Raw genomic sequence first — 68,100 nt, 5'->3', positions numbered from 1 at the left:
TTCTAACTTGGTGCCAAGACATAAAGATTGCTTGGTTTTCCAACCCTCGAGCAGCCCACGTACAGCTGGCCATGGGAAGTACCCGGCATTGCCGGGGAGGAGGATGGGGAGGGGGAGGGGAACGGGGGAGGAGAGGGTGGGGAGGGGAGAAGAGGGGGGCAGGGGAGAAGAGGGGGGGAGGGGAGAAGAGGGGGGAGAGGGGAGAAGAGGGGGGGAGGGGAGAAGAGGGGGGGGAGGGGAGAAGAGGAGGGAGGGGGAGGAGGAGGGGGGAGGATGGGGAGAGGAAGGGGGAACGGGGGAGGAGGGGAGGGAGAGGGTGGGGAGGGGAGGGGAGGGGGCAGGGGAGAAGAGGGGGGGGAGGGGAGAAGAGGGGGGAGGGGAGAAGAGGAGGGAGGGGGAGGAGGATGGGGGAGGGGGGAGGGGGAGGGGGAGAGGGGAGGGGGTAGGGGGAGGGGGGGATGGGGGTAGGGGGATGGGGGTAGGGGGAGGGGGAGGGGGGAGGGGAGAAGAGGGGGAGAGGGGAGAAGAGGGGGGAGGGGAGAAGAGGAGAGGGGAGAAGAGGAGGGAGGGGGAGGAGGCGAGGGGAGGGGGAGAGGGGAACGGCTAGCTTGGCAAGCGATAGCAGGATTTTTACTTTTATTTTTACCTCAATGAGGGCTATCTATATATATAAAGTAGAGTTGGCCTCTGTGTCTGTATCCTGATCTATCTATGATCTCTAAGATCTCGAGAACCCGTGGACGGATTTGCGAGCGGAAAGTACTGTTCGACTCGGGATGGTCCCAGGAATGTCACGGAGACATAAACATTTAAAAAATTTCGGGTTTTAAAATTAGCGTATTATTAGCACTAGCAGAAGAGAGAGGGATTCGAAGGGAGGGAGCGCAGCGCTTCTAGCGCTTCTGACTACAGCACACCTTAAAATTAAAAAAACTTCGGGTTTTAAAATTAGTGTGTTACGCGTAATTAGCGCTAGCAGAAGAGGGAGGGAATCTAAGGGAGGGAGCGCAGTGCTCCCTCCAGCGCTTCTGTTAGCGTAATTAGCGTATTTCGGAACGTTAATTTTTCAACTTCATTATTCGGAATCAGTACGTCCCAGAGAACCTTCGTAACGTTAATTTTTCAACTTCATCCGATTGACATGGGACCAACGGCATGTGACAAAGAGTGAAACATACAGGCTACATTTATTTGACGACAATGAGTTCCGACTTCCGACCTCGGTGGGATGACAGGCTGAGTCAACCCCCCTGGTGTGAAGGGGGAGGAGGAGGGGAGGGGGAAGAGAAGGGGAGGGGAACGAGGGGGAAGGGGATGGGAGGGGGGGGAGGGGGAGGAGGGGGAAGGGGAGGGGGGAAGGGGGGAGGGGGAGGGGGGGGGAGGGGAAAGGGGGGGGAGGGGGGAGGGGAGGGGCCCTTCTTCCCCTGGGCACCCCCGCACCCTTCCCTCCACCCCCTTCCCCTTCCCCCCCCATTCCCCTCCCCTCCTCTTCCCCCTCCCCTCCTCCTCCCCCGCTTCCCCCTCCCCCCCTCCCCCCCCGTTCCCCTCCCCTCCTCTTCCCCCTCCCCTCCTCCTCCCACTCCCGTGCAAAGCCGGGTACCTCTGCTAGTATAATTATATAGTCCGTGCTTGGAGCCTTCAAGTTCAACATAAAGTTTTTTTATGAAAAATAATGCAGATGTATAACAATCCACCAATGCAAGTTCAGAAATGAATGCAGATCCTTTACTTTGCGATACAAACGCAATTCCCGCCATTTACACTCACGATCAAGGCCTCCAGAGTGATCGCGCCTCTTCTTCCTCCTTCAACGTCGTCTCACTTCTTTCACTCAAAATGCACGAAATTCTGCCGCATGAAATTATGTAGAGGCCTCGTCGGGGGGGATATAAGGTAGATAAGGAAGGCGTTGTAACAGAAGCATCAAAATAAACGTAGAAGAACAAAAGGAAATTGGAGCTATTCTGGACCCACAGCCAAACCCGACAAACCATTGCAATACACCCTGAACGTCTAGCGCCGCCACAAACTACACCATGGAATTGCAGCGGTTTTTTTAAACCATTGATATTAAAATAAAACGTAGCCTAAAACCACCGGGATTTTATGCTGATTCCGAATCTGTGTCTAAAACTTTTCTCCGATGTGTAGTTCTTGAGTTTTAAGCGGACATCCAGACAGACACACATATACACACACACACACACACACACACACACACACACACACAGACACTCCTCCTTTATATATAGAGATGGTCTGGCGGCGGGGATGGAACATCACGTGATCGCTCTGAGCGAATCAGCGCGCTGCTCTGCCACCGGCTCAGATTTCGTGTATAATATTCCTCGCTGAAAAAAAATCTCTGTGAAACATGCTACTATCTATGCTAAATCATGCTAAATGCTAATCATGCTAAAATCTATGCTACTTGCTGTGAGTTTATGGCGGCAAGGAACATCACGTGATCGCTCTGAGGGAATCAGCGCGCTGCTCTGCCACCGCCTCAAATTCCGTGTATAATATTCCTCGCTGAAAAAAAATATGGATCTAAAGATGAAAGAAAAAAAAACCTATGTGGTTGTGAATGGCAATGTTCCTCGCTGAAATGTGAAAAAACGCAATCGCTTTTCGCTCTGAATTACGTGCGAACGCGTAACTGTGAGTTTATGGCAGCAAGGAACCAGTAAATATATGAACCCCTTTCCTCTCCTGCCTCCTCCCCCCTCCCCTTCCACACCCCCTCCTCCCCGGCCCGGCAACGCCGGGGTACTTCTGTATATATATATATATATATATATATATATATATATATATATATATATATATATATATATATATATATATATATGAGGAGAATAGAACCATGTTCCACACCTTGAGTTCAAGAGATAACAAGATTTAATGATGAACCAATATCACAGCGCTGTGGAGGGTGTAAGAGTCATACCATTCACAATTGAACAGCATGGCCACATACACTCCTAGAAAATTGGCAACCCAGTTTCTTTATATACACAAAATTATACAAAAAATCTCCGCTGAAAAATGATGGGTACTTCTACAATATATATAATATATATATATATATATATATATATATATATATATATATATATATATATATATATATATATATATATATATATATATATATATTGTTGCGGATATGGGTTTGGCCTCCATATCCGCTTGTAAATATTCCCCTATTTCCCCAATACTCCCCAACTATCCCCAATCCCCCAGTCCTATTGTCTGTAAACAACACTCTGTAGAACCGACCTTCCCCTTTTTCCCCCATTAAAATGTCGTGCCCAGGTCCACCGCATCTCACGTAGACAACTTTCGGACATCTTGCTAGTTATTCTTAGTCTATGTCAGTTAAGGACTCGTTTCCATTAATTCTGACTCTTCGTTGCACCAGAATGTGATTGTATGGCACCAGTAGTGAGTTTAGGACCTCCCCATACCTCCTCCCATCTTCCCCATGAAACAACAACAACAACAACCACAGCGGGGGGCGGCGTAGGCCGCGGTGCGGGGAAGTGGGCGTCCTCACTCCGGCTCGGTTAGCCGCCATGGGCCATGTGCTCCAGGTTACCTCCAGGTTACGGGGTTACCACGAAGGGGCTGGCTGTCAGCTCCTCGTCAAGGGCGGAGCCCGGTAACCCCCCCGCACCCAATAAGAAGCGGCGGGCCGATTCCATCTGGGGCGGAGCTAACGAGCCGAGGGCGTGTCACTCCCCGCCGGATATACGCAGCGACTGACCGGGACGTGACGTAAGATGCGCCCCGAGCTTGAAGTGAGAAGAACCAGTCGCCACCCTCCGAGCGCTGAGAGACCTCCCTGCATCTTTCGGACCGTGTGGATCCTGTCCCTGAGCCAAGAGTGCACCTTGAGCCATCGACTACCTGCCCTTCCTTGCCATCAATCCCCGGTGTGAGTCAGTCTTGTCCCGTTTATCTGTCGTCTGTCGGGGCTACTATAAGACCGTATTTAAGTGCCTACCTTTCTATGCTGTCTCTCTTGTCCTTGTAATCTAACGTTCCGTAATATTATAACCTCCTCCGGGGGTCTTGAGAACTGTACCCCCTGGTGTCGTGTCATTTAATCCAGCCGTTGTGTCCTTTCCTTAATTGATTTAGCATAGCGCGACTCGGCCAACGTTCGAGTATAATCGGGTAAACTGTGCAGACGCGGTCATACCAAACCGCTCGGTAAACCAAACATCCACAACCGCGTCTGTAACAATATATATATATATATATATGTCCTCTGGGTCTTTTGGGTCCTCTGTTTTGGGGGTTTTTCTTCACAACTGATGATTTTCTGTCAACTGCAGTTGTTTTCCTTGGCCGACCTGGCCATTGTATATTACCATGTACACTCGTGGTTTCTTTATTTTTCAAGATATTCCAAATTGTATTTGCTTTGCCCAGTTGCTGTGTTAAGGTTATAATTGAATTATTCTGTTCTTTCACCTTCCAAATTGCTTGCTTTTATTTCATGGACAGTTCTCTGGTCTTCATGATGGTTTATGCCTACTGACTCCAAAGGCAGACTCCCAATGCAAAAGCAAAGGCTGAAAACAAGACTCGACATTCACAGCTCTTTTATGTAGTGAACAATCAATGCACCAAGAAACACCTGTCAGTTCCAATTCTTATGTGAGTACATAGCAATAACAAATTTGACTTCGCTGTTCCAATACTTATTGAGGGCACTTTATTTCAAGAATCAACCACTGGAAGAGGTTCAGTTACTTGAGCTTCTGGGTCTCACAATCATTCATGACCTCTCCTCGGGTGACCATGTAGCCAAAAGTGGCCTCCAATATGGGCCACCCACTGGGCATCCTGTTGCGCTGTCCCTTCCTTGGTAAATCTGAACTTGCGGTCTACAAGATTCTCAAGTTTGGGCCCAATTTAAAGTCCAAAGCCAGACAGTATTTTCTGTTGGCTCAAATGTTTCCTTGACATTTTTCAGTTGAAGTAGTCCATCGGGTATAGATTTCTCAATAAGTTATGAAAAATAATCAGGGATGTGGACATCTGTCACATTTTCCGTCGTCATACGTGACAATTATTCTGACCCGTAAAATTCAGCTGCTGGCGTTAACCTCACTTTCAGGCCGAAACGTACCAGTCCTGATTTGTATAATCTCTGCCACCGGCTCAGATTTCGTGTATAATATTCCTCGCTGAAAAAAAATCTCTGTGAAACATGCTACTATCTATGCTAAATCATGCTAAATGCTAATCATGCTAAAATCTATGCTACTTGCTGTGAGTTTATGGCGGCAAGGAACATCACGTGATCGCTCTGAGGGAATCAGCGCGCTGCTCTGCCACCGCCTCAAATTCCGTGTATAATATTCCTCGCTGAAAAAAAATATGGATCTAAAGATGAAAGAAAAAAAAACCTATGTGGTGTGAATGGCAATGTTCCTCGCTGAAATGTGAAAAAACGCAATCGCTTTTCGCTCTGAATTACGTGCGAACGCGTAACTGTGAGTTTATGGCGGCAAGGAACATCACGTGATCGCTCTGAGCGAATCAGCGCGCTGCTCTGCCACCGCCTCAGATTCCGTGCATAATATTCCTCGCTGAAATGCGCTGAGGTAAAAATATGGTAAAAAAATATTATGAAATTTTTTTTTTTTAGATCGGCCATGTTCTTCCCAGGCTCAATGGTCATGTCGATGCCAAATATCAAGCACGTGAGCCTCTCCGTTTAGGAGTCTATCGGTAACAGTACACACACACACACACACACAAACTGTGTTTTATATATACTAGGACGTGCCCGTACGTGGGTGCCCGTTCCTTGCCAAAAAAAAAAAAAAAAATGTCTTCGCCCATGAATGCATGGGCGTGCCCATGGGCCCATGGGCGTGCCCGTAAGTGCGTGATGTGACCGTACAATGAATGTATCGTCCCGACGCCGCAGCTCGGATGGCGCTGCAGTTAATCGGGCCTGTATCGGCAGAGTTATTATAAACGTGTACTACAATCGATCGTACCTTACAGCGTCTGCTCGCCACGTTCAGCATCAGTACGTCGTCACTATGACTATCCGTAAGTCCGGAAGTGACGTCCTCATTTGACTGTCCGGAAGGTCGCATATCGCAGTTACGATGAATCGCAAATTAGTTTTAATTAGTTTTAAAACATAGTTTAACGCCAACATAGTTTGCCAACGTGAAATAAATGAATACGCTCTCAAATGTGCCGTCCGAGGCAGAGTCTGTTCGGCACGTTCGGCACACGTGATAGCTCGCTGCTCTCTGATTGGTTGAATCGTTTTTTGGACATAGCTCGGTAACTACTTCGCCGAATAATATGAAACGTTGAAAAGGCACATCCTCAGGTCCCCAGCAATATACCTGGCAAGTTTCAAGTATATCGGACCCGTGGTTGTCGAGAAACAGCGGTCACAGACACACAGACATACAGAGATTACTGGAATTATAGATAGATAATATATATATATATAGAAGAAAGGTGTGTGTGTCGCCATTTTTCTCAGAGATGGCTTAACGGATCTTCGTCAAACTTTCAGAGGTTCATCAGTGAGTGCCTGAGAGTATTTTAGGCAAAAAAAATAAATGAAAGCTTGAAAATAAAAATCGCTCGATAGTGCCGAAGCCTTTTTTAATTAATGACAGTTATATACAAGTACACATTCACATAAATAAATACAAAACAATCACCAGACATTTGAATACAAATAAATCAAACAATTCCGGAAGTGTAAGAATTTGGTAGTACGGCTTCTTCTTCTTCCTGATCGACTTCACGCTGAACTCAGAAACGTGAGCCACATTCACCCACCAGTAAATATATGAACCCCTTTCCTCTCCTGCCTCCTCCCCCCTCCCCTTCCACACCCCCTCCTCCCCGGCCCGGCAACGCCGGGTACTTCTGCATATATATATATATATATGAGGACAATAGAACCATGTTCCACACCTTGAGTTCAAGAGATAACAAGATTTAATGATGAACCAATATCACAGCGCTGTGGAGGGTGTAAGAGTCATACCATTCACAATTGAACAGCATGGCCACATACACTCCTAGAAAATTGGCAACCCAGAGTTTCTTTATATACACAAAATTATACAAAAAATCTCCGCTGAAAAATGAGCACGGACAAAGGAAAACTGGCTCGACATCTCCCACCGAGACCCTATCTTCTTTGGCATGAGCAAAGGGAAAGATGCGGGAGAAAGAGCACAAGAGCACCGTGACATTCTCAAAACTTATCTTCCATGCTGGCTTTTGGTCAAGGACAGACAGACGCGTTTTCACGAGGGGGTCTAACAGAGCAAGCAGTTTCACTATCTTTCTACATTCCTTGGCACAGTTGGAAAATATAGCATAGTTAAAAAGCAAGAGGGAACATAGTAAGCTTAATCCTTTTCACAAAGCAACCATTATTAAATGCAAACCACAATTACATAAGGCACAATAAAAGGCATGATCTCAACATATATATATGTCCTCTGGGTCTTTTGGGTCCTCTGTTTTTGGGGTTTTTCTTCACAACTGATGATTTTCTGTCAACTGCAGTTGTTTTCCTTGGCCGACCTGGCCATTGTATATTACCAAGTACACTCGTGGTTTCTTTATTTTTCAAGATATTCCAAATTGTATTTGCTTTGCCCAGTTGCTGTGTTAAGGTTATAATTGAATTATTCTGTTCTTTCACCTTCCAAATTGCTTGCTTTTATTTCATGGACAGTTCTCTGGTCTTCATGATGGTTTATGCCTACTGACTCCAAAGGCAGACTCCCAATGCAAAAGCAAAGGCTAAAAACAAGACTCGACATTCACAGCTCTTTTATATGTGAACAATCAATGCACCAAGAAACACCTGTCAGTTCCAATTCTTATGTGAGTACATAGCAATAACAAATTTGACTTCGCTATTCCAATACTTATTGAGGGCACTTTATTTCAAGAATCAACCACTGGAAGAGGTTCAGTTACTTGAGCTTCTGGGTCTCACAATCATTCATGACCTCTCCTCGGGTGACCATGTAGCCAAAGTGGCCTCCAATATGGGCCACCCACTGGGCATCCTGTTGCGCTGTCCTTCCTTGGTAAATCTGAACTTGCGGTCTACAAGATTCTCAAGTTTGGGCCCAATTTAAAGTCCAAAGCCAGACAGTATTTTCTGTTGGCTCAAATGTTTCCTTGACATTTTTCAGTTGAAGTAGTCCATCGGGTATAGATTTCTCAATCAGTTATGAAAAATAATCAGGGATGTGGACGTCTGTCACATTTTCCGTCGTCATACGTGACAATTATTCTGACCCATAAAATTCAGCTGCTGGCGTTAACCTCACTTTCAGGCCGAAACGTACCAGTCCTGATTTGTATAATCTCAGCTTTTGTTTTCTTCTTCAAGCTGCAGAGTTTTCCTAGGTTGCTTATGTTTCACACTTCATTTAAATCCTTCATCACAGTGAAGGTAATATACGACCTTCACATCAAAGGTGTTGTCATATATGCGTATGTCTCATAAAAAACGTGTCCTTGAAGACAATTCAATAAAAAGGAGAAAGCTCGAGATTTTCAACAGAAACTTTATTTCAATGGTTTGAAACTATTCAAGAGACAGCTTGTGTCTTTGAGCATTTTCTTAACAAATTGTAATTATGAAATTCATTCATCCTTTGTCTTACAGAAAAGGCTGTTATGAAATCTGTCGGCAAGGATTCTGGAAATAACAGAAATTGTTTGAAATGTTTGAAATTGTGGCATACAACTCCAAACAATTACAACAGGATTGTCTTGGAGTCTCAAAGTGCATGTGGACTTTGACTTTTTGTATTATTAATAAATGTAATTAATGGCATGAACGACTTCAGCCATTTTGTATTGCATTCGATGCCGATTTTACCTGCAGACACAGGTTTTGAAATTGTTTTAAACATGAGTTTTATGTACTGTGCACACACCTGTTTTACTGGAACTAGCTGCACAATGCATTGTATAACTTTTCTTTTCCGCTTGAGCTTCACAATATATATATATATATATATATATATATGTATATATATTAGAAATTCGAACTTTCCTTTTTTAGATTTAAACAGTTTCATGAACAGTTGGATTTTTTTCATCTTCGTCAGACACTTATACCTGTCGATCAAAAGTCTAAATAAAATTAGATAACTCTCGAATATACATGTCAAAACAAAAACATCTGTCTATCTCTTAATCAAATAAGGTGGGGGTAACAAATCGAGAAAGTAATGTTTGTATTCATCCCAGTTCTTCCAATATTTCCGGTGAACTTGATCATTAAGCAGGCAAAATAACGTTCCACCAAGACTTGTTTTGGTCTTGAGTGCATCCACAAGCAGCTTTTGAGAGAGAGCACACATCATTTTCACCATTTTTTGGATGTTAATTCATGCTAATCAGCTGCCACGTTTCATTGTTTTAACATCGATTTAGTGTTTTTTCCAGAATAGAGGCATACACACATGCGTGCCTTATGTAAGACATCATCTGAAACTTGCATTCTCAATGCAGCTCGGTTGTAACAATTCCTGCTGATTACAAATAAATCAATCAATCACTGCAAATTATCAAACAATAGTCAAATCGGTATTCACCTTCCAAGTCACTGAAGTATTTTTTTAAATCATGTCATGATTAACGAGGAGCAATTGGACAGCTCCTGCCAAGCATGTACATTTCATTGGGCCTCGTCATTTCTTCCATTGTTTGCAGACAATAGTTCAGGCTTATCGATAAACTTACTACAGTTGGAGCCCAACTAGTTTTGACTCTCTAAATATGCTTGAACCTGTTTGTTTTTGGTGAGATAAACTATCACTTGCAGTCTGCACCAAAGCGCAAAGCGAGTGCAACGGGTGGACTTCCACAACTGATCGAGTGCCAGATTGAGTGCGCAAACATCTGGGAAAAAAGAAAATCAGTGCCCATGGGGATCAATGAGATATTTGTAGAGGTTAACTTCTGCACATAATTTAACAATGTGGCTGCTGTTGTAAACTCATGATAAATATTCTTTCAGCTGAATTTTGATCAATAGCACAATGAGAATACAGCACAGTACAAATGAATATTAATTTTCAAAAAGAACTAAAAGTAGATTTACATGCAAATACATTGATAGATATGCCTCTGCTCAGATTACATATCAAGCCACTGTTGAGTTTGATCTCGATGAAGGAGCACATGAAAAATTTTAAATCACATGTCAGAGAGAGAAAGATAAACAGTGCATTCAGAAAGTATTCAGACCCCTTCACTTTTTTCACATTTTGTTATGTTGCAGCCTTATGCTGAAATCTTTTTAATTCTTTTTTTCCCTCATCAATCTACACTCAATACCCCATAATGACAAAGAGAAAACAGGATTTTAGAAAGTTTTGGAAATTTATTTTAAAAAAAAAACTGAAATATCACATTGACATAAGTATTCAAACCCTTAACTCAGCACTTAGTTGAAGCACCTTTGGCAGCGATTACAGCCTCGAGTCTTCTTGGGTATGACGCGACGAGCTTTGCACACCTGGATTTGGGGATTTTCTGCCATTCTTCTCTGCAGATCCTCTCAAGTTCTGTCAGGTTGGATGGGGACCGTCGGTGGACAGCCATTTTCAAGTCTCTCCAGAGATGTTCGATTGGGTTCAAGTCAGGGCTCTGGCTAGGCCACTCAAGGACCTTCACAGAGTTGTCTCTAAGCCACTCCTGCGTTGTCTTGGCTGTGTGCGTAGGGTCATTGTCCTGTTGGAAGGTGAACCTTCGGCCCAGTCTGAGGTCCTGAGCGCTCTGTTTCAGGTTTTCATTAAGGATATCTCTGTACTTTTCTCTGTTCATTGCTCCCTCAACCCTGACCAGTCCCCCAGTCCCTGCTGCTGAAAAACACCCCCACAGCATGATGCTGCCACCACCATGCTTCACCGTTGCGATGGTATTGGGCAGGTGATGAGCGGTGCCTGGTTTCCTCCAGACATGATGCTTAGAATTGAGGCCAAACAGTTCAATCTTTGTTTCATCAGACCACAGAATCTTGTTTCTCACAGTCAGAGTCCTTTAGGTGCTTTTTTGCAAACTCCGAGTGGGCTTTCATGTGTCTTTCACTGAGGAGAGGCTGCCGTCTGGCCACTCTGCCATAAAGCCCAGAACGGTGGAGTGTTGCAGTGATGGTTGTCCTTCTGGAAGTTTCTCCCATCTCCACACAGGATCTCTGGAGCTCAGCCAGTGACCATCGGGTTCTTGGACACCTCTCTTACCAAGGCCCTTCTCCCCCGATTGCTGTTTGGCCGGGCGGCCAGCTCTAGGAAGAGTCCCGGTTGTTCCAAACGTCTTCCATTTAAGAATTATGGAGGCCACTGTGCTCTTGGGAACCTTCAATGCTGCAGAGATTTTTTGTAGGCTTCCCCAGATCTGTGCCTCGACACAATCCTGTCTCTGAGCTCTGCAGGCAGTTCCTTCGACCTCATGGCTTGGTTTTTGCTCTGATATGCATTGTCAGCTGTGAGACCTTATATAGACAGGTGTGTGCCTTTCCAAATCATGTCCAATCAATTGAATTTACCACAGGTGGATTCCAATCAAAGTGCAGAAACATCTCAAAGATGATCAAGAGAAATGGGAGGCAACCGAGCGAAATTTCAAGTGTCATAGCAAAGGGTTTGAATACTTTTATGTCAATGTGATATTTCAGTTTTTTCTTTTTAATAAATTTGCAAAACTTTCTAAAATCCTGTTTTCTCTTTGTCATCATGGGGTATTGAGTGTAGATTGATGTGGAAAAAAATGAATTCAAACGATTTCTTCATAAGGCTGCAACATAACAAAATGTGAAAAAAGTGAAGGGGTCTGAATACTTTCTGAATGCACTGTATTCTTCTCATTCTCATTCACTAGGGCATGCCCATACTATATATATATCTAAAATTATATCCCCCCCCTCTATTTACATGAAATGGTTTGGTCCAAAGCGAACGGCTTGCGAGTACGGTGACAATCCCCCCCCTCTATTTACATGAAATGGTTTGGTCCAAAGCGAACGGCTTGTGAGTACGGTAACAATCCCCCCCCTCTATTTACATGCAATGGTTTGGTCCAAAGCGAACGGCTTGCGGAGTTTGGTAAAGAAATCGCCATAGCTCGGTAACTACTTGTCCGATTAATATGAAACCTTGAAAAGGCACATCCTCGGGTCCCCAGCAATATACCTGGCAAGTTTCAAGTATATCGGACCGGTAGTTGCCGAGAAACAGCGGTCGCATACACACACACACACACACACACACACACACACACACACACACACACACACACACACACACACACACACACACACACACACACACACACACACACACACACACACACACACACACACACACACACACACACACACACACACACACACACACACACACACACACACACACACACACACACACACACACACACACACACACACACAGAGATTACTGGAATTATAGATAGATAATGCATAACTCATTCTTCAAGAGAAAACGGCCTGCACCTGCACCAACTTTGAGGAGGGTGACACGGATAGCCAAACCACCCCTCCCTCTCCCGAGCATCTCCTAATGACCTCACAGATGCTACATTGGAGCAAAGATACTCGAGTGGCACCAACACGACCGACATTAGGTTTGAGATAAGACTGGCGAGTGTTAAATTGACTTTGTTTTTGCAAATTTATTTACCACCTGTTTAATTTTTTTTTAAAGATATATATTATTTTAGCATCTACATACTGTATATTAATCCACATCATGCTATCAACGATGCTAATGGAAGTTATAATGACAATAATTCCAGTAATCTCTGTCTGTACGTTTGTACGTTTGTCTGTCTGTGACCGCTGTTTCTCGACAACCACGGGTCCGATATACTTTTAACTTGCCAGGTATATTGCTGGGGACCCGAGGATGTGCCTTTTCAAGGTTTCATATTAATCGGACAATTACTTACCGAGCTATGTCCAAAAAACGATTCAACCAATCAGAGAGCAGCGAACGATCGCGTGTGCCGGCGTTGCGAATGGACCAAACCATTCCATGTAAATAGAGGGGGGGGTTCTGTGGTCGTTGCGAATGGACGAAACCATTTCATGTAAATAGAGGGGGGGGATTGTCACTGTACTCGCAAGCCGTTCGCCGTTCGCTTTGGCGTTGCGAATGGACCAAACCATTTCATGTAAATAGAGGGGGGGGGATATAATTTTAGATAGATATATAGTACGGGCATATATATAGTACGGGCATGCCCTAGTAATGACAATTATAGCGCCATCAGAACACATCCCCCCATTAATACATGCAAGTCTATGGAAAATTAGACCCTGCTTTACATCGTTTTGCTTAACACAGTGTCCTTCTGGAATGCATCTTCAGCACGAAGTGAGATATTACTGTATCCTGATCATCTGTCAGATGGCATGAGTATGGAACAAAGAGTAGTTTGAGGTGGGACTTTCACATTTCAATTTTTTTGGTTTATAAGGTCCATTCGTGGAAGAACTAAGCAACAAAAGGTATAAGCCAACACACAAAGGAGACAGTCGACAGTCTCATAATGAAACATACATTGGATGAATGAACAGGAGAGCCACCTGTAGTCTTCCTGCCATCACCCCTTAACACCCAAAATGGTTGACTGGTTTCTTGTCCATTCTACAGCATATTGGAGTATTCTTATACATGTGGCAAACCTTATCAAATATAAGAGTTTAAGCAGGCGTTGCCTTTCCCCTGTGTGTAATAACATTTATACCATTGGGTTTCAGATGCCGGCTGGCATGGTCAATTTCTTCTTCACGTGATGCTTGCAGCATGTAAATGGCTTTCAAATGTTGCTGTAGCTGAATGGGACATGTGTTTGTGCTGTACAGTTGTTCCATTTTGCCAAAGAGACTTGACACCTGGCGATTTACAATGCCACATGCAGAATAAGTCCATGCAAAACAGTGATACATTGCCCAGTTTCTGCAGCTTTCAATGTTTCTTGTTTATAAATTAATGCTCCAATGAAGAGCATTAATTAAAATCGGTAAAAGGTGATACAAATCAAGAATGCAACATGCTTTTTCAAAAGACAGCCGTTTCTATTTTGTTGCTGAAAATTTTGAAACTGCCAAGAGGTACAAATAGTGGAATGCATCATATGGTGAATTGGTGCCTATTTTTGTGTCACGATTTTTGAATGCCCCTGCCGATGAAATCACTAGAGACAATGTTTTCAGGTTGTCCGTCATCAGTCCACGATAACTTCAGAATGGCTGAAGGGATATTAGTCAAACTTGGTGCAGGTATGTATAATGAGGTAAAGATGAACCGATTCGATTTTGGGGTCATGAGGTCAAAGGCCAAAGGTCATGTTAGGTAAAAATTATGTTACCGTGATAACTTGTGAACCAGTGATGGGATTCTGACCAGATTTGGTACAATTATGTAGAATGATGTAAAGATGAACTGATGAGATTTTTGGGTCAAGAGGTCAAAGGTCAAAGTCTGTAATAAGTCTACAACTTGAGAACGGCTGAAGTGATACAATTCAAACTTGGTACAGGTATGTACAATGATGTAACGATTAACTGGTTAGATTTTGGGGGCAAACGTCAAAGTCTGTAATAAGTCTATAACTTGAGAACGGCTGAAGTGATCCAATTCAAACTTGGTGCAGGTATGTATAATGATGTATAGATTAACTGATTAGATTTTGGGGTCAAGAGGTCAAAGTCTGTAATAGGTCTATAACTTGAGAACAGCTGAAGCGATCCATTTCAAACTTAGTACAGATATGTATAATGATGTAACGATTAACTGGTTAGATTTTGGGGGCAAACGTCAAAGTCCGTAATAGGTCTATAACTTGAGAACGGCTGAAGTGATCTAATTCAAACTTGGTACAGATATGTATAATGATGTAAAGATTAACTGATTAGATTTTGGGGCCCCGGGGTCAAAGGCCAAAGGTCAGGTAAAAATGTGATAACTTGTTAACAGCTGAAGGGATTTAAATTAAAACTTGGTACAGGTATGCATAATGATGTAAACATGAACTGATTCAATTTTGGGGTCAAGAGGTCAAAGGTCATGCTCGGTAAAAGGTGATAATTTGAGAGCAGCTGAATGGATTTAAATCAAACTTGGTACAAGCATTATAATGATGTAATAATGAGGGCGGAGGCATATCGGTCGACATTGTGATGTCGAAGTCTTGTTCTAGTTTACCTTGGCCTGTTCTCTCAATTGGTCAACAATCAATCGATCAATCCTGGTCGGGTTTGGTGGCAACCGGAGTCCTTGACCAACATTGGAGTTACACAAGTTTCTTCCTGGGTAATATTCTGCAAGCTGAACCTCGGCCTACCAGATGAAAGGATGAGTAGCAAGTACAGATGAATGCATAATGGTACAGGTATGCATAATGATGTAAACATGAACTGATTCAATTTTGGGGTCAAATGTGATAACTGATATTGTGATATTGATATTGTGATAACTGATATAACTGATAACAAAAAATGTGATAACCTGTTAACAGCTGAAGGGATTTAAATTAAAACTTGGTACAGGTATGCATAATGATGTAAACATGAGCTGATTCAATTTTGGGGTCAAGAGGTCAAAGGTCATGCGAGGTCAAAGGTGATAATTTGAGAGCAGCTGAATGGATTTAAATCAAACTTGGTACAAGCATTATAATGATGTAATAATGAGGGCGGAGGCGTATCGGTCGACATTGTGATGTCGAAGAGTCTTGTTCTCGTTTACCTTGGCCTGTTCTCTCAATTGGTCAACAATCAATCGATCAATCTTGGTCGGGTTTGGTGGCAACCGGAGTCCTTGACCAACATTGGAGTTAAACAAGTTTCTTCCTGGGTAATATTCTGCAAGCTGAACCTCGGCCTACCAGATGAAAGGATGAGTAGTAAGTACAGACAAAGAATATGCAATAAAATTCGTGTTCAAGAGCATCTTTTGATGTATTATTAAATGGTTCACACTTAGAATAAATGTGTAGGAGTTATTAAAAACAGGTGGTTAGGTCTTCGGGTGTATGAAAGGTTTCCACAAACATTTAAATGTTTGGATTGCTAGAAAAAATTGGCACACAGAATTAACAATTTAGTCATAAAAGCAAAGTGTTTTCCACAAAAGCGGTTCTTCACGAGGCAAAACAGAAGATATCTGAGGGGCTATATATAATCAGTGGTTGACAAAAGTGCATTGAAAATTGGCGACAGCTTGCATAGTTGTGGGCACGTATTATCATGAAGAAGACAAACATATGTGGCTCATAATGCAGGTCTCTTCTTAAGTATTCCTGAGCAATCACAATGTCAGAGTATGAAAGTGTGCATGAGTGCAGTGTTTAATTAAAATGAAAATAAAAGAAGCAATATTCGCTCACTCATGTTGATCATTTTGATTGACTTTAATGAATTCTTAACTGTAACACAATATGTAGTAAGTTATGAATGTTGACACCCACCTGGCTGTTATGTCTGATCTCTAAAGTGTGTGTCTACCCTCAGGAGTACCAGGAAGCACTATCTCTCCACACTCAAGAATGAACTCTCAAACCTGTCTCCTTTCTCCAAATCCTGGTGGCATCTGGTCAAATCCGTTTCTGGTGTTTGTTCCCCCTCCATCCCCTCCCTTACCTCAAATGGCGACACAGTTGACACCGCACGTGACAAAGCCGAATGCCTCAACTCTGTGTTTGCCTCAAAATCTTGTGTCCCAAACCCATCTCTCTCTGTTCCCAGCTTACCCAGTCGAAACCAACTGCTCCTGGACTCTGTGTCCTTCTCTCCTGACAAGGTGGAGAAGTTTTTGTCAAACCTCGACTCTGATTCTGCAACTGGACCAGACGGCATCAGCCCACGGTTCCTAAAATCCTGCTCTGCCGCTCTGTCTCACCCTCTCTCTGTTCTTTTCACCCTCTCTTTTGCTCAAGGTCATCTGCCAGCATCTTGGAAATCAGCAAAGATTACCGCTTTACACAAAAAAGGTGCAAAAATAGATCCTTGCAACTACAGACCAATCAGCCTGCTCCCAATTACCAGCAAAGTCATGGAATTCATCATTGCTTCGGATATCAAATCCTTCCTCTTCTCCAATGGCTTGATCTCCGATCATCAATTTGGATTCAGACCAGGTCATTCTACTCTGGACATGTTGCTTCTGCTGTCTCAACAATGGATGTAGATCCTCAATGCCAAACAGGAAATCAGAGCCGTCTCCCTTGACATATCACGTGCCTTCGACACGGTCTGGCACCCAGCTCTGCTCACCACACTCTCCTCCTATGGTATCCATGGAAATCTCCACGCATGGCTTGCGGACTTCCCCTCTGGTAGTCGTCAACGTGTGGCCCTGAATGGATTTCTCTCATCTCCCCTTCCTGTTCTGGCTGGAGTTCCCCTAGGCAGTGTTCTGGGCCCTGTGCTATTTCTGGTCTTCATCAATGATCTCTCTGACTCTCTGGAAAATCCTCTCTATCTCTTTGCTGATGACTCCACTCTCTGCCGCTCCATTCCTCATCCCTCAGATCAGCAGTCTGCAGCCTCCTCACTCTCTGCAGACTTGGACAAAATCACAGACTGGTCAAACAAGTGGAACATGTCTTTCAATACTGACAAGTCTCACACTCTCACTATGTCTCTCCGAAAAGATCGACTGGAAAACCCTCCCATCTACTCTCTCAACAATCCTCTCCAAGAAGTTCTGTCGCTCAAGCTTTTGGGTCTCACTATCTGCCATGATCTTTCTTGGGAAAACCACATTTCCAAGCTGGCAAGATTAATAGGAAAATTTGAAATTACAACAGCTTTGAAATTACAACAAGATTAATAGTCGCCGACTGGGCATCCAACGTCGTGCGAAGTCCTTCCTTGGCACACCTGAGCTCCTCACCACATACAAGGCTTTCATCCACAGCTCAATGGTATACTGTTCCCCCCTCTGGGCCGGTGCTCCTGCCTCACACCTCGCTCGGCTTCACGCTGTTGAAACCAAAGCTTTTAGAATCATTGGAATCTCCTGCGATGAAGCTAACTCCGAGGGCCTTTCACTCACTCACCGCAGGCAGGTTGGTGGTCTTTCTGTCTTCTACCGACTCCTCTCCCGCCTTGCTCCCCCAGCTCTCTCTCTCTGTGCTCTGTCCCCCAAATATTCCTTCAGATCGCACAAGATCTGCCAGCAACCCTCTTATGGTTAAACTGCCAAAATCAAGACTCTCTGCTCACCTTCACACTTTCATTCCCCTTTTCTCCTGCATCTGGAACAAACTCCCCCACTCCCTTCAATCCCACTCCTCCCTCCAGGTCTTCAAAACAGCTGTTCACCACCATCTCTTATCTTCCCCCATCCAAACCCTTGATCTTTTCTACCCCCGCTAATTCACCCCAGATACACTTTTTTGAAATTCCAACTTCTTTCCTGGAAGTCCTTGCAGTGCCCATATGTTTTATACCTCTCTCCCACCTCCCCCAAGCCCTCTCCCTCCCACAGTTCTCTCGATGTCCCTGCTCTCAAATGTTGTGTTTGTGTCCTTCCCCCTCTCTCCCCATCTTGTCTACCGCTCCCCTTATTTTGTGTTTTATGTGTCGGTTTGACTTATAGTGGGGGGGCCAATGTTTTCCCGTTGAATTCAAATGTTAATTTGTGGACACTGGTTGGGTTGTCTTTAGGGATGATAGAAGTTGTAGAAAAAATGTCTCCATTTTTTTCAAGTTCTTTATAGCGGCCATTTTGGATTATCAAAATGGCGTTTGTTGAAAACCGAAATTGTCATTATCTTGGCTTCTAAATGACCTAGAGTGTTAATTTTGGTGTCCAAATGTACATATTTGCGGATACTTAATCCAATAAACACACATTTATACACCTACATATGATCAAAAGGGTTCTTATGGCAGCCATCTTGGATTTTCACGCACTTATGCCAACACATATATATATTTTTTTCCATCATTTTCACTTCTAAATCACATAAAGGCTGGACTTTAGTGTTCAAATGTACACTTATAATGTCTTTGTGCAATATTTTTAGTTGGCAGTGTTCATTGTTACATTGAAGGATCTCCATCCTCCTCATCATCAGTGTTATCGATTCCCATGGGGCGCTCCTGACCCGTGTTACCACACACCTCTTCATCTGCCCCACACATACACATCTCAGAACAGTTGAGATGCTGAGACCTGCATGAGCAGTGAGACATGCATTGGGTCTTCTTGCAGTTACATTTGATTAGATGTGTGATGGCAGCTGGGGCTGGAGGGTCCTTGGTTGTGATGGGCACCAGCTGATCTCCTTCTGCTCTCCATCCATGTTCTGTTGGTTGTGGAAGCTGGGGGTCCGGTACATCAGCCTGATGCCACACCATGGCCTGGAAATGTGCACGAGCAATGGCTTCATGTAAAGCTCCCCGTGTTGGTGGCAGCTTCTGTGCCTCTAGCTGTTTCTTGGTAAACAGTCTCCACCTCAGCTTGCCCACATCCACAACTGTAGTACGAGGCTCATACAGCTGGCATACAAATGCCTCAATGTCACTTTCTGTGTCAGCTCTCAGCTCCTCAGAGGCCCCAAGGTCATGAAACGCAGATACCACCTCAACAGAGCACCTATTGAGGGCTTGCCAACATGTGAGCTTTCCCTTGCCGGCAAACCGACCAGTCTGGTCTGCTCCCGTGAATGCATGGAATCCTGGTAGGGCTGCAGCCTTCCTGACACCAAGTTCATGTACTATTGGTTCCAGTGAGATTTGCCTCTTCTTGTTCCCCACACCCGTGATGAAGTATGTGTCTTTGCATAGTTCATGGTACCGGTGGAGTGCTAGGATGAATACATCAGTATCAGGTGACTGAATGTACAGCTGTGTTGCACCTCTTCGGACGGCATCTAGACTGTGAAGAAAGATCCTCGTATCAGCCTCCTCCTGGGAGCTACGGAGATGCTGTACATCCATGCAGTTGGAGAAGACATCCTGCCTTGAAGTGACGATGAAGACCTTGGTAGTCCCCTCAAAGTGACACAGAGCTTTCTTTGCCAGATAGACAGTTAGCTCATCTTTGGTGTTGGTGTGCGACAGGAACTGTTTTGCTGTCAGTTTCCCAATCGGGGTGCTGTCTTGAACGTGGTAAGCAGTGGGCGGCTTGCCACCTTGGCGCCTCTCCCGTGTGGCCTCTTTCAGTGAATTTGGCAGATCATATCGGTCAAACACGAGGTGGACTTCATCATACCCGTTGGTCTTGCAGTCCAGTGTTGCATTGAAATGGCCAGCCCACTGGGCACATGTTTTGACCCATTGTAGCTTACCCATTGCTTGCACTAATGCCATGCCGTCTATGACAGTCACCTTCTTGGGAGGGGGTGGAGTATGTTCAGGATTGTCGTCGTCTGGCTGCTGACCAGTGCCAGTTGACTTCTTGGGTAGATCTTCTAGGATGCCCATGAGCTTGCTTTTGTCTGTGCATGGTAGTAGTGTCCCAGCCATTGCAAAGAGGGTTCGTGGAAGCGCGGTGAATTCATATTGACCTATGGCATCCTTCAAGTTGATCTCTGGTCGTGAGCGGGCCACGATCAGCATGCGCGCAAACAGTGACCTGTCGTCTTTCAGCTCTACAACCTTGTCTGCCAGTTTGTGCTTCACAGCTTTCCTGGCACTCTTCCACATCTTCAGTTTGACCTTTCCCATTCTGGCCCAAAGGTTGATTTCATTTGTGTTGATGCGCTCTGCAACAAACGTGTTATACGCTTTCTGACCAATCTCATCTTGGTTGCAGACATCCTTCTGTACTTCAGCTGGCATCACCACCTTGGTGATGATAGTCGTCAGGTCTTCACCCTCATGCGTCATGGGATTCATGGACTCTCTGATCACATTCTTCAGTCGACGAATGCTGTCTTCCTGCCGAGCCCAGACTGTGGTTGATAGGTCGTGGTGCTCCTTGCGTGTAGCCGATTGTGAGCCAGCCATCTGACGGGCTTCTTCAGCAAGCCTACTCAGCTCTGGTGCTGTCAGAAAGAACCTTTCGCGGGCACTGGCATTCTGGGTAATGCCCACAATACCCCCTGTCACCTTCATGATCCTGTTGATGTGCTCCAGTGCATGGTCCACACCTACAGCACAGAAGGGGATTTCATTCTTATGGACACTGAAGTTCCCATCCATGAACTCTTGGTAGATCCCTGGATCTGTCATCTTCAGGGCCTTCATCTCTGCAAGGTACCGGGGAGTCAGCCTGGCATATTTCTGTTTGTCATGTGCAAAGAAGTATATGCACATCTCATCCAGTGAAGACAGGTGAAGCTCAAATTGTCCATCACGGGTGGCACGGATGAATGTGTATATCAGCATTATCATCCGCATGTAGCGTCGCACAAACTTGAACAGTGGACTCTTGGCTTCTTTCCTCTCATCAAACTTTGCCATGGCCTCCAGGACTTCGTTTGACTCGAGGACAGCTAGCATGTTGTTCTGCGCGCTTGTCATCTCCTCTCGGTTGTGTAGATGACAGCTCTGGGCAACCTGTTGTGCTGACTGGGTACATGGGCCCCTCAGATGGGGATGCTCTTGGAAGAATTCGTCCACATAGAGGTCGAAGAGGGCTTGGACAGTGGTGATGTGGGCCTCCAAAGCCCTCTTCATGTGCTTGGCTTCCAGTATTTGTCTGGTCGTTGTTGGGCCATAGATATCAGCCTCAGACCAAGCCTCGTCAAGACCACTGACCACTGTCCTCTATGGCATTCCCAGCAGCCCTCAGTGCAGCCATCACAGTGTGCATCTCCCCTAGTCGCAGTACCCACTTGCCTTTGCAGTCATCTCTGGTCATCTCCAGCTGTTTGGCTCGCTCATACAGGGCCATGTCTAAGGTGATCACTGTCTTCCTATCGGGACCCATGACCATGCAGTTGATTTGCTGTGTCTGTTTCAAGACTGTTATCAGTGTTTGCCATTCATGGGCTGGTGCTGCTACCAATGGCAGGGCGTTGACCTCTGTCAGAGGCTTCGAAGAGGAGAGCAGTGAGTTGTAGGCTGTCCAAGTTGGGATATCGTGATGCTTGATCCTACTGCCAGGTGGTTGTTTTGGATCGTGGACGAGTGACCCAACAGGGTCAGCATGCTGGGGTTCTGCAGCTTGCAGCTGGTCATCTGGTGGGATGATGTCGTCTTGTACGTCCTCAGCTTCAGCTGTTCGCATGATTGTGCGTGAAAGTAGCCACACTGTGTCCGTCGCAGAGTACGGCTTGGTGACATCTGGGTTTGACCGTGTCTTGAAGCTATACGTGGTACCTGTGGCAGATTGTTTGTTTGGTGCTTGGCAAGGAACAAAGTCTGGAGCAGTCAGAACCTTGAGTGAGCGGTGTCTGGCCTTTCGGTCATGTAGTGTCAGTGTTCTATGTTCATCTGTGGAGGGTGCATGTTCCCGTCGTTGGTAGAGTGCCCAGGCTGTAGCATGGAGTGTCCGCTTCCCATCAGGTGTGTCTTCATTGAAGTCACTGTTGTCCACTGCAAAGAAGACAAACGTCCCTATGCGCATGGTTCTTGGAAAGTATACACCCTGTTCTGTCGTAGACTCTATGACTGAGTTGGCCAGCTGTGTCTCCAACCGCAAGATCCGACTATAATCAACAGACAGACCGAACCCATGCAGGAAATCCAGAAGCTTCTTGTTTCTGGTGGACTGATGGACTACAATGGCAACGGCAAGCTGCTGTGGCCATTCTAAGCGATGGCGGAATGGTGCATCTGGCTCTTTGGGCTTGTACGTGACTTGGCGTTTTGACTTGTAGCCGTACATGATGTTCTGACTGATGGTTATAACATCTCGATGAATAGTGGCTGAGCGCATAGTCTCTGGCTCAATGCTCGTGGCTGGTCCTTCCAGTAGCCAGCGGAGGAAAGCATAGAGTACTTTGGGTACATGCTTTTCAGCATCATCAGTGTTCATTTCTCCTTCAAATTGCCATGGGTGCTTGTTCTGACAAGCAATGGCACTGCGGAGAACAGAGGCACTCTCAAACAGTTGTTCGATGTTTTTTTCATTTGTCTTCGTCATTGCATCTTCGACAGCTGCATCACGCACGGCAGTGGAGAATACACAGTCTGACTCGTTTCGACGTTTTGGTTTCATGAAGTGAACGTCATCAATGTGAGAGTTGATTTTCTCCTTCATGCCTTGGGTAGTAGGTGATGGGACATTGTGCACACCATTATTGTCAAGAATCCTGGAGTAAACCGACTTCAGGTCAGACATGTTGAGAATTTCACCAGCTTGGAGTAGAGAGCGAACAAGGCTGACAAACTCAATGTCTGCGGCTATTTTGATAACATTAGTTTCTTGCAGTATGTGTTCTTTGTCATCACTTGATGTCCCACTCTTGGGAGCACGTTGGACATTCTGCACCCAGCATGGGAGATGATACTTGACGTCGATCGCATGAGCATCATGTGCACTGATGGCAGCACTCAGCTGAACTTTCCACTTGTGGTTGCTGCCTTCTTCAACAGCTTTCTTCAGCTGTTTACCTGCGTTGAACGTGCATACAACATGTACACTTTCCTTAGTGACCTCTTGACAGAAGAAACAAAGGTCTCTGTTGAATGGAGTTGATGATGAACGTGTGAAGCGAAGAGTCTCGTCTTGCGTAGAACCTGAGGTACTTGCAGCGGCAGGTGCAGAAGAAGGACGTCCACACCTCTTATGAAGATGCTGGGTGTCGCCATGTTCGCAGGCTTTCTGGTGGCGAACTCGAGCACGCTCCAGGTGAGCAGTGTTGCATGTAGATCCATAACATGCCCGGTGCCACTTTGCTTTATTGTTCCTCAAGTCAGTGGCAGTGAAACAGCTTAATCGTTCGCTGATCTGTTTGAAGTCGGCATCACCATATCGTGCCCTCTCCTGGATGAACTGGAGAAACTTTGCATATGAGCCCAGTGCTGGCTCAGTCACTAGTGCACCTTGGGGATCCTGGCACTGAATGCAAAGTGTGAAATCAGTTTCTTTCTTGGTTTTCTTGCTTTTTGGCTCCATCATAGCTCAGGGTCACGAATCTGGAACATACAAATAACAAATAACAATTAAGATAGATGTGCATTAAGTTAGATTTTGGACACTGGTTCGGCTGTGCCATAAAAACCTATTTTTATCCCTTGTAGGTTATTAAAGAAGGTTTCATTCAATTCTCTATCCCCAAAAATGTACAACTGGACACCAGAATCGAAACTCTAGGTCATTTAGAAGCCAAGATAATGGAATTTTACGTTTTCGACATCCGCCATTTTGAAAATCCAAAATGGCCGCCATAAAGAACTTGAAACAATTGGAGACATATTTTTTCTAGAACTTATATCATCCCTAAAGACAGCCCAACCAGTGTCCAAAAATTAACAAGCAATTTCACCGGGCATTTCAATCTGCTACATTGGCCCCCCCACTATTATTAATGTTCGCTCTTTCACGAGCCTCAATCTTGTATACAAAAAAAAAAAAAAAAAAAAAAAAATCCCTTCGATGTTTCACTGGGGCAGGGTTAGAGAGGTGGAGAGCCAAAGGTGGTTACTCAATGAACCACCAGAAGACAGCAGCAGTGCGGCCAACAGACGTGTTATTATGCTTATATCTAGTCCATTTACGATAGGTTCTGAAGTCAATGCAAAATATTTATTGCAATTATGTGAAAAATTGTTTATTTTCTGTACGGTATATGTTTTACCAAAGCTTTAATGATTTTTAAAAGGATACTCTGGCATAGATATTAAACCGTGGAGACAAATTCCCAATGCATATTAGACTGAACACTCAACAGGGATATTAACAAGATTCCACATTGTTTAACACCCAGAAAACCACTATCAACATATGAGTGCCTCTGCAAGTCTGTGGCCCAACATAAATGCAAAATAAGTGTTGTTCATCATTGGCGAATGCATATTTGAACAAGATTAATTACAAACCCGGCCTGCTGGTTGCAGCATTACTGAGTTGTGACTATGCTTCTGATGCACATGAGTGCCCCTGCACACATAATGGCAGGAAATTTTTAATTTGACCAGACTGCCTGTTATAACTTGTGTGGTGGTGGCTAGTTATGCAGCCTGTGGATGCTTGGCTGCATCATTTTCTGGAAGCACAGCTGTGCCGCTGATGCATTGCCACGTTACCAATAATCTGGTACTCATTTTCCAACCTCGGAAGGATTACAGGCTGAGTCGACCCACCTGGAGTTATTTCAACGGCATCACAGAAGCTCAAACTCAGCACCTCGCATGTGCTCTCGGGAGTAATTAAGAGCCGCTAAGCTCCAAGCCTGTTTTCAGATTCATGTTCTGATTTTGCTTCAAAATATAACATTCAAATGAAATTAAGTTGTTCCTCAATCACAAACTGATGTTTGCAGATGGATGGACAGATGGACAGACCAACTGAAGTGAACCAATTGCATAACTCCGCATTTCGCTACAGTTGCTCCGAGTAATAATCGTTACTAAAGGTCCAACCATTGTACTGAAGTAATGTAGTTCAATTATGTATGTGCCAAAATGCAAAGGTGCATGTGGTGAGTATGCAGTAATAACCTTTTTCCGTTCTTTCTCCAATAACTTCCACTGTTCGTAGCAGGAATCCAACAGAAGATGTAGATACGTAGGGACTTCAACGCCCCCCTTAGGATGTTTTCTTGGCATAAAAGAAAAATAACAATTCGAGGCCATCATATTAGTAGTGACAAATGGTCCAGAATGTGGTGGGGGTCCATGGAGATAGTAATTTTGAGGGTTGCCAAAAGGAGAAGCTGAGAAGAGGCTGAATTGTGTTTCGGGCAAACCCGGGCAATAAACAGCTCTGGCATCAGGCAAAATGACACTGCATTGAGAGGGTTTAACTTTTACCTCAGGCCTAGTGTACAGTTGAGAATGTGGATACTGGTTGTCTGCTTTGTGGGAAGTGGTAGACTTATCTGCTGAAAGCAGTTGGTTTCTGGGGCAAGATTCTGGTGAGATGGGAGCATGCCAATCCATGTGCCCTTGTGCAGCATCAATGTTATAGCTCATGTTTTTGCTGTAGCATGGTGGACATGGTTGAACCTGGCTTGCTTGATAGTTCATATGTTGGCCCTGTGCTGAAGGTGTTAAACCTAGCCAGGCATACCCACCAGCTAATGCTAATCCATCACTTTCAACTTCATAATTGTCTGGTTGGGCAGGAAATGCTGGAGAGGTTGCAGAACATTCCCAACGAGCTGCATTTGTCAAGCCCAAAGCATCATCCAAAGACGGCTGATCGATTTTCTTAAGATGAGGGTGTTCATCACAGATATTGTTCTTAATGTCGACAATGTTTTCAGAAGTACATGGACTGTTGGACAAACAAGACGAGGCACTGGGAAAGGTAACATTTGTACCATAATGAGAAATGCTGTTTTGGGGAGTAAACATTCTATTTTGGTCACAAAGCGAACTGAAAGTTCCTGCACAATGCTGAGCCGTTGGGAAAGTCGTACTTTGGGCAGATTGCATCTTCGAAGGTTCTGAATAATCTTCATGATACATTTGAAGTGCAGATGCAATCTCTGGTTGCATGAGCGGAAACATGCCGTTTTCATTGCTCTCTTTTTGAAAAGGCAATTGCCTTTCAAGTTTGTTACTATATTTTTCTTCTTTCCTCTGATGACCAACTGCAAGGAAAGAGTTCCATGCAGGAGTATTTCCAAATGATTTGGAAGCTTCTTCTTCCTCTGTCCTATTTCCAAAACTCATATCATTTTGAGGAAAACAAGCATCAAAATTATCTCTACTAGAAAAGGAAGAGAGTCGGTTTGCTTCTTTACTCTCATCTGCACAACGAACACTGCTAAAGGAGTGCGCTGGTTGGAAGAAAGTTTTATCGGAACCATGACGTATTTCCCGAGGGCTTGAACTGCATCCATACCCTTGCCATCCAGATGTAATTTTCCTTTCAGGGTTACTACAAGCCTCATTTGAATACAGGTCCTCGTTTTCATTGTATTCTTCAAATGAGCAATTGTTTTCAGATTTTTCGAAAAATGGTCTCGACACATTGCCATAATCAAGATATGGAAACAGATTATTTGACTCGTTGGACTGATTAACAACAGGAGGCTGTGTACAAAGCAAAGGTGCCCATGTCAAATTTGGTTTCCACATTTCAGAATTATTAGAAAACGTAACGTGTGGCTTTCCCTGAATTTCTTTTTCTTCATAAATATCTTCAAAAGAAGCCTTGGTACTCGTATCATTACCATTGCAGCTTTGAAAGTTTGCTTCCTTGCCACTTTTTTTGTCCAAAATCAAAGAAGCATCTTGCAAGCCAGCACGTTCATTGCTGAAAATAAGAACATGAAAAGTCAATGTTACTTAATAAAAACAGACAGACAGGAGTAAAAACATAAGCTCCATCCACCTTTGGTGGCGGAGGTAATAAATTATTCGACAATTACCCAACATTCTTTCAGTGAATAAAAATACATGGTTTGATTGAAATTATAAACCAAGATTAAGGCAGTTCAGACAATAAGATAATGTTTTGCCAATTAAATTTGTGTCACCGAGCTTGCACTTGCTGCAGATGTTGCTATAAATGTATGACAATCATCTTACCCAAAATGAAAGCACGAGTACAACAAACCCTTTACTCAAAAAGAAAGTGTAATCATGACTAAACAACTTATACAATAACAGTATTATTACAAAAAAGAAAACCCAGTTGCTTAAGAGCAATACGTTTGTATTTTGATGCTGCTCTATTACCGTTCACAAAATCTATCTTCCATGGTGTTGTCACTGTCATCAAGAAGCCTGGAGACAGAACCTAGGATGCTGGAAGAAGGAATAAAGTCTCCAGACTGGGTTTTCTCCATATCCGTAACAACTGCAGAATGATCCGTGAACTCATGACAGTGCTCCATGTCATGAACAAAACAGTAGATTGCTGGATTCACAAAAGTGATCTGTGGCAGTAAAAGAGATTATGAGCACCAGTTGCAACTTTCAAAACAAACAAAGGATGCATTTGAGGTGAGTTCTTCTCTTATTTATGAAAAATGAGTGAGCGTTCTGCTTGAGACAATGACACTGAATTCAGCCGCTATACCGATGGTGCAAAGTTAATCATAGATGGTTGAATGAACAAAACTAGACTCCATTTAACTTTGATAGGAAAAAATAATTGCATACGTACACAGTATTCATTATAAAATTGTTATAATCTATCTTCTATCTTCTATCTATTATATATACTAGGGCATGCCCGTACTATATATATATCTAAAATTATATCCCCCCCCTCTATTTACATGAAATGGTTTGGTCCATTCGCAAAGCCAAAGCGAACGGCTTGCGAGTACGGTGACAATCCCCCCCCTCTATTTACATGAAATGGTTTGGTCCATTCGCAAAGCCAAAGCGAACGGCTTGCGAGTACGGTAGAACCCCCCCCCCCCCTCTATTTACATGAAATGGTTTGGTCGATTCGCAAAGCCAAAGCGAACGGCTTGTGAGTACGGGTAAATAAATCGCCATAGCTCCGTAACTACTTCTCCGATTAATATGAAACCTTGAAAAGGCACATCCTCAGGTCCCCAGCAATATACCTGGCAAGTTTCAAGTATATCGGACCCGTGGTTGTCGAGAAACAGCGGTCACAGACAAACGACACACACACATACACACACACATACACACACACATACACACAGAGATTACTGGAATTATAGATAGATATATTATTTATTTATTATATATACAAAAGAAAGTTTTTGTTTGTTTGTCTGCGCAAGCTAATCTCCTGAACGGTGAAAGATAGGAGGAAACCTCTAAGACAAAAAAAAGTCGGGACGGGCCCCGGGAAGGTTTTAGGCGAGGTGGCGAGACCGGTCGAGGCCGTTTCAGCCGGGCCGGGCCCATTTCGCAATTAAAAGCTGAGCTGAATTATAGTAGTCAATCTTCTACGGCCGCGAGTAAAAGCTGAATTATGGTAGTAAATTCATTCAAAAAGAACCAAAAATGTCGGGACGGGCCCCGGGAAGGTTATAGGCAAGGTGGCGAGGCCGGTCGAGGCGGCATCGGCCGGGCTTGGCCCATTTCGCAATTAAAAGCTGAGCTGAATTATCGTAGTCAATCTTCTCCGGCCACGAGTAAAAGCTGAATTATAGTAATAAATTCATTCAAAAAGAACCCGGGCAACGCCGGGTGCTTTCGGCTAGTAACTAATAAAATAAACCCCATGGGGAACTGATGGTTATTTCGCAACGGTTTCTGAGAAGATTTTCAAATAAATTACCTGACTGAGGCTAAACCCCCTTTTATCTCCTTTAAATGGGCGTATCCGGATAGGAAGCACAACTCCATGAGACCTGACTGTTCTGATGCATTGCACCAAATTTGGTCCGTATCACTCTTGTAGTTGTGGAGATGTTTTAGTGAAAATGATGGATTCGGGAATGGGGCCGGTGGCCCCCTTTTCGAGGGAGATACGGCCATGAGGAGCACACCTCTAGATTAGGGCATTGTCCAGATGACTCATGATAGGTTTGGTCTGTGTCTATCTGCAGGTTTATGAGAAGATTTTTGAATGAAATACCAATATTTGGGGCAAACCCCCGTTTCATCCCCGCATCGGAAGCACATCTGGATGGGAGAATCTGGATGGGAGTTACTTCTCCCACCTCCTCCCCCCAAGCCCTCTCCCTCCCACACATCTCCCAGCTCTCAAATGTTGTGTTTGTGTGCTTCCCCTTCTCTCCCCATCTTGTCTTCCGCTCCCTCTTTTTATATATTTTGTTTGTCTGGTTGATTTGTTTGTGAAATAAATGTTAGCTCTTTCACGAGCCTCGATTCTGTATACAAAAAAAAAGAAAAAAAAAAGGCACAACCCCTTGAGACCTTGTTGTCCTGATGCATCATACCAAATTTTGTCCATAATCGTTCGGTGGTTTGTGAGATGTTTTAGTCAAATGTTAACTGACGTACTTACAAACGGAGTTCGGGATGGACACTGGGACCCACTCTGAGGTTATTTCAGTGCAATAACCTAATTAGCACTGGGCCGATATCGGTAATCAGCACAGGCCGATATCAGCAATTTTTCGGGAATCAGCATCAGCCGATTGGAGTCAGTGTGAGTGCCGATTACCGATACGAGTACTGTACTATATACAACCCAAAAACCTTGAGTAGCTTTCACCCTTGTTTAGGGATAATTTCAAAAAACAAATTAAACAAGACCGAAAGTCCAACAGCGGCGTAGCCGGGCTTGTTTGATACTTTAGTTAAAGAGGATAGTATGACCTGGGTGGAGATACCAGTTAGAAAACTAGAAAGAGCAATCAGAGATTGCAGACCCTCGCCAGGATGTGTTTGCCGTGGTTTTAAGGCTTTTGTGTTAAAAAAAATGGCGGCCGACCACGTGACCGATGACGTCATAATTTATTTTTTCTCCACGAGTTTATCCCTAGATGCCGCTCAAGAAATTTCATCTTGATTGGATGAAGTTTTGTACTTGTCGAATTATGACGTCATAATGGAGGCACTTATGACATCATCATTAACATATTTTATTCCCCATGAAGAGTTCTGTACAATGAGCAATGTCCCAATTTTTTCTATGCAGCACTTTGGGAGATATAGAGGTGCAATGTTTTTCGGTTTTTCCAAGATGGCGCCCATACAACGTGACCTATGACGTCATAATTCTAATTTTAAAATTCTACAGCTGGAGTTGCACCGATGGTGAAAATTTCCTGTCAATCAGACCAACGGTTCCAGAGAAAATCATATTTATTCTGTGTGGATCAAAAAAACAGACACAAATGCAATACCCTCTCTTCAGGCGAGGGTAATAAAGTATTAAATTATTTTGAAGTCCACTGAGTCTCTAAGCTGTCTGTCACCATGGAAGTGAAGAGATTGCCCCGATCCCTCCCGCCCTGGCCCTAGAACATCTGGGGGATTGGTTGGTAATAAAGGCTCAAGCAGTACAGCAAGCAAATTTGGACCAATGAAACTTGGACTGAGGGACCACCAGGGCCACTCGTGGAAAGCGAAATGTTCAACGGTTTTTTGAAATATCACGAACACAAAAGTCAATGGACGGATGATTGGCTGGTCGATCGGGACAGAGCTCAATTTTTAATGTCCACTTCCCCTCCACCCACCCCCCCCCCACCCCGTCTCGCCCCCTCCCCCCAACCCCTCCCCGCCCCCTCCCCCCCAAACCCGTCTCCGCCCTCCCACCCCCACCCGTAACCGCCCCATGCCCCCACCCGTTATAATCCCGCCCCCATGCCCCCACCCCGTATCCGCCCCCATGCCCCCCCACCCGTATCCGCCCCATGCCCCCACCCGTCTCTGCCCCATCCCCCCCCACCCGTCTCCGCCCCATCCCCCCCACCCGTCTCCGGCCCCATCCCCCCACCCGTCTCCGCCCCATTACCTCCCCCCCCCCCCCGTCTCTGCCCCGTCCCCCCCACCCGTATCCGCCCCATCCCCCAACCCGTATCCGCCCCATCCCACCCCCCCGTATCCGCCCCATCTACCCACCCGTATCCGCCCCATCCCACCCCCCGTATCCGCCCCATCCACCCACCCGTATCCCGCCCCATCCCCCCACCCGTATCCGCCCCTCCCTCCCACCCGTATCGCCCCATCCCCCCACCCGTATCCGCCCCATCCTCCCACCCGTCTCCGCCCCCTCCATCCCACCCGTCCCCGCCCCTCCCATCCCCATCTCCGCCCCGTCCCTCCCACCCGTCTCCGCCCCACTCCCTCCCACCCGTCTCCCGCCCCCTCCCTCCCCACCCGTCTCCTCCCCTCCCTCCCACCCGTCTCCTCCCCCTCTCTCCACCCGTCTCCGCCCCTCCCCCCACCCGTCTCCGCCCCTCCCCCCACCCGTCTCCGCCCCTCCCCCCACCCGTCTCCGCCCCATCCCCCCACCCGTCTCCGCCCCCTCACCCCCACCCGTCTCCGCCCCCTCCCCCCACCCGTCTCCCGCACCTCCCTCACCACCCGTATCCGCCCCATCCCCCCCACCCGTATCCGCCCCTCCCTCCCACCCGTAGCCGGGGACTCCCTCCCACCCGTATCCGCCCCTCCCTCCCACCCGTATCCGCCCCTCCCTCCCACACCGTATCCGCCCCATCCCCCACCCGTATCCGCCCCTCCCTCCCCCCGTCTCCGCCCCTCCCTCCCACCCGTCTCCGCCCCCTCCCCCCCACCCGTCTCCGCCCCATCCCCCCCACCCGTCTCCGCCCCCTCCCTCCAACCCGTCTCCGCCCCATCCCCCCACCCGTCTCCGCCCCATCCCCCCACCCCGTCTCCGCCCCATCCCCCCCACCCGTCTCCCGCCCCTCCCTCCCCACCCGTCTCCGCCCCTCCCTCCCACCCGTCTCCGCCCCCTCCCTCCCACCCCGTCTCCGCCCCTCCCTCCAACCCGTCTCCGCCCCATCCCCCCACCCGTCTCCGCCCCTCCCATCCCACCCGTCTCCGCCCCTCCCTCCCACCCGTCTCCGCCCCATCCCCCCCACCCGTCTCCGCCCCTCCCTCCAACCCGTCTCCGCCCCTCCCTCCAACCCGTCTCCGCCCCTCCCTCCCACCCGTTCTCCGCCCCTTCCCTCCCACCCGTCTCCGCCCCTCCCTCCACCCGTCTCCGCCCCCCCTCCCTCGCACCCGTCTCCGCCCCTCCCTCCCACCCGTCGCCGCCCCTCCCTCCCCCCCCACCACCCGTCGCCGCCCCCTCCCTCCCCCCCACCCGTCGCCGCCCCTCCCTCCCCCCTATCTCCGACCTTGTCGGGGAGGAGGGTGGAGAGGAGAGGTTGGGCAAAACATTACAAATACCACAGTGAAGAATCTAAATGACAGATTATTTTTTTTTACAATTTCTATTTTGCATTTCTGTCATCTTATTCATATACAAAATATATAAACAAAAAATAGGAATGCGTGCGATTATTTGGAGATTTAAAAACGGCCAAAGATTAAATCTTTAAATTAAGAGTAAATCCAAATTTACTTCATCCAAGTAAATCCAAGTAGGCCTAAGTAAATCAGCATAAGAACGGCGATTTTCCGCAGTGGCGGGAAACTGCGCAACAGCGACAAAGAACGGTCGTATATTCGGTAAACGATGGGATTTCTTACATATCACATAAAACTTTATAAAAACACCGAGGAATAAACTAAAACGAAAAGAACTACAAAGTATCTGAGGGGAAACTAGCAAAGGAAATACCAATTTAAGCAAGCAAGGCCGCTTGCCAGAAATTTCGATTCCACTCACAAAATGGCGAACAATCGTGAGTGAGATCGCGATATTGAGACAAAATAAAAATGAGAATCTTTTACATTTATACCAGTGGGATCGTTAAACATTGCATGAAAACAAACGGGTTTGAAGAAGAAAAACCGAATTCCTCACAGAAACGTTCACACCAACGTCAAACGAAACGAGGAAAAGTGACGGACTGCTCAAGATTAACGTCGATCGACAACAAATGAAAGATTTTCTCACGATGTTGATTCGCCGACGTTTTAATCTCAGAAGTCCGCCTGATGGGTTGATTCACCGTCACCCGTACGACGTCGGCGATGGAATGGCCCGCCAAGATGGCGCTGAGGAAAATTGGAGAACGGAAAAAAAAGAAGTGAGGGGCCAAATATTATGAGGAAGAAAATACGAAGAAAAACACAGAGGAAGAAGAATTAGAGGGAAAAAAATGTAATGTGTGTTTAATAATATTATTCGTTTCTGCTCTGCGCGGCACTGCAGGATGTCATGTGACTTGCATAATTAAACCCTTTCCGGTGCCGCCATCTTGTTGCATGGTGTCAGAATGTCTGTTTGAATCGAAAAATCTGACCTGACACAACGCTCATCGAACATCTGTGAACTATGGCGAACATTTAGTTTGATGGTCGGGGATACCCTGATTACCTTGACTGGGATATTGCGGATTTACCTTGACTGGGATTTACATATCGGCTAACTGAATTCAACCACCCACTATTTTTGAGATCAGCGTAGGCCAAAAGGTCAACGTAGGCCAAAGGTCAACCACTTTTTTTGGAATTTCTAAAATCCTCAATTTTTTTTTTTTTTTTTTGTATACTGAATCGAGGCTTGTGAAAGAGCTAACATTTATTTCACAAACAAATCAACCAGACAAACAAAATATATAAAAAGAGGGAGCGGAAGACAAGATGAGGAGAGAAGGGGAAGCACACAAACACACAAACACAACATTTGAGAGCAGGGAGAAGTGTGGGAGGGAGAGGGCTTGGGGGAGGAGTCGTGGGAAGGGGGGGGGGAGAGGTACAAAACACAAGGGGACCGAAATTAGCGGGGGTAGAAAAGATCAAGGTTTTGGATGGGGGAAGATAAGAGATGGTGGTGAACAGCTGTTTTAAAGACCTGGAGGGTGGAGTGGGATTGAAGAGAGTGAGGGAGTTTGTTCCAGAGGGGGGAGAAAAGAGGAATAAAGGAGTGAAGGTGAGCAGAGAGTCTTGATTTTGGCAGTTTAACCATAAGAGGGTTGCAGGCAGATCTTGTGCGACCTGTAGGAATATTTGGGGGACAGAGCCCAAAGAGAGCTGGGGGGGCTGGGACATATCAGCGAACTGAGTTCCACCACCAACTATTTTTGAAATCACCATAGGCCAAAAGAGAAACATAGGCCAAAAGTCAACAATTTCAAATTTCTAAAATACTCAATTTTCATATGATTCACTTGAAATTTGAATGGGATATACACACCAGTGAACTGAATTCAACCAACAACTATTTTTGAGATCAGCATAGGCCAAAAGGTCAACATAGGCCCAAGGACAACCGCTTTTTTCAAATTTCTAAAAGCCTCAATTTTCATTTGATTGACTTGAAATTTGAATAGGATTTTCATATCAGCCAACCGAATTCAACCAACAACTATGTTTGAGGTTAAAAGGATGCTCTACTGAGTGCCATTCCACTTTGTTCTGTTTTGCCAAGTGTCGCTCTGTGAGTGATTTTATCTGTTTGTTTGTTTATTTTTCCGCACAGAATAAATATGATTTTCTCTGCAACCGTTGGTCCGATAGGTGGGAAATTTTCACCATAGGTGCAACTCCACCTGTATAATTTTTTAAAATAATTATGACGTCTTAGGTCACGTGGTATGGGCGCCATCTTGGAAAAACCAAAAAACTTTGCACCTCTATATCTCCGAAAGCGCTGAATAGAAAAAATTGAGACATGGCTCATTGTAAAGAGCTCTCCATGGGGAATAAAATAGATGATGTCATTGGTGCCTCCATTATGACAGTATAATTCTACAAGTACAAACTCATCCGATTAAGATGAAATTATTGAGCGTCATCTCGGGATAAATTAGTGGAGAAAAAAAATATAATGATAATAATTCATTAATTTTTTTATAGCGCTTTGACAGAGTATGCCTCCAGCCCATCCATATAGAGTATGCCTCCAGCACATCCATATAGAGTATGCCTCCAGCACATCCATATAGAGTATGCCTCCAGCACATCCATATAGAGTATGCCTCCAGCACATCCATATAGAGTATGCCTCCAGCAGTATGCCTCCAGCACATCCATATAGAGTATGCCTCCAGCACATCCATATAGAGTATGCCTCCAGCACATCCATGTAGCGTATGCCTCCAGCACATCCATGTGGAGTTGTTAGTCATAATGATGACGTCATTGGTCATAATGATGACGTCATTGGTCACTTGGTTCGGCCGCCATATTTGTTTTAACGCAAAAGCCTAAAAAAACCCTGAAAACATTGGTTTTTAAGTTCGTTCTCATACACACCCAGAGCACAATCACCACTTTTCAACGTGTTTTGTCCAGAGGTTTAGTCGTGCATGGAGATCACGTATGTAAATTGGCCAAGTATTTTCGATTATACTGTATAAGGTTTTCATAGACATATTATCTATCTATAATTCCAGTAATCTCTGTGTGTATGTATGTCTGTGTGGCGGACACAAAAGCCCACTGGCGTGGTGACATCATTCCGCGCACCAAGTGGGCGGTGGCCACGCACCAGGGGTAGGCGTGGCCTCATGATATACACCGGGCGCCCAGCCCGGGACAGTACAGTGTTACAGTGTAGTCTTACAATAAAGACGTTTATATGTTACCGCTTGTCCGCTTCCTCCTTGCTCACAAGCAGCGCGCGTAACGCCGCGCTTTACTGGTGACCCTCGACGTTGGATCTGCTGGAGCGATCCTTCCACACGCGACGCCATCGCCATGGCCGACTTCGTCAAACTTCCGGAATTTTGGGAGGCTCAGGCCGAAGTCTGGTTCGTCCAGGCCGAAGCCCAATTTCAGCTTCGGCGCCTCACCGGCGATGACACGCGCTATTGCCACGTCGTCGCCTCCCTCGGGCCCGGCACGGCCGCTCGAGTTGTGTCCGTCCTTCGCCACCCACCGAACGGCCACAAGTACGAGGCACTCAAGCGGCTACTCCTAGCCACGTTCGGCCTTACGGACGACGCACGGGCCGACCGCCTCCTGGATCTCCCCGAGCTCGGTGAGACGCGCCCGTCGGTCCGAATGGACCATATGCTGTCACTGTTGGGCGACGAAGCCCCCGGTTCGCTATTCCGGGCGCTTTTCCGGCGCCAACTTCCAGCGCAGGTCCGCCTCGCGTTGGCCGGGACCGAGCTAACGGAACCCCGAGCATTGGCGGCCGAGGCGGACAGGTACTTCGCCGCTTCGGACATGCGGGCGAGCGTCGGCGTGGCCGTCACGGCCCTCGACGCTGATGTTCAGCAGCATGTTCCACAGCATCAGCTTCTACAGCACGCTGATGTTCAGCAGCATGCTGATATGCACCTCGTGAACGCCGCCACGCCCCGCCCACCGCCGCGGCGAAAACCGCCACCGCGGGGAAACCCGCCAACTCCACCGGCCTGGCGGAGCCAGCCGCGCTCCTCCAGCTCCACCACCTGGTGCTGGTTCCACGCCAAGTTCGGCCACGAAGCTCGGCGGTGTCATCCGCCGTGCTCCTTCAACGGGTCGGGAAACGCCCGGGCCGGCGCTCAATAGTGGCGATGAGCGCCGGCCATTCGAACAGCCTGCTGTTCATAACGGACACCTTCTCCAGGCGCCGTTACCTGTGCGACATGGGAGCGCAGGTGAGTGTCATTCCCGCCGGCACGTCAGACAAGCACGCCGCGGGTGGGGGCCCCGCGCTGCTTGCCGCGAACGGGACGCCCATCCGTACGTACGGAAAACGCTGCCTCTCTCTGCGGTTTGGAGGGCAGGTTTTCCGATGGACGTTCGTCACCGCCGACGTGCCCATGGCACTGCTTGGCGCGGACTTCCTGTGCGCTAATGGGCTCCTGGTCGACGTCAAGCGCAGACGGCTTGTCCAGGCCGAGACGTTCAGCTCGCTCGCTTGTGCGTTGCCCAGCTCAACGAGCGGCTTGCCAAGCGGCTTGCCGAACGATTCGGTTCCGGCCACGTTGGTCTGTACGCTTCCGGCAGCGGACGCATTCACCCGCCTCCTCGCCGGCTTCCCGGCCCTCACGCGGCCCACCTTCTCGGCGGGGGCCGTCAAGCACGGGGTGGCCCATCACATCCCCACCGTCGGGCCACCGGTCTACGCCCGGGCACGCCGCCTCGAGCTGACGAAGCTGGCGGTGGCAAAAGCGGAGTTCGCTACCCTGGAGCGACTCGGCATCGTTCGGCGCTCAGAGAGCGCTTGGGCGTCGCCGCTGCACATCGTGCCGAAGCCCGGCGGGGGATGGCGACCGTGCGGGGACTATCGCCGTCTCAATGACGCCACGACTCCCGACCGCTACCCCGTCCCCCACATTCAGGACTTTTCCGCCCGTTTGGCGGGCAGGTCCTTCTTCTCGAAGGTGGACCTCATACGCGGCTACCATCAGGTCCCCGTCAGGCCGGAGGACGTCCCGAAGACGGCGGTCATCACGCCATTCGGACTCTTCGAGTTCTTGCGCATGCCCTTCGGTCTGAAGAATGCGGCTCAGGCGTTCCAGCGACTGATGGACAGCGTCCTGCGCGACTTGGATTTTGTCTACGTTTACCTGGACGATATCCTCGTCGCCAGCGCGTCCCGCGAAGAGCACCTACGCCACCTCCGCACGCTCTTCGAACGCCTGGGCCAGCATGGCCTGATTGTGAACCCCGCAAAGTGCCGGTTCGGCGCCGCCACAATCGATTTTCTGGGGCACCGTGTCACCAGGCACGGAGCCGTCCCCCTACCGGCCAAGGTGGAGGCGGTGAAGGGGTTTCCGCGCCCCCGCACGATCAGAGGGCTGCAGGAGTTCCTGGGCATGGTGAACTTTTACCATCGGTTCCTGCCCCGTATCGCCCAGCTCCTGCGCCCCCTGCACGAAGCTCTCCGAGGTAAGCCGGGCAAAGGCGACGTTACCTGGACCGAGCAGATGGACACGGCGTTCACGGGCGCGAAGCTCGCCTTGGCTAACGCCACCATGCTCGCGCACCCGGCGCCCGATGCACCGATCGCCCTCACCACCGATGCCTCGGACTACGCGGTGGGCGCAGTGCATGAGCAATGGGTGCGTGGAGCTTGGCAACCGCTGGCGTTCTTTAGCCGGCAGCTTCGCCCGCCCGAACGCCGTTACAGTACCTTCGACCGCGAGTTGCTCGGACTTCACTTGGCGGTCATGCACTTCCGCCATCTGCTCGAGGGCCGGGCGTTCACTGCCTTCGTCGACCACAAGCCGCTGATCTTTGCGATGGGCAAAGTCACCGAGCCGTGGTCGGCCCGGCAGCAGCGTCACCTCTCGGCCGTGTCCGAGTACACGACGGACATCCAGCACGTCGCGGGGAAGGACAACCCGGTGGCGGATTGCCTTTCCCGGGCCGTCGCCCACGCAGTCCACCTCGGCATCGACTATGCCCGGATGGCAGCGGACCAGGCCGCTGACCCCGACGTCCAGGCCTTGCGGACCGCCGTCACGGGCCTCCGCATCACCGAGGTGCCGTTTGACGGCGCGGGCGCGGCCCTCTTGTGCGACGTCTCCCTCGGGCGTCCTCGCCCCATCGTGCCCGCGGGCTGGCAGCGCCAGGTGTTTGACGCCATCCACGGCCTGTCCCACCCGGGCGCGAGGGCCTCCCAAAGGCTGATCGCCGACAAGTTCGTCTGGCATGGCCTCCGGAAGGCCGTCCGCGGCTGGGCCAGGATGTGCCTCGCGTGCCAGCGCGCCAAGGTGCACCGGCACACCCAGGCCCCGTTGGCCCCGTTCACGGTGCCGGAACGCCGGTTTGACCACGTCCACGTGGACCTGGTGGGACCTCTGCCCCCCTCGCGGGGTTTCACCTACGTCCTCACCATGGTGGACCGCACCACCCGGTGGCCGGAGGCCGTGCCCTTGGCGTCGACAACGGCGGCCGATGTCGCGCAGGCTTTCATCGCCACCTGGGTCGCCCGGTTCGGCGCCCCCTCAGACATCTCATCCGACCGCGGCCCCCAGTTCACCTCGGAGCTCTGGGGGGCGGTTGCGCAGGGGCTCGGGGTCCGGCTGCACCGAACCACGGCCTACCATCCCCAGGCTAACGGCCTGTGTGAGCGATTTCACCGCTCATTGAAGGCCGCGCTCCGGGCCACCCTCCGCGACGGCGGCTGGGTCGACAGGCTCCCCTGGGTCCTGCTGGGCCTCCGGACGGCGCCCAAGGAGGACCTGCGCGCATCCGCGGCGGAATTGGTCTTCGGGCAACCGCTGCGGGTGCCGGGCGAGTTCCTCCCCGACTCCACGGCACCATGGTCCGCGGCACAGCAGCGCTCCGCTCTACAAGAGACCGCCCAGAGGTTCGCCCCGGTGCCAACGGCATGCCACGGGCACCCACCGACGCACGTCGCCCCGGAGCTTCGCACGGCGGAGTACGTCTTCGTCCGCCACGATGCCCATCGGACACCACTGCGGCCCCCGTACGACGGGCCTTTCCGCGTGCTGGAGACCGGGGCGAAGCACTTCACCCTGGACATCGGCGGTACTCCTGACCGCGTTTCGGTAGACCGCCTCAAGCCGGCCCACCTCGATGTGGACCATCCACCGCCAGTGGCCCGACCCCCACGTCGGGGCCGCCCTCCTGCGGGCGGACCCCCGGCACCGCCCAGCCCCGCCGCCACGCTGCCCCCCGGTCCTGCACCCATCCCAGGGGCAGCCAGGGGCATCCCACCTGGCATCCCTGCACCCCGGACGCCGCCGATCGCCAGGGGGCGCTTCGGCCGGGTCATTCGTCTGCCCCGCAAACTGGCCCTCCAGGTGCGCGGGAATTCTGGGGGGGCGCGTGTGGCGGACACAAAAGCCCACTGGCGTGGTGACATCATTCCGCGCACCAAGTGGGCGGTGGCCACGCACCAGGGGTAGGCGTGGCCTCATGATATACACCGGGTGCCCAGCCCGGGACAGTACAGTGTTACAGTGTAGTCTTACAATAAAGACGTTTATATGTTACCGCTTGTCCGCTTCCTCCTTGCTCACAAGCAGCGCGCGTAACGCCGCGCTTTATCTGTATGTTTGTCTGTGACCGCTGTTTCTCGACAACCACGGGTCCGATATACTTTAAACTTGCCAGGTATATTGCTGGGGACCCGAGGATGTGCCTTTTCAAGGTTTCATATTAATCGGACAAGTAGTTACCGAGCTATGGCGATTTCTTTACCAAACTCCGCAAGCCGTTCTCTTTGGACCAAACCATTTCATGTAAATAGAGGGGGGGGATTGTCACCGTACTCGCAAGCCGTTCGCTTTGGACCAAACCATTTCATGTAAATAGAGGGGGGGGATTGTCACCGTACTCGCAAGCCGTTCGCTTTGGCTTTGCGAATGGACCAAACCATTTCATGCAAATAGAGGGGGGGGATTGCCACCGGACCAAACCATTTCATGTAAATAGAGGGGGGGGGGGATATAATTTTAGATATATATATAGTACGGGCATGCCCTAGTTTATAAAATAATGTGAACCGCTGGGACTTGTAATGCCATCTTCGACCGGGAGGGCCACTACACGATACACATTTACAAAGAGAATTTGCTTCGTCTCCCCCTTCCTGGATCCCCGCGACTTTGATTTTTGGATTGGACAGGAGGGCAGAGAAATTTACAAGACATGAACCTGAGGTGAAGGTGAGAAGTATGTTCCGCATTGTGCATGACAGGCACTTGTGTCTCTCAACTTTTCTGTGTCGAACAAATACAGCCCACATTGAGAGTCATAACCAAATTCACGTTTTCACCATCAAGCACCAACTTTCTGTTGGAGAACCAACAAAATTCTGCCCAAATTGTGGTAAAAACCCACAACATTCATGGAGTCGGGGTACATGCCCAGCAATAGGATCTACATGTTGCTATTGCAAAAAGCCCAACCACTGGTTGGCAGTGTTTGTGTCGCTGCTTGAAAATAGTTGTACGTTCAGTGGATGTCAAGTTTGTGAGCCAGGTGAACGTTATATCCTCAACATACATCCAGCACAGATTGTTAATAATGCAGCATCTGGCAACATATGGACAGTTATTGTGCTGGAAAAATTACAAAGTGAAATTCCATGTTGATATTGGAGATAGTTGTAATATGCTCATTTTTTCTGACTATCAAAAAAGAATACGTACAGTGGAGCTCCGAAATTTCTTTGAACCTAATCGAATCACCAAATTCAACCCACAGGAGCTATTGATTTGCCTGTGAAATGCAAGGGTAACTCCTTTGCCATGACCTTTGAAATAGTCAATCTCAATCAAGAGAATGTACTCCCCAGAAGCACAGCTGAGGCTCTCAGCTTGATCGTCTGGCTGTCATCCTTTTGGAGTGAAATACTCCGAGAAGTGCAGGATGAGTTCCTAGAACTTGGCGAAACAACTGGTACTCTACCCGGTACTTACACCATCAAGTTGGAACCCGATGCCAAAGTTGTGCAACCCGATGCCTACCCATCGACACACCTACATCTTTGAAAAAAAGGATCATCGGAAATTGTTGCTCGCTTTTGGTTGATACAGGCACTGAAGTCTCACTTCTAAATAAGCGAACTTCCGACATTTATTTTTGAAACATTCCCCTGAAACAGACCAGTGGCCCTCTCAGATTATGGCAACACCCAAATTACCATGCTCGGCATTGTCTGCACCTCCCTGTGTTTTCCGAAAACTCAATTGTCCAAAACCCTTGATATTGTACAATAATTGATCTGGATTCGAGATTTCTACCGGTATTACCCAGAAAATATTTTGTTTTTGTTCTTTGTTTCTCCCAGGCAAGGAACAGGGGATGTTCGATGACGTTATTGTAAATGATAATTTGGAAGACGCATATCTCAAGCTGAAAGATCTGCTGAAGGAGGTAAAGTTGAAGTGACGTGTTTCATGATGCTGTAAAATGAAAAGACACTTAAAAGTGTGGATGCCCATTATTATGGCTTTTGTTTTCCATGTTTTGGGAATTACATTTTGATAATTGTTGGATGTGATGGAAATGCAGTTTTTAAAAGTTTTTTTTTAAATAGTTTAAATGAGGTGCAGTAAAGATTGAAATATTCCTCATAAGTCGACCTTAATTGAGCTGCAGTGACAGAGCCAACCTCTCAGCATCACCTGACACAGAGAGACATCCTCTTAAGATCCCCAAACACATTGATCATTAAGGGAAAGTGGGCAAGTCCGGACTTAAGCGTGCATCTTGAAAATGTTTCTGCCGTAATTCTCCATGGGCGAGACAAATTGCCCAAAAACACGGGGGTACGAGTTTGATTTGGAGCTCGTCCAGTGTTTAGCATAAAAGGTATATTTTCTCAAACAAGTCACCATGAGGTTCCTTAACCAGAAGTGCTGGCAGACGGGGCAGCCGGCCTGGCTTCCTGAGAGCAACTGGAAGAAATCTGCCCATAATTTTCAACAATGCAGCAAAAGGAATCGAATTTTCTCATGTTAAAATTGCATGCATTCTATTCGTCCATGCAGAATGTCTTCAACAATGAAGTTTGATTTTTATGTGATTTTAACATTTGCATAAATATATTTGGGTACCAATGCATAGACATTCTCAATTTTGCCACTTCTTGGCAGCAGTTTGAAACTCCCTTAGGGCAGGACTCTTGATGCGAGCTCGGGCAGCCAATCGGGTTGAGCTGCTCTTAATTGGCTCTTGATTTCCCACATAGTTTGATTTGGAGCCGAATTGCACCACGTAAGTGAAAGAGTGACACCACCTCGATGACAAGCAAATAACTTTATTACAAATTACGAGAACAGAAAATAACAGAATAAATAACCCAACGCTGTATAATTGTTAATTATAATGCTAAAGCCTGGTGTTGCCTTAGCGGTTAGGGTGCAGGCTTGGGATCCTAGGATCCTGGGTTCGAATCCCGGTCGATCGCTGAATTAACGCCAGGGGGGTTGACTCAGCCTGTCATCCTTCCGAGGTCGGCAAATTGAGTACCAGCTTGCTGGGATGAATGATCCCGGTGTGTACCCCAATTTAGAATAGGTACACCGTATCCCTGCGCATTGTAAGAGGCGACTTCGGGTTGGCGTCAGGAAGGGCATCCGGCCATTAGAAAACAAACAAAAAAACATTGCCTCAAACAGGGAACCATGATTGTCATGGGGCCCGCATGGCTAACCCCCGCTCCAGCGGGGGAAAATGGCCTTAAAACGATCATTCATTCATTCATGTTAATTATAATGCTGAAGGCCAGCAGGAGAAACGAGAGAACAAGTGGAAGGAATAAACTCAAATGGGGTTTGAAGGATTAAAAGGGGAAAATAAATAAATGGCAAAATCGGGCCTGATCTGACGATACGGACAGTACGAGGGCACGGGGAGCGAGAGCCGTGAAGAGCAAATTGATAGCGAAGTGACCATTATAAGCCAACTACTTGCACAATCGCTGCAGCGAATGATGAGTTGTTGGCACAGCAGAAGAGCCCTGGGGGCGTCAGCAGTGCACAAGACGCTGCAGTGGGTTCAACAGAGGGAGAGCCCTGAGGGCGTCAGCAATGCACAAGACGCTGCAGTGGGTTCAACAGAGGGAGAGCCCTGAGGGCGTCAGCAGTGCACAAGACGCTGCAGTGGGTTCAACAGAGGGAGAGCCCTGAAGGCGTCAGCAGTGCACAAGACGCTGCAGTGGGTTCAACAGAGGGAGAGCCCTGAGGGTGTTCAATACACATGAAGCACTGCAGTGGCAGCTAACGATTGCAAACTTTGTTTTTATTTTGAAAACCTTGTACATTTGTTTTGCAAACCTTGTACAGGTGAAAAAGCCCTGAGTCGGGCAAATATTTAGTTGATGATGTGTTCCAGCAAAAGTGTTTGCCATGGATGTTTTGTGTGCATTCTCCCTTTTCTCACTGATTGCTGCTCACATCCTCTTTGTTTGAATTTCATTTTGCAGGAAATACAAAAAGCAGAATCCATACGGAAATGAAAGTTTTTTTTGTTTTTTTTTCCTTGAAGAAAATTTCAGAGATTACATCACAAGTGGAAATGATCGTCGTCTTTTGTATACACGTATTTAATAATTTCTATTGTGGGTCTGGGTCTGAACTTCAGGTCAACTTTTGAACTGAGACACTTGCTTTTATTCAGGTTTATTTCAGGAAGCTGTGATGTTCCCTTTTTACAATGAAGATGAATTTGTGCTGCTGCAACCATATACCGCAATCATGCATTCCACCCTTTATTACAACAGTTTGATTTACAAAGGCATTATTTTTGTCACAACGGTGACAATGTATTGAAGAACTCGCCAGTTCCTGTAACTTATTATACCTTTATACGTATTTTCTTTTTCTTTTTTCATTAGGGTACATACAGTACGACGTAATTATCATACCTTGTAGGTATTGTTTTAGTTTACATATTTTTTACATTTGCAATGTTTTACTCCCATGTAAGAACTTTAAAAAGTTTTCTTTCATTTGCCCAGTTTTCCTATTGTCTTTGCTTGCAGTTCTAACAAAATCTACCTGTATCCATTCATGCGAGAATGTCCGTATTGTGGTTTCGGAACAAAGCTCTTCAAAAGGTCTTATGCAAAACTGACATATAGGATCAAAGGAAACAAACTTGTTTTTTCTTCCTCTTATGTAATCATTTGCTACTACTATCTGCTACTACTTTGATGGTAATAAATATTCCCACCGTCATGTGGGGTCGGCTGGAGAAGCTTTTTTTGCCCAAGTCTTTCAAGAAGTGCCTGGCCAGACCTGATGTTCAACTGAAGGTGATTCTGGCAAGAATTTGGGTTCCGGTGATAGCTCGCCTACTCTTCATGAAAAACACTGATATATATATATATTTTATTTTTTTTACATCTACGGATACCCAATGCTGACCAACGGGTCCTTCGGCTCAATTTCCTTGCAATGGACAGTAGACACAATGATACCTTGCTGTGTATGTGAAACACCAGGGTGAGAGATTCAAACCCAGGCGAGACAGCTCAGCCGCAATTTTAGTGCATTCACTTTCTTGTCGATAGTACATTCACTCATTCGACATGATTCAAATGCCAATCTGCCCGAAATGGTGCATGGGCAGCACACTTACCTTTGAGCCGTCTCATCGAGGTTTGATTCCCGACCTGATTATAAACTTGGAATCATGTTTCACTGGAAGGGAGTTTGTTCACAAACTCAGATTGGTCCTTCCACAAAGAAAAATATTTATATAAAGGCTTTGTATCCAGCAATATGTATATTACATCTGTTACTATAAAACATTGTCATGAAGTATTTTCAGGTCCAATTTTTATTAAGACTTTTGTTTCCTCGAACCTGCATCGATAACTGTGCTGACTCGCGTGAAGTTAGATCATTGTTTGTTTCTCTTCCTCAAGAAGAAAGATAATTTTCCACTTCAGATGCTTTTTGTTCTCTCAATAAACAACTTGGATTTATGAATGTCTGTGTATAGTACTACCCTCAGTCAGTGCTTCCCAAACTTTTTGACTTGACGACCCCTTTTGTTTCCACCAAACCCTCGACACCCCCTTCCTCCCCCCCCCCCATTTTTATTGAAATAAATTTTACTCTGCACTCAAATTTATATTATTGCTCAGGATCAGCTATCTCGTAATTATTCTACCTGGTGCATATGGGGAAGATTGAAATATACGGGTGAAACTTCAATGTTATTTTATTGAAAATTTTATAATGGACAAAAAATTATTGTCACTGTGTGTGTATGTATATGTTATATATATATATATATATTGTTACAGACGCGGTTTTGGATGTTAGTTTACCGAGCGGTTTGGTATGACCGCGTCTGCACAGTTTACCCGATTCCACTCGAACGTTGGCCGAATCGCGCTATGCTAAATCAATGAAGGAAAGGACACAACGGCTGGGTTAAATGACACGACACCAGGGGTACAGTTCTCAAGACCTCCGGAGGAGATTATAATATTGGTTTGCAGAACGTTTAGATTACACGGACAAGAGGTACAGCATAGAAAGGTGGGCACTTAAATACGGTCTTATCTTAGCCCCGACAGACCACAGATAAACGGGACAAGACTGACTCACACAGGGATTGATGGCAAGGAGGGGCAGGCAGTCGATGGCTCAAGGTGCACCTTGGCTCAGGGACAGGATCCACACGGTCCGGTCCAGATATGCGGGGAGGTATCGTCACGCTGGAGGTGGCGTCTGTTTCTCCTCAAGCTGGGGGCGCATCTGACGTCACCTCCGGTAAGTGGCTGCGTATATCCAGCGGGGAGTGACACGCCCTCGGCTCGTTAGCTCCGCCCCAGATGGAATCGGTCCGCCGCTTCTTATTGGGTGCGGGGGGGTTACCGGGCTCCGCCCTTGACGAGGAGCTGACAGTCAGCCCCTGTGTGGTAACCCCGTCGGAGCACATGGGCAATGGCGGCTAACCAAGCCGGAGTGAGGACGCACACTCCCCGCGCCGCGCCGCGCCGCCCCCCGCTGTTGTTGTAGTTGTTGTTTCATGAGATGATGGGAGGATGCGGAGATGAGATTGTGGGGAGGTATTGGGAGGTCCTAAACTCACTACTGGTGCCATACAATCACATTCTGGTGCAACGAAGAGTCAGAATTAATGGAAACGAGTCCTTAACTGACATAGACTAAGAATAACTAGCAAGATGTCCTATAGTTGTCTACGTGAGATGCGGTGAACCTGGGCACGACATTTAATGGGGGAAAAAGGGGAAGGTCGGGGCTACAGAGTGTTGTTTACAGACAATGGGACTAGGGAATGGGGGATTGGGGATAGTTGGGGAGTATTGGGGAAATAGGGGAATATTTACAAGCGGATATGGATGGAGGCCAAATCCCATATCCGCAACATTGCACCCTTCTCTACCTCGGGGCGTCCCGACCCGATAAATCTTTACCTACGTTAGTGTGGCACTCAGATGTAGTTCCCTCTACTATTAACTCTACCCTGAGTGCGACAGTTTTACAGATGTTCACAAATGAGTAAATATGTCCCCCTGCGACGTTGCACCCTTCTCCTCACAGAAACACACCCACAGGATAACCGAATCGCGGAAAGCATCCTCAAACTAAACATACAGCCGGTAGGGAGCATTATTTACATAAGACTACACTGATATTTACACTACGATCCAGGACCTGTTTTTGGAGGAACACATGCAGATGTTATGCATAGAGAGAGCACGCATGCCAGCATCGATACACCAACCCACGAGTGCTCTGTGGCCCTACGGCCTTTAATAATGTGCAGAGCACCCCATCCAAGCACCAAAAGCACCACCCCATAATGTACAGTCAGCACCATCCGGTGCACCAATAAAGTGTTCAACAATCACCGGTGGTGTCGCAGCCGGCCGATGTTCTGCCGCTGGTCTTGCCTTCATGTGGTGCACTTGGCCTTCTTGCTTCCTTAAAAATAAAGAAAGGCGCCAACCGCGTCCATTTCTGTATTGTGGCCGTCAGGGGGCCAACTAAAAGTGGTTCACCTGTATGGCATAGGTGCCACGTTGACCCAGAGGTCCATCAACGGGTGGTGCTTGGCCGCAAAAGACTGCGGTCCATGGTGGGCGGCCACAAACATTGCGGTCCATATGGTGTATCGATCCAGGCAGCAAGCAGCGAAAGTGCAGGCCCACAACTGCGGAGCCAGCACCTCTCTCTCCTGTCTCTCTGCCCCAAAGCCAGATCCTCGGAGGTGGGAGACAAAAGAAGAGGACAAGTGAGTAAGGTGGTAAGGGCGCAAAAGTGCACGCAATACAAGATGATGCACACTGGGGGCACATGGGAACCAGGTGAGACAGGTACGTTCCTACCGTACGCCCCCCCCCCCACCAGGTAACCTACATTGCCCCTCCCTTACCCCTTACTGTACCCACAAAACACAACACTACCCATAAACATCTACTTTACAAATCAACAAACGTCCCTACTGTCTTCCCCGTTCCTCCCATAAACCAAATTCGTCTTCTCTCCCTCCTAACCAATCAAATTTGCCATTTCCAACTCTCATCAAAATTTGCCATCTCCAATTCAACATCAAAATTTGCCATCACCAATTCATCATCAGTCCCTCCTAGGGAGGGAGAGATGGAATCACCCCAATGTCTCATCCACGTCGTGATGCGTCTCACCAATCCACACAGCAATTCTCATTTCCTGCACACAGAACAAAGAAAACACAGGTGTGGAGTCATCACCATCACCTCAGGCAAGTGGCTGCGTATGGTGCGACAGGTTCATCAATCCTAACTATTTCCTAAATGACTTTAACAACTTTACATTACCCGGGGTCTTTCCCTGCCAATCCATTGGCCAACTTACACTATGGGTTCTAAAAACCAATTCCCATTGACCAAACTGTGGTGCCTCTCAATTTGGGGTCTCACTCCCCCGATTCATCTCTCGGTGCCCTCGCACAATTTCTGGGCTGCGACGTGTAGCTCTCCTAGCCGGTCTACCCACCTGCACACCTCCACCACTGCAGTTGCCTCCGAGCTTACCTGCTCCTCACCCTAACCTATCTACCTGGGGAAGGCCCTCTGGCGCTCTCCCCACTCGGTGCCCTCTCTGGCACTGGGCTACCCGGGTCCGTCCTCCGGATCCTCGGGCCCCCACTGACACTAACGGCTCCCAGAGCCCACCTGCGGCCTCACCTGGCCGACATCCTCACAGTGGTGGAGTGCCCAAACCAACTACACACACTAACAGGCTACACGCCCAGCCATTTCCACAACACTAATGCACCCATCCGCAATACCATTCTGCAACCGCACCACAAATGCCAATATCCAACCACAATTTACCTATACCCTCTACCTAACACTTACACTACCCGCCCCGGGTATCCGTGATGGGGGTCCACTCTTCCCCCATTCACACCTTCGCACCATGCACACCACTCCGTACCACTTACTCCATGTATTCCACACACCTGCACTTGCACACCTGTGCTCTCACACCTGGTGCCACCTGCACCCTTCTCTCCCCAAGCGCATTCGCGCTGATCCACAACACTCACTACTCATACACTGCTCCACACACCTGTCCAGCTCTCACACAGCATCATCTCAGCTAACTACTCCCCTCTGAAACTTGCGCTTCCCAGTCGTCCCTTTAAACTATTGCGCTCCCACGTCATTATCAAACACTAAGCTACTACGTCCCCACTACAGGTATCATTGTCACTAACTAACCTTATCGTTACCTAATGTCATCTTCGCTAGATCCCTACACACAATATAACCTAACCCACCCGGGCTAGTTTTCACTGCCATACACCCCATAAGCTATTGCGCATTTGCCCCACATGGGAAGGGTGGCAGGGATGCCACCCTTACCCACCGGGCCCATCGCTCATCAATCCCCCAGTCCTCTGGCACTAATAAGCCCCCCTTATTCAGAGGTACTGGGTCCCGCCTCGGCATCTAAAGCCGAGGCAATCCACGGGGGCGCCTGCTCGCCGGTGTAAGGCCTTATCCGGTCGGCGTGGACGATCCGAGGGAGGGCTCGTGGCCCCATTTTGATCTTAATGACCACGTCACAGATTTGCGACAGGACGACTCCTGGGCCTTGCCAGGGGGAGGTGAGTTTTGGGCACCTTCCCTTCCGCCTCCGGGGATTAAAGAACCAAATCTTCATCCCCGGAGCGTATTGACTCCCCTGGCTCCGGTCGTCGTACCTGCGCTTCATCTATTCCCCCGCCAGATGGAGTTGGCGGCGGGCGAAGGCATGGACTAGCTCCATACCTTCCTCTAGGTGACGTGCGTACCCCTCCCTCGGCGGGTTAACCACTGTGTCTGGCACGGGACCGCATAGCAAGTCGGCGGGAGCCCGTAACTCCCGCCCATACATAAGCAACGCTGGACTGCATGCGGTGGCCCCGTGCTGGCTGGTTCGGTAGGCCATGAGCAAATAAGGGAGATGTTCGTCCCAGTCAACCTGACGGGTGGCGGTGAACAGTGCCAGTTGTTGGATTAAAGTTCGGTTGAATCTTTCCACCATCCCGTCAGATTGAGGTCTTAAAGGCGTTGTTCTGGTTTTCCGAATTGACAGGAGACTGCACACATCTTTTAGCAATTTGCTCTCAAAATTTCGTCCCTGGTCGGTGTGCAACTCCTGTGGAATCCCATGCCGGCACACAAATCCTTCCACGAAGGCCTGCGCTTCCACCCCTGCTTCTTGGTTGGGGAGGGCGTAGGCCTCCGGCCACTTGGTGAAGTAGTCCATCACAACGAGGATGTACTTATTACCTAGGCGGGTGCGGGGTAGTGGGCCTAGGATATCCATGGCCACCCGCTCTAGGGGGGCCCCCACCTGGTGTAATTGAAGGGGGGCCCTCATCCTCCGTGCTGGTCCCTTTAAGTTCTTCCTCTAACTCCACTTTATTTTTTTCTATGTGCTCCCGCACCTCCCGCTCTTTAACCTCCATCACCTCTACCACCTTGTCCATTTTCCTCGTCAGGTCCTCATGTACCGTCTGACACTCTTTTTTAATTACCCCTACGTCCTTTTTCATCTCCTTCTGTGTCGATTTTAAACCCTCTATTACCGCTGTGTTCTTCTTTACCGGGTCCCCCAACTCCTTTTGTCCCACTGTCAGTTGTTCTACTCCCAGCGTCAACTCCTCTATACCACCTTGCAATTTTACAGTCCCCTTTCTCACCTCCTTCTCCATGTGCTCCTTACAGTGCCTCACCTCCTCGCGCACTCCTCCGACCTCCTCACTCACTCCTCTTCTGATCTCTTCTCCCATCACTTGCATCTCCTGCCCAGATGCCACCCTCATCTGCTCCATTTCCTCCCTGTGAGCATCCAGTTTGGTTTCTACCCCCATTCTAACCCCCTCTATCTGCCGCCCCATTTGTTTAACTTCCCTTTCCGCTTGGTCCCTCATGTCCCTCAATTTGCCTTCCATTCTGTTTTCTAACCCCATTAACCCATTTTTCACCTCTTTTATCCCATTGTCTAACCCCTCAAATTTCTTGTCTAATCCCTCACCGGTACCCCTCGCTTCGTCCCTCATTGCCCCCATTTGGCCCTCTAATCGCTCACTATCAGCCCTCATTCCCACAATTTGGTTTCCCAACCGCTCACCCAATCGCTCAATTTGGCTCCCCATACTCATCTGTACAGCTGCCTGTAGCTGCGCAATGAGGGCCTGCATGTCAATCGGCTGCATGTTAAAGCCCGTTGATACAGCGGGCTCGGCTACCGCGCGCTCGTGCGAGGCGCCATTTTGCGCGCCCGTAACCTCGTGCGCGACGACGCCATTTTGCGACCCTGCTACCCTCACTGCTTCGCTCTCCTCATGTCCCTCATTTTGGTCCTGGATCGACCCTGCCTCACTCTCCTCTACCGGAACCCAGGCGTCTTGGTCTGCCATAGCGCGACTTTCAAAATTCGGGTTTTTATATTTTTTTTTTGTAAAACACAATCAAATTTCGCCGTTATAATTTCGAGCGCGTGAAACGCGCTCCGGATCGAATCCCACTTCCCGACACCAAATGTTACAGACGCGGTTTTGGATGTTAGTTTACCGAGCGGTTTGGTATGACCGCGTCTGCACAGTTTACCCGATTCCACTCGAACGTTGGCCGAATCGCGCTATGCTAAATCAATGAAGGAAAGGACACAACGGCTGGGTTAAATGACACGACACCAGGGGTACAGTTCTCAAGACCTCCGGAGGAGGTTATAATATTGGTTTGCAGAACGTTTAGATTACACGGACAAGAGGTACAGCATAGAAAGGTGGGCACTTAAATACGGTCTTATCTTAGCCCCGACAGACCACAGATAAACGGGACAAGACTGACTCACACAGGGATTGATGGCAAGGAGGGGCAGGCAGTCGATGGCTCAAGGTGCACCTTGGCTCAGGGACAGGATCCACACGGTCCGGTCCAGATATGCGGGGAGGTATCGTCGCGCTGGAGGTGGCGTCTGTTTCTCCTCAAGCTGGGGGCGCATCTGACGTCACCTCCGGTAAGTGGCTGCGTATATCCAGCGGGGAGTGACACGCCCTCGGCTCGTTAGCTCCGCCCCAGATGGAATCGGTCCGCCGCTTCTTATTGGGTGCGGGGGGGTTACCGGGCTCTGCCCTTGACGAGGAGCTGACAGTCAGCCCCTGTGTGGTAACCCCGTTGGAGCACATGGGCAATGGCGGCTAACCAAGCCGGAGTGAGGACGCACACTCCCCGCGCCGCGCCGCCCCCCGCTGTTGTTGTAGTTGTTGTTGTTGTTTCATGAGATGATGGGAGGATGCGGAGATGAGATTGTGGGGAGGTATTGGGAGGTCCTAAACTCACTACTGGTGCCATACAATCACATTCTGGTGCAACGAAGAGTCAGAATTAATGGAACGAGTCCTTAACTGACATAGACTAAGAATAACTAGCAAGATGTCCTATAGTTGTCTACGTGAGATGCGGTGAACCTGGGCACGACATTTAATGGGGGAAAAAGGGGCAGGTCGGGGCTACAGAGTGTTGTTTACAGACAATGGGACTAGGGAATGGGGGATTGGGGATGGTTGGGGAGTATTGGGGAAATAGGGGAATATTTACAAGCGGATATGGATGGAGGCCAAATCCCATATCCGCAACAATATATATATATCTATATATATATATATATATTTATATATATATATATATATATATGTATATATATATGTTGGATTGAGACTTAGAACTTGGGACTCAAAAGACTCAGAGAAAAGGAGCAACGGATATATTTATTAGAACTCGATTACACAAGCTTGAGGACAGCAAAGGTTGCACTGAAACTCACAAGAAATGACCAACAGTACAGCAAGATGCTCTGAATTAAATCAATTAAACCTTGCTTTATATAAGGAATATCAGGGGTGGGGTTAGCTCACAAGATACAGAGATAGAATGGGCTCATTGGTCCCAGAATGGGCTCATCGGTCCCCCCACCATAGTCCCATCCTGTTGTTCAGTTAGTTAGAGGAAGCTCATCAAGGCCACTCATAGGTTAACTCAGATAAGGAGATGGTCAGCCATCTGTGGCAACCTGTTTACAACTTTCTGTATAGAACTTTGGTTGAGAAAGAACAAAGGGAGGGTGAATACTCATAAAAGTGTCAACATTCAGGATATTGGAAAAGTCATGAGGAGATAAGAACTGTAGCCAAGGCCAGCTGAGGAGAACTGAAAGATTGTGCCCACACAGGCTAAGAGCACACAGGAAAGAACTCCTTATTAGGATATTACACATCCTCAAAGCACAAGAAAGAACTTAAGTATTATAAAGAGTTCAGTAATAAGGAAAACAGAACATATAATTGGTTATACTTGGTAATTGGTAAAGCAGCATAATAACAAAGGGGGAGGGGCATAATAGCTCCCTACATACCGCCCTTTTGGATCTAAGATACAAAGTTATCTATGAGCCAATCAAAGGCCTTTATTTCAAAACAAAGCAGAAATGAATCAAATCAGAAAAGCCATTCAACATATCACGCGAAGGCAGCCGGTGAGCATGTCCCGCACGCAAAGCACCACACAGTACCCAGTAGGATGATTCGCGTCTGTATGTGAGTATGCACTGTAAGGCCGTAAAAGCAGGGTGAACAAATGGCATAAAGGAAAAACCTCCAAGAGAGGTGAGACTGACAGTGTAAAGAATTCACTAAACATACCGCGCGGATCCCGCCCAGTGAGCATGTCACGCACCCCGTACCGCACATCGCACTCAGCAGGAAGATCCGTGGGCGTCTGAGTGTAAGTGGGTGTTAATGGATGTATGATGTAAGTCGGGTGTATATGGGTGTGTGAGGTGAGACCGTAGAGACATGAAGATCGAATAGCGTGTCAAATCCCCAACGAAGACCTCTGGTTCCACCGGGGTCCACACCCAGGGAGATCTCCGACCCACCCTTGGTCCACAGAGGTGCAGCCGGACTCCCCCCCAACTGGAGCTCGCCCAGGCTTCCCCAGGAGAAATCCTTGGAAATCGTCAGCGCTCAATCGATATTCATGTTCATGAGGTCTCTTACATGCTGGTGATCTGGGGAAGACACAACATCGTCAGTATCAGGTGGCTCAAACCTATGGCCATAAAACAAAGCATAACGGATTTCAAAGGAGGGAGAGCAACTTCCTTTGGGTCAAAGTCGAGATCGTCCGAGGCGATGCTGCTTCCATCGCTGTTATCCATGGACGAATCTCCAAAACAATCAGATTCGGAACTCAGAGTATCTCCAATGTTGAGTTCCTCACCATCCAGGCTTGGGTGTGCAGTTGGGTCCAAATCCAGGATTGGGTCAGTGACGTTTGACTCACTGTGAGCTTGTGAGACATAAAGGTGAGCTCGTGAAACATAAAGAGGCAAAGCCTGCATTGAGACATAATCATCAGTCGGGGACCCTTGCAAGTGGCCCACATCATCATTAGTAACATCATCAGTAACATTATTCTCAGGTGGCGTAGGCTTGCGGCGTAGGCGGCCAGCAATAGTCATAGCCCTACACATCGAGAAGAAATGGGAAGAGTCCCTTAGGAACTCGTTGACGTCTGCATGCGACGCATTGGGGCCCAGAGGAATCGGCCTTCTGGCAGCCTGAAATGCTTCAAGGTCTGCAAATGTGTAATCGACCTCATTATCAGTAATATCAATAATGGAAGAACAATCTTCGGAAGCGGAGATCTCATTGTCGCGGCCCAGTGACTCGTTCGGGTCGTCGTTCCAGGATCCGCGATCTGCAGTCACGTCGACGGCCGGAGTGTCATCTGGACCCACGGTCAGCTTGTCGGTCATCACCATGGCCTTTTCTGGTGTTGTCTTCAGTGTCCATCCTGTGGTAAACTTTCTCACACACGCAAGGACTAAAGCCTCGATTAGTACACAACAAACCACGATTCCAAGGACTATTGCCAAGGCGGTCAATATCTACTTTACTATCGTACCTGTCCATCCTTTGGTTGGCGGCTTTTCCTGCCGTCTCGTCCGCCCTTGCATTGCCCCGAGCAACGTCAGTGTCCGCCCTTTGATGGCCGCGACATTTGATCACCGCAATAGCGCGGGGAAGCAAAATGCTTTGGAGTAGCCCTCCCAATTCTACCACGCGCACCACAGCCCATATCCACCACAATTTACCTGTACCCTCTACCTATTTTAAACTACTATCCACGGGTATTCGTGAAGGGGGTCCATCTTTCCCAACCACTCCCTTCGCACCAGCCACTCCACGTTGTCCATAACCCTCTGAGACACACACACAACCTGTCCATTTCACAGTGAGGTGGGGTGCAGATCAATTCTGAAATAACAAAGAGGGTTTTGTCTGAAATTCGTCTCATGAAAACCCATCCAAGAGTCCAGTGTGACAGACAGACAGACACATAGACACACAGAAAACCCCAGGTACACATTCAAACCAGCTTGTCCCCAGATCCACAAATGTTCACTTTCTCCCATTATAATCCCCTTATTTCATTCCCTGTGCAAATTAAACCGACAGTTCAACCAAGGTCGCAGCACGAGTCGGGCCTGGTGTGGGAGTGAACCAGATAAGACTTTGGCTGAAATGTATTCTTTTTTCTGCTGGCCCGACCAAGCCTGTTTAAAGGAAACGCATGTTAAATGCAGTGAATTTTCTTCTACAAATGGCAAAATGAAATTGGACGTAGCTTTTTAAAGCACTTTTGACAATTTCCACTTTGGACTTTTGGTCCAACCACCACTTTTGGTTTTGGTCAAACTTTTGACTTTGTCCAATTTCCAGCTAACGTTAACCTTTAATTTAAACCAAATTGCAACTGAAGTTATTTTCCTGAACCCAGGCAGTTACATACATCCCTGCTCACGCCACACAAGACAACAGGTGATCCACTTTCAACAGATACCACACTACACAGAAACCTTTGGCAATGCAACAACCGAACTTCCAAAAACAACAACAAAACATTTAATCCACCTCAATGGCTCACCTAGCAGCTCATTGTGTCCCGGTCTATCTCTTCTTGCATCTACACTGTTCACAGCAAGTCCAATTCATCCTTTAAGTCACATGTACCCAGAGTATATGAAACAACCACTCAAACTTAATCCAGCTGCGCATACCGTTTTCCCAAAAACTCACAGAGCAGTCCAAATCCAGACCAGTCATGCATTTACATGTAAATATTAGGTATAGTATCTAAAATTAAACAAATGGTCGACCTGCGGCTCACAGATGAAAGGCTTGTATCTTTAAGATTGATCTAAGCTTCCAACATTTCAAATCGTCACTTGAAACATCAGCTTATATCAAAAATACTTGCTCATTCCTGGAATCGCACGTTCAACCTTTTGTGTCATGACACAATATCTATTTAAATAACTATTTTCCATTTATACATTCATAGAAATGTTAGCGTCGGTCACAATCCACATGGATTGTAGCTGTCAGCGAGCGAGCCATCCATTCCATACAAGTTATTTCACACAACCATTCTCCATACACCTGGGTTTGCACACCTGTGCCCACACACTGACTCCAGGCTTCTTCATTCAATACAATGCACTCACCCCCACTCACAATACTCTGCTCAATAGACAATACTCTTCTACACACACACACAGCGTCATTTGGTCTAACTACTCCCTTCTGAAACATGCGCTTTGCAGTCACCCCTTATATTATTGCGCTCCCCCATCACTACAATACTCGGAGCACACTGACGTCATCTCCCATTTTCCCCGTCCCATATGCACTAGACTATAGGAATTTAAATTAAAATTGAACATAAATCCACAACAACTTAAATCAACGTAAAACCCAGCGGTTTTATCAACAGCCCAGCCACTTTCCTTGTTCGCTCTCCTTCTGTGGAACTGTAACCTTTGCCACTTTGTTGTCTTTTCTCTGCCAGTAATACAAACCGAAGCACACCTTTGTCTGCACATGTACTTTAACCATAATTATATGAGACCCAACACCAGGAGTGCTCCCTGGAGCTGCCATAACTCGCCTTCACACCCCATCCAACCACATATCTCACTCAACCTTGCCAAAATCCAATCTATTTACCTTTGTTGCACACAACATCTGTCCCCCATTGCCCATCAAAAGTGCCCACTCCACAACCCACAATTTTCTCAGGGTACACACCTGTCTTTACTGTCGAAATCCATGTTTCAGAAATATAACTCCATGGCCTGCTAGACAGCCAGACAGACACAACAATGAAACTATAACCTCCATTCTCCTTCCATGGTGAGTTTGTACCCCAATTTGTCTTGTCGATTTGTTCCATATTATTCCCATATTTTCCTATTCCCCTTCCAATGGAACGTAAATCATGGAAGTAAGTTACCAAAAGAACTCCCCTCCAGGCCAAAGGTGTGTATTTCACACCTCTACGGCATTTCACACCATGACATAATTTTAATCTTTCTCATTACACAGCTCATTGGCTCCCATGTCCTGTCAAGCCATGTGCAGCTTCACAATGTGCTACATCCTTCGGATGGACGTTAAAATCGACATTCCCGGCATGGATTTCAATATTTATCCAATAGCCAATGTTAAATTCAATCCCACCTGCCCAATAGCTATTATGAATCCCAATATCCCAATATAAATTGTTTCAACTCGACTTTCAACCAATTTTACCGCCAACAAACCACCATTAACCTACCTCCCCCTGTTATTTATTTATTTTTCGTAAATAAACAAATAAACAAGAAAATAACCTAGTCTGTTTATTGAAAATAAAAAGTTCCCATATGTCTTTCCCTGTAACACTCACCACGGGTGTGCACTCCCGCAAATACCCCCACTCGCGTGCTCCGATGTGCCCCCTCGCACACTTGCCACAACATAAAACTCCCATTTACTGGATTAAACCTTGGCCCTCCGTGAAATCACACCACAGACTTACGATCAGACAAACAGGCAGACACGTCTTTCCTCCATGACATCATACATTGGGACCTTGTCAGTCGGATCACAGGCCACAGGAGAAATACAAAAACCTCCAACCTACTCTCCAACACCGTCAGGTTGGAGAAAATATCCGAGTAAGTGTTTCTACGCCCCCTTAACTATTTCTAAGCTTTCTATGCAACCTTTTAAAACTCACAATAGTTCAATTTCAGCAAGATTTTCTTTACTATTTTCCCACGTCATTCATGCCGAATACACCTCACACATCCATACATACGGCACAAGTAGCCAATACCAATCAATACAAGAAACCCTTTCATGCGTCAATGACACATGGCACACACAATGGACACAAATACATACTTCAATGACAGACATCCATATATACATTTATTCATTCATTCATATACCAATGAGTCTCTCAGACGTCGCGCGAACACCGGATCGACTCCAACCATGCACCTCCAACAGCCACTCCCCTGCCAACCTAGGCAACGCATTTTAAATCATGCGTTTCCCTATACATTCTCCATACCACGTGACTGACAAGCCAGCTCGCATTTCAAACCACTGCGCACATTCAGCAGTGTGAACAGTCGCAAAAATTCACAGCACAACGACCTGAGTGGGTCGTGTACAACGCCTTATGTCTCAATCATTCAAAAGAAAGGGGATTCTTAGACCGGGGTGGAAAGGGTGAGTCGGGGTGAAAAGGGTGGGGCAGGGAGGGTGGTGTTGCCTGGAACCCCGGGACAGAGCTCAGGGCTGGGAGGGTAGGGGTTTGGTATCTGCCTGACCCTCCCACGGGGACTTGACTGTCAATGAGCGGCATCAGTCACTCGTTAGCCTGCCTTTACAGTCTTATTACCCATACTGTTACCCATCCTAGGAAAATTTTAGTTTACCGACGTAGCCTTGCACTCGTGAGGATCGTCCGCCTCGCGTTCTACCTAACTCTGAAAGGCTCGCAGCCTTGTGTACCCGTGAGGTTCGCCCGCCTCGCGTTCTACCTAACTCTGAAAGGCTCGTAGCCTTGTACCCGTGAGGTTCGCCCGCCTCGCGTTCTACGGCCTTCTAACCTACCCTTACTGTACTCTCCTGGTGTCCTACGCCCTTATAATACTTCTAATCTTACTTATAATTCCGACGTCTCCCGGGTAGGCCTCGGATCGGGACGCCGCCCTTATCCTTACCCTCACAACCCAGAGATCTATTACCCCTTAACCTCAGGCGCCCAACGTGGGGCACTTCCCCTTACGTAACGTTACCCTGACGAGTCCATAAACAATCAGTTGCTCTGGGACCCAAGCGGTCCGTATTTAAATTTAGGTTCGTGGAACAGGTATGAGCAGGGAACGGAACAAACGGCAACCGAGCAAGAGAGTGGGTTACAATTTGGACTGACCCCCATGCTATAAAGGAAAAAACAAAAGAAAACCCACAGCTCACCTGACCCGGATCAATTGCTAGCTGGTCTCACCACTCACTTGCCTGGGACCGCGTCCCGGACTGCACAGACTGATCGACACCGCTGCCACCAGTTGTTGGATTGAGACTTAGAACTTGGGACTCAAAAGACTCAGAGAAAAGGAGCAACGGATATATTTATTAGAACTCGATAACACAAGCTTGAGGACAGCAAAGGTTGCACTGAAACTCACAAGAAATGACCAACAGTACAGCAAGATGCTCTGAATTAAATCAATTAAACCTTGCTTTATATAAGGAATATCAGGGGTGGGGTTAGCTCACAAGATACAGAGATAGAATGGGCTCATTGGTCCCAGAATGGGCTCATCGGTCCCCCCACCATAGTCCCATCCTGTTGTTCAGTTAGTTAGAGGAAGCTCATCAAGGCCACTCATAGGTTAACTCAGATAAGGAGATGGTCAGCCATCTGTGGCAACCTGTTTACAACTTTCTGTATAGAACTTTGGTTGAGAAAGAACAAAGGGAGGGTGAATACTCATAAAAGTGTCAACATTCAGGATATTGGAAAAGTCATGAGGAGATAAGAACTGTAGCCAAGGCCAGCTGAGGAGAACTGAAAGATTGTGCCCACACAGGCTAAGAGCACACAGGAAAGAACTCCTTATTAGGATATTACACATCCTCAAAGCACAAGAAAGAACTTAAGTATTATAAAGAGTTCAGTAATAAGGAAAACAGAACATATAATTGGTTATACTTGGTAATTGGTAAAGCAGCATAATAACAAAGGGGGAGGGGCATAATAGCTCCCTACATATATACTGTATATACATATATATACAGACTTGGCATTTAATATGGAATTTTTTTTTTTTCTTGACTTGGGTTTACTTTCTTAACTCAGTATATCAATCTGGTGAGTTTCTTTTACACTTTCGTGATTTATTTGTTAAAAGAACCATGTCACTGATTGTCTGTCGCAGCAAGAAGTCAACAACAGGATTATATCACAGGTGGCGTGGCAAAATGTACGGACAGGTGCATTTGATGATTGGCTTCACAGTCGGGTATACAAGGGTTGTTGCGTTCTGTATTAGTGGAAAACAACTGCTGCACATTTCCAAAAGTTATTGCCGCTTCCTCTGGAGATGGTCCGTCAACTCGACAATGCTGTTTGTCATGGAGTGGTGGCTTTACGAAATTACGGCATGAAACAGCATGCTATTGCTCGGCAGTATCGTATCACTCAAGGTCAGGTGTCAAAGATCCTGAAACGAAATGCTCAGAGGGGTGTCCCTACTCCAATACCGAGGCCAGGACGTCCCCGCAGAACCACAAGGAGGGATGATCGCCAGCTGCACCGGTTAGTCCGCAATGGCCGTACCAAGTCAGCTAATCGGCTTAAGGCTGAGTGGCAGCAACTGACAAATGTGCCTGTATCCAGAAGGCTAGTCAACCAACGACTGGTTCAAGCAGGCTATCGTGCCAGGCGTCCCCTGAGAAAGCCACGCCTGACCAGACAACACCGCCAGCGCCGATTGCAGTGGGCCAGAGAGCACCGTCAATGGCAGCCAGGACACTGGAATCACGTGATCTTCAGTGACGAGTTTAGATTTCTGGTCTATCGTCAAGATGGCCGCGTCCGAGTGCGCAGACAAGTGCATGAAGCCTACAACAAAGATTGTATAGTGCAAGAGTCCAAGCTGGAGGTGGTGGGGTGACCGTTTGGGCTGCTTTTCATGCAGGGGGCAAAACTGACCTGGTTGTTCTGAATAGAAACCTGAACCAGTTCAAGTACAGGGCCATTCTGGAAGAAACATTGCTTCCATTTGCTCGTGCAGCCTTTCGAGGAAACTTTGTCTTCCAAGATGACAATGCACGGCCTCATCGTGCTCGCATGATCCCACACTTTCTTGCTGACCTTGGTGTAGAGCATATGGAGTGGCCTGCCATGTCCCCGGATATGAATCCGATAGAGAACTTGTGGGCAGAACTAACACGTCAAATCGACCTCTTGGACCAGCATGAGAACCTCTGTGCGTGAATTGCAGCAGGCTATTGTCACTGCATGGCAAGCAATTCCTGTCCAAACCTTGGCAAATCTCGTGAACAGCATGCCTCAACGTGTACGTGCTCTACTGAATGCTCGTGGGGGTTACACGAAGTACTGAACTGTAATTTTACTGTCCGTAATCCCAGTCGTAATTTAACTTTAATTTAACTTTCGCTCTTTCACGAGCCTCGATCTTGTATACAAAAAAAAAAAAAAAAAAAAAAAAAAAAATTCTGTAGACCCGACCTCCCCCTATTTCCCCCATTAAATGTCGTGCCCAGGTTCACCGCATCTCATGTAAGACAACTATAGGACATCTTGCTAGTTATTCTTAGTCTATGTCAGTTAAGGACTCGTTTCCATTAATTCTGACCCTTCGTTGCACCAGAATGTGATTGTATGGCACCGTTAGGAAGTTTAGGACCTCCCAATACCTCCCCGCAGCTCTTCCTCACAGTTCAACAACAACAACAACAACAACGACAACGACAACGAGCGCAGGGAGTGCGCGTCCTCACTCCGGCTTGGTTGGTAGGGGGTGTTGGGAGGGCACCAGGCCTTCCCAACGAGCCGCCATCGAACATGTGCTCGACGGGGTTACCAAATAGGGGCTCCCTGTCAGCTCCTCATCAAGGGCGGAGCCCGGTAACCTCCGCACCCAATGGAAGCGGCGGACCGGCCCCAGTGGGGCGGAGCCAACCAGCCGAGGGCGTGTCACTCCCCGCTGAGCATGCGCAGGGAGAGGGACGTGACGTCAGATGCGCGCTGAGCTTGGAGAAAGAAAGACGTCACCTCCGAGCGCTGTGAGGCCTCCCCGCATCTTCTGGACCGTGCTTTATCCTGTCCCCGAGCCAAGGTGCACCTTGTGCTATCGACCTACCTGTCCCTTCCTGCCATCAATCCCTGTGTAAGTCTGCTTTGTTCCGTTTGTCTGTGATCTGTCTGGGATAAGGTAAGACGGTAATTAAGTGCCCATCTCTTCTGTGTCTTTACCTCACTGCCTTGTAATCTACCCCTTTTCTCCACCACTGTAATTATACCCTCCTCCGGAGGTCTTGAGAACTGTACCTCTTGCGTCGTTTCCTCTTTCCCAGTCGTCGTGTCCTTTCTATCATTGATTTGGCATAGCGCGATTTGGTCAACGTCTGGGTGAATCAGGTGAGTTGGGGAAGAATCGGGGGAACTGTTAGGTCGCGGCAATACCACCGCTCGGTAAATAACATCTAAACCGCATCCGTAACAATTGTTGTCAGGAGTTGGGATTCGAACCTGGGACTAAATTTATTTAGCCCAAATTTTGGACACCAATTGTGTTATTACCGCAACAATTGGTGTCTGGGAGTGAGATACGGACCCGAAGCGCGCTTAACGCGCTCAAAATTACAAGTCACCGAAATTTGATTTTGGTTTACAAAAACCCGAATTTTGAAAGTCGCGCTATGGGAGATCAAGACGGCTGGGTTCCGGTAGAGGAGAGTGAGGCAGGGTCGATCCAGGACCAAATTGAGGGACATGAGGAGAGCGAAGCAGTGAGGGCGGCAGGTTCGCAAAATGGCGTCCTCGCGCACGAGGTTACGGGCGCGCAAAATGGCGCCTCGCACATGGCTACGGCGACCGCGCCCGCGACCGTAGCAGCGCCGCTGGTGGATTTGAACCTTTTTTTTATACAAATGAAGGCCCTTATGGACAAGAATAGCGAAGAAATGGAAAGTAGAATGATGGGGGTGATGGGGAACCAGATGGAGGAGATGAAGGAGGAGATACGACGAGGTGTAAGTGAGGAGGTCTCGGGGGTACGCGAGGTGGTAAAGCGAGGCGAAAAGCGTATGGAGAAAGAGGTGAGGAATAATACGGCTAAGTTACAAGGGGGAATAGAAGATCTGACGGAGGAGGTGGAACAGCTGACAGAGGGACAGACGGGGTTAGTGGAGCAGGTTCAAAGGAACACTGCGGTACTAGGAGGGTTGAAAGCGACACAAAAAGAAATCAAAAATGACTTGATAGCGACACAGAAGCAATGTCAGATGGTACGTGAGGGACTGACAATGAGGTTGGACGAGGTGACAGAGATAATGGAGACGAAGGACCGGCAGGTAAGGACGCACATAGAGACGGTCACAGTAGCCTTAGAGGACGAACTTGAGGAGACGCACCGGGAAATAAAAGAGGTGAAGCAAAAATTAGAGGAAGTGGAAGAAGAGGTGAGTGAAATTAAGAAGAGATGGAGGGAAACTAAGAGGGAGATAAAGGAGGAAGTAATGGAATATGTACAAGGTCGGTGCTCAACTCATGATGTGCTGCTCACTAACCAAATAAAGAGTTTGCAGGTGGCAAAGGAGGTGCGACGAAGAGGTGCCAAGGTGAGTGACGATATAATCGGAAATGTACATGATGTGAGGGGAGCTTCAGTCGGCTTGGGGGTTGTTGTGGACCCGGGTGTTCGTGAGAGGCCATTGGTGAAGTGTGCGACAGGTCTGGTGTGCGAAAAAGAGGTGTGCGAGAATGTCCGACCATGGGGTGTGTGAGGAAAAAGTGCGCGCCGACCAGTGAGTGCGCTGTCGAGAGTGAGTCGGTAGTAGCGCGTGTGCGAGGGGGTACATGGAAGCGCGGTGTGGTAAGTGTTACGGAGGAAGTAACGAAAGAGTGTGCACAAGAGGATGCGCGAGAAAGGTGTGTAACGGACAGGTGCATGAGGAAAGAGTGCGCTGTCGAGAGTAAGGGTGAGTGCGCGACCGAGAGTGGAGGTGAGAGTGGCACGGAGCGTGAGTTAGTTGTGACAGGTGAGCGAGGATGTACACCTGGCATGGAAGGATGCACACCTGGAATGGTAGAGCGTGTGTGGGAATGCACACTTGAGTTGGTCGTGAGGCACGTGGTTGGGTGTGCGAGTGAGAGCACAACTGTGATAGTCACAGAGGAGGTGACCGAGGAGGGGGCGCGAAGAGGTGTGTTGGTGAGGTGTGCGAGCGACGAGTGTGTGCAAAGGTGTTCGGTGGTCAGGTGTGTGACCAAGTCTGTGAGTGGAATGAGTGTACCTGGGTGTGTAAGAGAAGGTGCAATGACCAAGAGCAGGGAAACGGCTGGATGTATGAGCAAGAAAGGGGTAGCGTATGCGTGTAAGCATGCAGGTGAGGCATCGACGGTAACCGGGTTAGCGGTTAGAGCGACTTATAGTCGAATCGGGCCCTCGGTGCGCGTCGGGCAGCTTCGCGTGCCGCGGGAACCAGCGGGGATCCGAGCCACGGCGGGTTCGAAAGGACCGCCGTACGCGATCCACGCTGGGCCTCGCTTTGAGCGGCCGCGTCCGTGCTCCACTAGGCGGAGCGGGCAGCCCGATAGGAAGGGTCGTCATGGCGACCACTTTTTATTGAGACGTTCCGGCAGGTCGAGATCGGGCCATTGGATGGCTCCGCGCCGAGATGGTGCGTGGGATCTCGGCCCGGGTAAGCCTCCTTCCCTGCACCGAATGTCGGACGCATCCAACCGCCGGTACCAAAGAACCCGCATTCATTGCTCGGCTGTACGAAGCCGGGCTGTAAACGTGAATTGGCGCACCGAGAGGATCTAATAAGTAGACGGGTGATGAGGTTAGTGTTTTGGACCCAAAATTACAAAAAGGCAAAATTTGATGATTGGTACGGTGATTGGCAAATTTTTGATTTGTTGAAATTTGATGTGCAAAATTGGTAGTGGGAGATGCCCCATGTGATGGGATGGCCAATCCACCATCCCTCACAGAAAGGTGGGGCAAATGCGCTATAGATTATGGGGTGTATGGCAGTGAAAACTAGCCAGGGTGGGTTAGGATATTGTGTGTAGGGCCCTAGAAGATGACATTAGGTAACGTTAAGATTAGTTAGTGACAAGGATACCTGTAGTGGGGACGCAGGTAGGTTAGAGTGGATTATAATAACGTGGTATGTGCTTAGTTTAAAGGGAAGACGGGGAGCACTAAGTTAGCAGGGTAACAGGTAGTTCAGATGATGCAGTGTGAATGGAAGTGCTGGTGAGCAGCTTCAAATGAGGCATCGGTGAGGCAATGCTCCGAGGTGTGTGTGAGTGTACAAGTGATGAATGAGAGAGCATTGCGGATGAGTGTCATGGTGAGTAGTGAGTGTTGTGGATCAGCGCGAATGCGCTTGGGGGAGAGAAGGGTGCAGGCGGCACCAAGTATGAGAGCACAGGTGTGCAAGTACAGGTGTGTGGAATATATGGAGCAGTGAATAAATGGTATGGAGTATTGGAATGGATGGTCGTGGAGTGAGCATGGTGGAAATTGTGGAGTGGAGTGGATGGTGCGAAGGTGTGAATGGGGGAAGGATGGACCCCGATCACGGATACCCGGGAAGGGTAGTGTAATTGTTAGGTAGAGGGTATAGGTAAATTGTGGTTGGATATTGGCATCTGTGGTGCGGGTGAAAGAATGGTCTTTGGATGGGTGCATTAGTGTTGTGGAAATGGCTGGGCGTGTAGCCTGTTAGTGTGTGTAGTTGGTTGGGCACTCCACCACTGTGAGGATGTCGGCCAGGTGAGGCCGCAGGTGGGCTCTGGGAGCCGGTAGTAGTTGTTGTGGATGGGGCCCGAGGATCCGGAGGACGGACCCGGGTAGCCCAGTGTCAGAGGGCACCGAGGGGTGACAGAGCCAGGAGGGGCCTTCCCCAGTTAGTTAGGTTAGGGTGAGGAGCTAGGTAAGCTCAGGTGGCAACTGCAGTGGTGGAGGTGTGCAGGTGGGTAGACCTGCTGGGAGAGCTACACGTCGCAGTCCAGAAATTGTGCAAGGGCACCGGGAGATGAATCGGGGGAGTGAGACCCCAAATTGAGAAGCACCACAGTTTGGTCAATGGGAATTGGTTTTTAGAACCCATAGTGTAAGTTGGCCAATGGATTGGCAGGGAAAGACCCCGGGTAATGTAAAGTTGTTAAAGTCATTTAGGAAATAGTTAGGATTGATGAACCTGTCGCACCATACGCAGCCACTTACCCGAGGTGATGCTGATGACTCCACACCTGTGTTTTCTTTGTTTTGTGTTGCAGGAAAGGAGAATTGCTGTTTGGATTTGTGAGACGCATCACGACGTGGATGAGACATTGGGGTGATTCCATCTCTCCCTCCTTAGGAGGGACTGATGATGAATTGGTGATGGCAGATTTTGATGAGAGTTGGAAATGGCAAATTTGATTGGTTAGGAGGGAGAGAAGACGAATTTGGTTTATGGGAGGAACGGGGAAGACAGTAGGGACGTTGTTGATGTGTAAAGTAGATGTTTATGGGTAGTGTTGTGTTTTGTGGATACAGTAAGGGGTAAGGGAGGGGCAATGTAGATTACCTGGTGGGGGGGGGGGGCGTACAGTAGGAACGTACCTGTCTCACCTGGTTCCCATGTGCCCCCAGTGTGCATTACCTTGTATTGCATGCACTTTTGCGCCCTTACCACCTTACTCACTTGTCTTCTTTTGTCTCCCACCTCCGAGGATCTGGCTTTGGGGCAGAGAGAGAGGAGAGAGAGGTGCTGGCTCCGCAGTTGTGGGCCTGTACTTCCGCTGCTTGCTGCCTGGATCGATACACCATATGGACCGCAATTTTTGTGGCCGCCCACAATGGACCGCAGTTCTTTTGCGGTCAAGCACCACCCGTGGATGGACCTCTGGGTCAACGTGGCACCTATGCCATACAGGTGAACCACTTTTAGTTGGCCCCCCTGACGGCCACAATTCAGAAATGGACGCGGTTGGCGCCTTTCTTTATTTATAAAGAAGCCAGAAGGCCAAGTGCACTCCATGAAAGCAAGACCAGCGGCAGAACATCGGCCGGCTGCGACACCACCGGTGACCATGGACACTTAATTGTGCATTTTTATGAACACGTTATTGGTGCACCGGATGGTGCTGACTGTGCGTAATGGGGTGGTGCTTTTGGTGCTTGGACAGGGTGCTCTGCACATTATTAAAGGCCGTAGGGCCACAGGGCACTCGTGGGTTGGTGTATCGATGCTGGCATGCGTGCTCTCCCTATGCATAACCTCTGCATGTGTTCCTCAAAGAACAGGTCCTGGATCGTAGTGTAAATATCAGTGTAGTCTTGCATAAATGATGCTCCCTACCGGCTGTATGTTTAGTTTGAGGATGCTTTCCGCGATTCGGTTATCCTGTGGGTGTGTTTCTGTTAGGAGAAGGGTGCAACGTCGCAGGG

The 68,100-nt window shown here is 47.9% G+C and overlaps 1 protein-coding gene and 2 long non-coding RNA genes across 3 annotated transcripts; all 3 read right to left on the bottom strand.

The window, feature by feature from the left end:
- Nucleotides 1-8,576: 8,576 nt before the first annotated feature.
- LOC144889073 (uncharacterized) lies at nt 8,577-15,305 on the bottom strand. Its single transcript, XR_013621574.1, has 3 exons — nt 15,267-15,305; nt 13,807-13,954; nt 8,577-9,939 (listed from the first exon to the last, which is right to left on the bottom strand). It is a non-coding gene; the product is annotated as an uncharacterized LOC144889073 (long non-coding RNA).
- Nucleotides 15,306-15,320: 15 nt separating this feature from the next.
- Nucleotides 15,321-25,699, bottom strand: LOC137430606 (uncharacterized). The gene is made up of 3 exons (XR_013621573.1): nt 25,625-25,699; nt 15,810-15,944; nt 15,321-15,401 (listed from the first exon to the last, which is right to left on the bottom strand). It is a non-coding gene; the product is annotated as an uncharacterized LOC137430606 (long non-coding RNA).
- A 13-nt stretch (nt 25,700-25,712) lies between these two features.
- LOC137430818 (uncharacterized) lies at nt 25,713-33,620 on the bottom strand. Its single transcript, XM_078768902.1, has 4 exons — nt 33,570-33,620; nt 27,815-28,014; nt 25,937-27,389; nt 25,713-25,724 (listed from the first exon to the last, which is right to left on the bottom strand). The coding sequence occupies exons 2-4, from the start codon at nt 27,970-27,972 to the stop codon at nt 25,713-25,715; spliced, it is 1,623 nt and encodes a 540-aa protein (XP_078625028.1). The 5' UTR covers nt 27,973-28,014; nt 33,570-33,620.
- Between the last annotated feature and the right edge of the window lie 34,480 nt (nt 33,621-68,100).

This window comes from Myxine glutinosa, unplaced genomic scaffold (assembly GCF_964187855.1).
Source record: "Myxine glutinosa unplaced genomic scaffold, kmMyxGlut1.1 SCAFFOLD_678, whole genome shotgun sequence".
In the NCBI taxonomy this organism is placed as follows: domain Eukaryota; kingdom Metazoa; phylum Chordata; class Myxini; order Myxiniformes; family Myxinidae; genus Myxine; species Myxine glutinosa.
Note: the sequence above shows the minus strand (reverse complement) of the source record. Positions and strands in the feature narration are given on the sequence as shown.

Coding starts and splice junctions, on each gene's coding strand:
- LOC137430818 (XM_078768902.1), bottom strand. CDS start 27,972: ATGGAGCACTGTCATGAGTTCACGGATCATTCTGCAGTTGTTACGGAT. Junction 27,390..27,814: donor GAAGATAGATTTTGTGAACG/GTAATAGAGCAG, acceptor TCTTATTTTCAG/CAATGAACGTGCTGGCTTGC.